Source organism: Oncorhynchus gorbuscha, linkage group LG09 (assembly GCF_021184085.1).
Source record: "Oncorhynchus gorbuscha isolate QuinsamMale2020 ecotype Even-year linkage group LG09, OgorEven_v1.0, whole genome shotgun sequence".
Lineage (NCBI taxonomy): Eukaryota > Metazoa > Chordata > Actinopteri > Salmoniformes > Salmonidae > Oncorhynchus > Oncorhynchus gorbuscha.
In genome coordinates, this window is record NC_060181.1 from 42,458,133 (window position 1) to 42,528,894 (window position 70,762).

The window sequence follows — 70,762 nt, forward strand, 5'->3', positions numbered from 1 at the left end:
CCAGCTGCATGGGCTCAGTCTCTGAGCCAGAGGAGGGAGATGGTTGCGATGCGGAGCAGGGAAACACCGTTGACGCGAGCTCTCTTCCACGAGCTTGGTGACGAAGATCTACCCGTCGTTCTATGCGGATGGCGAGAGCAATCAAAGAGTCCACACTGGAAGGAACCTCCCGGGAGAGAATCTCATCTTTAACCACTGCGTGAGTCCCTCCAGAAAACGAGCGAGCAGCGCCGGCTCGTTCCAGTCACTAGAGGCAGCAAGAGTGCGAAACTCTATAGAGTAATCCGTTATGGATCGATCACCTTGGCATAGGGAAGCCAGGGCCCTAGAAGCCTCCCTACCAAAAACTGAACGGTCAAAAACCCGAATCATCTCCTCTTTAAAGTTCTGGTAATTGTTAGAACAATCAGCCCTTGCCTCCCAGATAGCTGTGCCCCACTCTCGAGCCCGGCCAGTAAGGAGTGATATGACGTAAGCAACCCGAGCTCTCTCTCTAGAGTATGTGTTGGGTTGGAGAGAGAACACAATATCACACTGGGTGAGAAATGAGCGGCACTCCGTGGGCTGCCCGGAGTAACAAGGTGGGTTATTAACCCTAGGTTCCGGAGGCTCGGCAGACCAGGAAGTAACAGGTGGCACGAGACGAAGACTCTGGAACTGTCCAGAGAGGTCGGAAACCTGAGCGGCCAGGTTCTCCACGGCATGACGAGCAGCAGACAATTCCTGCTCGTGTCTGCCGAGCATGGCTCCTTGGATCTCGACGGCAGTGTTACGAGCGTCTGTAGTCGCTGGGTCCATTCTTTGGTCGGATCCTTCTGTTATGCAGGTGAATGAGGACCCAAAAGCGACTTGGCGAAAACAGAGTCTTTAATCCAGAAAAGGAAATATGCAATACTCCTAGACAAATCGGAGCGGTAAATAAAGCATAACAAACAATTCCACTCGTAATGACGAGAACAGACTGGAGACTCGATCATAAACTGTAGGTTGCCTCGGGAAGGCACTTGACCGTAGCAGACTCAGACACCTGCTCACCACGCAGCATCTGAGGGAAACACGACACGACAGGGCGATACAAAGACACAGCACGGTGAACAATATACAAGGATCCGACAGGACAGAAACGGAAAACAAGGGGAGAAATAGGGACTCTAATCAGGGGAAAAGATAGGGAACAGGAGTGGAAAGACTAAATGATTGATTAGGGGAATAGGAACAGCTGGGAGCAGGAACGGAACGATAGAGAGAAGAGAGAGAGGGAGGGAGAGAGAAAAAAGGGAACGAACCTAAAAAGACCAGCAGGGGGAAAACGAACAGAAGGAAAAGCAAAATGACAAGACAATATAAGACAAAACATGACAATATGATGGCATATACGCGGTTTTCTAAATGAGAAGTTGCTTTTTAGGAGCATTTGCTCTTTAAAGTTACTGTATACTGACACGACCAGGGCAACTCAACTATAAAGAAAAATTCAAGTGTCCGCATAACAGAGCAATATAAATCTAAACATGATAGATAAGAAGCTACATAGCCCCTAGGCTATATGAACATAAAGACATGAGCCAAAAAAAACACACAAAAAAACTGTGGAATGGAATAAATTAGAAGACTGATTAATTTAATTTTGTCAGTTCTACCAGCTAATGTGTGATTTCTAGATTACTTAACATTTGGGGACACCATCTAAAAGCCTATGTATTTTTCTTATTTTCCCCCCTCTTTCTGGCACCCCCCCCTTCCCTTCTAAGTTCAAGTTCAAGTTTGTTTATTTGTCATATACACATGATATACATGGAGTACACAGTGCAATAAAATGGCTACTTGTAGGTTAACCTGTCGACAGTGCAACAATAATAGAAAAAGTAAGTAGGTTGGTGAATAAAGATTAATACAGCACCCCTACCTGCGGGAAGTAAGGGTGCTGAGGGTGCTGCTGCACCCCCTGATAAAAATGTTGAATAATAATATTTTTTTTAAATACAGTGCCTTTGGAAAGTATTCAGACCCCTTGACTTTTTCCACATTTTGTTACGTTACATCCTTATTCTAAAATTGATTAAATATTTTTTCCCCTCATCAATCTACACACAATACCCCATAATGACAAAGCAAAAACAGGTTTTTAGAAATGTTTGCTAATCTATTAAAAAGAAAAACGGAAAGATCACATTTACATAAGTATTCAGACCCTTTGCTAAGTACTTTGTTGAAGTTATTACACAGGGACCCTCGATGTCAATCTTAAATGAATCATCCTTTATTTGCCAGCATTCTGGAGAGGTTCCAACCAATTCAATGCACCATAGTACACATGTCAATCAGGTGCTTTCCCTGGGCAGGCCCAGCAGTTGTCTTATATACGACTATACACAGACAAGTTATATTTGCATGATTTAGCATAATTCATTAATCATAACTGTTTTGTTTCATTCATGTGACCGGCCAGCACTGGTTCATAACATGTGACAGACCAATATCTCACAAGGCTTCTCCTCTCTAAACTGTGACCTTGAATCTGAGATATCTTTTGTTTGTTCTAAAAACAAGGTCTGGGCGTACTGCCAAATTTCAGATACTGATAAGTAAGGGTTCGTTAAATCAGTCACTTGCATGAACACAGAAATTGGTTATTAGAACAGCACATGAATAGAACACAAAAATCAGTTACCAGAAAAGCACAAATATTAAAAGTCCCATTATACACCTTTGGCAGTGATTACAGCACAAAATATTATTGGTTATGACGTTACAAGCTTGGCACACCTGTATTTGGGGACAAAATCCCATTCTTCTCTGCAGATCCTCTTAAGCTCTGTCAGGTTGGATGGGGAGCGTTGCTGCACAGCCATTTTCAGGTCTCTCTAGAAATGTTTGATCAGGTTCAAGTATGGGCTCTAGCTGTGCCACTCACGGATATACATAGACTTGTCCCGAAGCCACTCCTACATTGTCTTGTCTGTGTGCGTAAGGTCATTGTTCTGTTGGAAGGTGAACCTTTGCCCCTGTCTGAGGTCCTGAGCGCTCTGAAACAGGCTTTCATCAAGGATCTCTCTGTACTTTGCATCGTTCATCTTTGCCTCAATCTTGACTAGTCTCCCAGTCCCTGCCGCTGAAAAACATCCCCACAGCATGATGCCGCCACCACCATGCCTTATAGTAGGGATGGTGCAAGTTTTCCTCCAGACGTGACACTTGGCATTCAGGCCAAAGAGTCCAATCTTGGATTTATCAGACCAGAGAATATTGTGGCTTCTGTCTGACCCTGATTGGTGGAATGCTGCAGAGATGGTTGTCCTTCTGGAAGCTTCTCCCATCTCCACAGAGGAACTCTAGAGTTCGGATTCTTGGTCACCTCCCTGATCAAGAGCCTTCTCTCCTGATTGCTCAGTTTGGCCTGACAGCCAGCTCTAGGAAGAGTCTTGGTAGTTCCAAACTTCCTCCATTTAAGAATGATGGAGGCCCTCCTGAGTGGCGTAAGGCACTGCATCGCAGTGCTAGAGGTATCACTACAGATCCAGGTTCAATCCTGAGCTGTGATGCAGCCGGCCGCAACTGGGAGACCCATGAGGTGGCGTACAATTGGCTCAGCGTCGTCCGAGATAGGGGAGGGTTTGGCCGGCTGGATGTCCTTGTCCCATCACACTCTAGCGACACCTTGTGTCGGATCCGGGCACATGCACGCTGATTTCGCCATCTGTATGGTGTTTCCTCTGACATATTGGTGCGGCTGGCTTCCGGGTTAAGCGGGCAGTGTGTCAAGAAGCAGTGCGGCTTGGCAGGGTCGTGGTTCGGAGGATGGATGGCTCTCGACCTTCGCCTCTCCCGAGTCCATACGGGTGTTTGCAGTGATGGGAAAAGACTGTAACTACCAACTGGGGAGAAAAAAGGGTAAAAAATTACAAAAAATAAAACATGTTAATAGGGATAGGCGTCGTCCGAGATAGGGGAGGGTTCGCGCCAGGGATGAAACTGGAGGGCGCACAATTCAAATAAATAATCATAAAATGTATGGATATTTTAGGTACGTATAAGTGTCTTATATCAGCTGAAAGCTTAACTTCTTGTTATTCTAACGGCACTGTCTGATTTACAGTAGCTATTACAGCAAAAACATGCCATGTGATTGTTTGAGGACGGCGCCCCACATCAAAATATTTTTACACCGGCACAGGTTTCATACATTCACAAATAACGATACAATATTCACTAACTTTTTGAAAATCTTCCTCTGATTTATCATCCAAAGGGTCCCAGCTATAACATGTAGTGTCATTTTGTTAGATAAAATCCTTCTTTCATATTCCAAAAAGTCAGTTTAGTTGGCACCATCGATTTGAGTAATCCACTCGTTCAACATGCAGAGAAAGGAATTCGAAAATCTACCCCTGAACTTTGTTTCAACAAGTCAAAATATATTTATATTCACTCCTCAGATACCCTATAATGTAATAAAACTTGAATATTTCTTACGGAAAGCAGGTGCGTACTGTCTTCATGGCGTGCGCAAACACAAATTTCCAAGACTGTGTCCCTGTACTAAAACTGATATTTCTTATTAGTTTTTGAAGTTACAAGCCTGAAACCTTCAACATAGACTTCTGACACGCTGTGGAAGCCATAGGAATTGCATCCAGGATGATTTGTTTTGGGATTATCTCATACCATATCTATTGTGTTATATTCCCCTACATTATTTTAACATTTCCACAAACTTCAAAGTGTGTTCTTTCCAATGGTACCAATCATATGCATATCCTGGCTTCAGGGCCTGAGCAACAGGCAGTTTACTTTGGGCACGTCATTCAGGCAGAAATGGAGAACAAAGGAGCCCTAAAAAAAAAACTTTTAAAAAAATGATAGAAGCCACTGTGTTCTTAGGGACCTTCAATGCTGCAGACATTTTTTCGTACCCTTCCCCAGATCTGTGCCTCGACACAATCCTGTCTCGGAGCTCTACGGACAATTCCTTCGAGCTCATGGGTTGGTTTTTGCTCTGACATGCACTGTCATCTGTGGGACCTTATATAGACAGGTGTGTGCCTTTCCAATCATGTCCAATCAATTGAATTTACCACAAGTGTACTCCAATCAAGTAGTAGAAACATCTCAAGGATGATCAATTGAAAAAAGAGGTACATTTCGAGTCTCATAGCAAGGGTCTGAATACATTTGCCAACATTTCTAAAAACACTTTTTTTGCTTCGTCATTATGGGATATTGCGTGTAGATTGATGAGGACATTTGTTTGTTTAATCAATTTTAGAATAAGGCTGTAACGTAACAAAATGTGGAAAAAGTCAAGGGGTCTGAATACTTTCCAAAGGCACTGTATAACCTAATGAGGAACTAATTTAAAACACTGAGAACTATAGACATTTCATAAATTACAAATGGATTTAATTGCAAATTACATTGCAAATTACACGACTAGATTAAAAAATATATGTACTAAACTCTCCCCTTGATTGAAATTGAAAAAGCATGACCCTCCCCCATTTTCCTCCACGTACCAATTATGTACATTTCGATCCTCCTTTAGGAATTCAGAGTTACAGCTTCAAAACTACAGTGATCGACTTCCACAACATAAGCATCTTCAAATTCATGAACAGAAACAGTGTGAAAACAAAGGGAGTGTCTTTAATGCATTCTGGGCTTCTGTGTTTCCCTCTCAAAAATTTGAGCCGAACTAATTTTGGTTTAAATGGTTTGGCTTTTTTGTTGATGGGAATGCTGACATCAAAATGCTGGTGTATTGAGCTTTTGATTTTTGTTTTCTGTCATTGTGCCAACTCACAATAGCATCTCTGAATTTTCTATTAGATTGTAATTTTCCATCAGCAGGGAAGTGCTGACCAATCTTATCTGGTTTGCTCAATTCTTCCCATATTCGAGCTGAATTGGTAGAATGCTCATGCGCCTCTTTCAGTGCCTCTATGGCTTTTTGAAACTTTTCTTCCTCGAGCCCCCCTTTACATGGAGAATCGGGGCAACCGGTCGCCATTTCAATAGTTATTATTCTGACGCCTCTCCTGAAGGTGTCCAGAGCATTTAGATTTCCTCAACCACAGCTCTAATACACACCAATTTATTTTATTTTTAAATGTAGGTAGTTATACCCACTTCCCGGAGAGTAGTTACGGTATACCTACCTAATAATTTGGTCAAAGGACCTGATACCTTGCATTAGAAACAATACTGAAGTGTTTGGCAATTTTCTACTGGAGAATGCTGGTGACCTAATGTCTTATACCAGTGTTACGCCTCATATCACTGTTATTGACAACACACACAACCAGTATTATTCAGTATTATTATTTATTTATTTACACATAATCAGTCACGGTTCCCCGCCCTAATAGGGCATAAACCAACCTCTCCTTATTGCTATTGCTAATACTTTCGAATCATGTTAAAACAACATTTTAATATCTTCTTGCTTTTCTAACCATGAATGAGGCTCTCCTCCAGAACTTGTAGGCAACCTTTATCACCATCCACATTCCCACTAACAACCTTTCATCTTTAATCAAGCACAGATACTGTCAGATTTCTCCGCCATTTGCACTTCCTTCCTTCCTTCCTTCTACATGGGCTATTCTCTACAACCTTTCGTACTAGTACACATGCATGGAAATATATCCACACATTTTACTGCCTCACGGCCACCGTGGCTGGGACTTTCGTCCCACTTACGGATCTCTCAGGGGAACACCCCCACTAGGGACCTATCCTAACGGAACCTACTGTATCCTACACCATAGATCTCCCTATGGATCTCGGGACCTATCCTTACGGAATCAACCCTACACCAATGATTGATAACCGTTTGTATCACAATGGAACTACTGAATAAACTCAGGCTTTCTAGGTCCATATCCTATAATTGTTTCAGCCTATGACTCTGAGTGGTAACTGTTATGCTGGTGAATGAGGACCCAAAAGCGACTTAACGAAAACAGAGTCTTTATTCCAGTATATGACAAAAGTAATAATCCTGGATATATCAAGGAGAAAACAAAACAGGAAAACTGAAATCCACTCGTCAGTAGCGAGGACTGACTGGAGACTCAACCATAGACTGCAGGTTGCTTCGGGAAGGCACCGACCGTAGCAGACTAAGACACCTGCTCACACGCAGCATCTGAAGAAGGTAAAACACGACAGGGCGAGACAAGGACACAGAACAGCGAACATCATACAAGGATCCGACAAGGACAGAAGCGGAAAACAGAGGGAGAAACAGTGGCTCTAATCAGAGGGCAAAATAGGGGACAGGTGTGAAAAGAGTAAATGAGGTAGTAGGAGAATGAGGAACAGCTGGGAGCAGGAACGGAACGATAGGGAGAGAGAGCGAGAGAGGGAGAGAGGGAGGGGAAGAGAGGGATAGAAAGAGGGAAAGAACCTAATAAGACCAGCAGAGGGAAACGAATAGAAGGGAAGCACAGAGACAAGACATGATAACCAATGACAAAACATGACAGTACCCCCACTCACCGAGCGCCTCCTGGCGCACTCGAGGAGGAACCCTGGCGGCAACGGAGGAAATCATCAATCAACGAACGGTCCAGCACGTCCCGAAGATGGGACCCAACTCCTCTCCTCAGGACCGTAACCCTCCCAATCCACTAAGTACTGGTGACCACGTCCCCGAGAACGCATGTCCATGATCTTTCGTACCTTGTAAATAGGTGCGCCATCGACAAGGACGGGGGGAGACGAACGGGGGGCGCGAAGAAAAGGCTTGACACAGGAGACATGGAAGACAGGGTGGACGCGACGAAGATGTCGCGGAAGAAGCAGTCGCACAGCGACAGGATTGACGACCTGAGAGACACGGAACGGACCAATGAACCGCGGAGTCAACTTGCGAGAAGCTGTTGTAAGGGGAAGGTTACGAGTGGAAAGCCACACTCTCTGACCGCGACAATACCTAGGACTCTTAATCCTACGTTTATTGGCGGCTCTCACAGTCTGCGCCCTGTAACGGCAAAGTGCAGACCTGACCCTCCTCCAGGTGCGCTCACAATGTTGGACAAAAGCCTGAGCGGAGGGAACGCTGGACTCGGTGAGCTGGGACGAGAACAGAGGAGGCTGGTACCCAAGACTACTCTGAAACGGAGATAGCCCGGTAGCAGACGAAGGAAGCGAGTTGTGAGCGTATTCTGCCCAGGGGAGCTGTTCTGCCCAAGACGCAGGGTTTCGAAAAGAAAGGGTGCGTAATATGCGACCAATCGTCTGATTGGCCCTTTCTGCTTGACCGTTAGACTGGGGATGAAAACCGGAAGAGAGACTGACGGAAGCACCAATCAAACGACAGAACTCCCTCCAAAACTGTGACGTGAATTGCGGACCTCTGTCTGAAACGGCGTCTAACGGGAGGCCATGAATTCTGAACACATTCTCAATGATGATTTGTGCCGTCTCCTTAGCGGAAGGAAGCTTAGCGAGGGGAATGAAATGTGCCGCCTTAGAGAACCTATCGACAACCGTAAGAATCACAGTCTTCCCCGCAGACGAAGGCAGACCGGTAATGAAGTCTAAGGTGATGTGAGACCATGGTCGAGAAGGAATGGGAAGCGGTCTGAGAAAACCGGCAGGAGGAGAGTTACCTGACTTAGTCTGCGCGCAGTCCGAACAAGCAGCCACGAAACGGCGCGTGTCACGCTCCTGAGTAGGCCACCAAAACCGCTGGCGAATAGAAGCAAGTGTACCCCGAACGCCGGGGTGGCCAGCTAACTTGGCAGAGTGAGCCCACTGAAGAACAGCCAGACGAGTAGAAACAGGAACGAAAAGAAGGTTACTAGGACAAGCGCGCGGCGACGCTGTGTGAGTGAGTGCTTGCTTAACCTGTCTCTCAATTCCCCAGACAGTCAACCCGACAACACGCCCATCAGGAAGAATCCCCTCGGGATCGGTAGAAGCCACAGAAGAACTAAAGAGACGGGATAAGGCATCAGGCTTGGTGTTCTTATTACCCGGGCGATAAGAAATCACAAACTCGAAACGAGCGAAAAACAACGCCCAACGAGCTTGACGTGCATTAAGTCGTTTGGCAGAACGGATGTACTCAAGGTTCTTATGGTCAGTCCAAACGACAAAGGAACGGTCGCCCCCTCCAACCACTGTCGCCATTCGCCTAGGGCTAAGCGGATGGCGAGCAGTTCGCGGTTACCCACATCATAGTTGCGTTCCGATGGCGACAGGCGATGAGAAAAATAAGCGCAAGGATGGACCTTATCGTCAGACTGGAAGCGCTGGGATAGAATGGCTCCCACGCCCACCTCTGAAGCGTCAACCTCGACAATGAATTGTTTAGTGACGTCAGGAGTAACAAGGATAGGAGCGGATGTAAAACGCTTCTTGAGGAGATCAAAAGCTCCCTGGGCGGAACCGGACCACTTAAAGCACGTCTTGACAGAAGTAAGAGCTGTGAGAGGGGCAGCAACTTGACCGAAATTACGAATGGAACGCCGATAGAAATTAGCGAAACCTAGAAAGCGCTGCAACTCGACACGTGACCTTGGAACGGGCCAATCACTGACAGCCTGGACCTTAGCGGGATCCATCTGAATGCCTTCAGCGGAAATAACAGAACCGAGAAATGTGACAGAGGAGACATGAAAGGCGCACTTCTCAGCCTTCACGTAGAGACAATTCTCTAAAAGGCGTTGGAGTACACGTCAAACGTGCTGAACATGAATCTCGAGTGACGGTGAAAAAATCAGGATATCGTCAAGGTAGACAAAAACAAAGATGTTCAGCATGTCTCTCAGTACATCATTAACTAATGCCTGAAAAACAGCTGGAGCATTAGCGAGACCGAACGGCAGAACCCGGTACTCAAAATGCCCTAACGGAGTGTTAAACGCCGTTTCCACTCGTCCCCCTCTCTGATGCGCACGAGATGGTAAGCGTTACGAAGGTCCAACTTAGTAAAGAACCTGGCTCCCTGCAGAATCTCGAAGGCTGACGACATAAGGGGAAGCGGATAACGATTCTTAACCGTTATGTCATTCAGCCCTCGATAATCCACGCAGGGGCGCAGAGTACCGTCCTTCTTCTTAACAAAAAAAAAACCCCGCTCCGGCGGGAGAGGAAGAAGGCACTACGGTGCCGGCGTCGAGAGAAACAGACAAATAATCCTCAAGAGCCTTACGCTCGGGAGCCGACAGAGAGTATAGTCTACCCCGAGGTGGAGTGGTCCCCGGAAGGAGATCAATACTACAATCATATGACCGGTGAGGAGGAAGGGAGTTGGCTCTGGACCGACTGAAGACCGTGCGCAGATCATGATATTCCTCCGGCACTCCTGTCAAATCACCAGGTTCCTCCTGAGAAGAGGGGACAGAAGAAACAGGAGGGATAGCAGACATTAAACACTTCACATGACAAGAAACGTTCCAGGATAGGATAGAATTACTAGACCAATTAATAGAAGGATTATGACATACTAGCCAGGGATGACCCAAAACAACAGGTGTAAAAGGTGAACGAAAAATCAAAAAGGAAATGGTCTCACTGTGGTTACCAGATACTGTGAGGGTTAAAGGTAGTGTCTCATATCTGATACTGGGGAGAAGACTACCATCTAAGGCGAACATGGGCGTGGGCTTCCCTAACTGTCTGAGAGGAATGTCATGTTTCCGAGCCCATGCTTCGTCCATAAAACAACCCTCAGCCCCAGAGTCTATCAAGGCACTGCATGAAGCAGCCGAACCGACAAGGTAGTACAGGATCTTGATGGAGAGACCTGAGTAGTAGCGCTCACCAGTAGCCCTCCGCTTACTGATGAGCTCTGGCTTTTACTGGACATGAATTGACAAAATGTCCAGCAGAACGGCAATAGAGGCAAAGGCGGTTGGTGATCCTCCGTTCCCTCTCCTTAGTCGAGATGCGAATACCTCCCAGCTGCATGGGCTCAGTCTCTGAGCCGGAGGGAGGAGATGGTTGCGATGCGGAGAGGGGGAACACCGTTAACGCGAGCTCTCTTCCACGAGCACGGTGACGAAGATCTACCCGTCGTTCTATGCGGATGGCGAGTGCAATCAAAGAGTCCACGCTGGAAGGAACCTCCCGGGAGAGAATCTCATCCTTATCCTCAGCGTGGAGTCCCTCCAGAAAACGAGCGAGCAACGCCGGCTCGTTCCAGTCACTAGAGGCAGCAAGAGTGCGAAACTCTATAGAGTAATCCGTTATGGATCGATCACCTTGACATAGGGAAGCCAGGGCCCTAGAAGCCTCCCTACCAAAAACTGAACGATCAAAAACCCGTATCATCTCCTCTTTAAAGTTCAGAAAATTGTTAGAACACTCAGCCCTTGCCTCCCAGATAGCTGTGGCCCACTCTCGAGCCCAACCAGTAAGGAGTGAAATGACGTAAGCAATCCGAGCTCTCTCTCTTGAGTATGTGTTGGGTTGGAGAGAGAACACAATATCACACTGGGTGAGAAAGGAACGGCACTCAGTGGGCTGCCCAGAGTAACATGGTGGGTTATTAACCCTAGGTTCCGGAGACTCGGAAGACCAGGAAGTAGCTGGTGGCACGAGACGAAGACTCTGAAACTGTCCTGAGAGGTCGGAAACCTGAGCGGCCAGGGTCTCAACGGCATGACGAGCAGCAGACAATTCCTGCTCGTGTCTGCCGAGCATAGCTCCCTGGATCTCGACGGCAGTGTTACGAGAATCCGTAGTCGCTGGGTCCATTCTTGGTCGGATCCTTCTGTTATGCTGGTGAATGAGGACCCAAAAGCGACTTAACGAAAACAGAGTCTTTATTCCAGTATATGACAAAAGTAATAATCCTGGATATATCAAGGAGAAAACAAAACAGGAAAACTGAAATCCACTCGTCAGTAGCGAGGACTGACTGGAGACTCGACCATAGACTGCAGGTTGCTTCGGGAAGGCACCGACCGTAGCAGACTAAGACACCTGCTCACACGCAGCATCTGAAGAAGGTAAAACACGACAGGGCGAGACAAGGACACAGAACAGCGAACATCATACAAGGATCCGACAAGGACAGAAGCGGAAAACAGAGGGAGAAATAGTGGCTCTAATCAGAGGGCAAAATAGGGGACAGGTGTGAAAAGAGTAAATGAGGTAGTAGGAGAATGAGGAACAGCTGGGAGCAGGAACGGAACGATAGGGAGAGAGAGTGAGAGAGGGAGAGAGGGAGGGGAAGAGAGGGATAGAAAGAGGGAAAGAACCTAATAAGACCAGCAGAGGGAAACGAATAGAAGGGAAGCACAGAGACAAGACATGATAACCAATGACAAAACACGACAGTAACAGGTGTAAGAACTGTGCCTACCTTGTTTTTGGTTGCCGGGCTCCTGTTTTACTGATTCTGACTTTCTAGTTTGACTGTAAATCGTGGTGAATCGTGTTGACAATGCCAACTGTTCCGTTCTGAACAAACAGAATAAAACTCAGACGACTAGTAAAGCTCAAACCAAGTTTATCCCCACATCGGGTCAAACAGCTGAAAAGACAAAGACATGTTTCCACCAGCACAAGTATTTATACTATTAGGCGGCGTCTCCTTCTTGCACATCTAGATAGCCAATACAGCTCTGTTGCAAGGCACAAACTTAGGTGGTGTGTATGTAATAGAACTGTTCCTTGTCGCTTTAGCTGACGTGACCTCGGCCCACATTTCTCACCCCTTTCCTAATCCACGGCTATCCAACCTTATCAGTGACTGAAACCAGACTGTTACCCCTTGGCCCTCTCCATAGGATCCATGAGATTTAACAATAACATTATACATGCAAAGTAGTTATAGTATGGGAACATGAAAAAGTACATATTTCATGCTAGAACAGCATCGACACATGAGAAAACCAGAGTAAAGCCGGTTTAAACATGTAGCGTGAACAAAACAAACTGGGACGGTCTTCTAGTTCTTCAGAATCAGAATGTGTCTTCTACTTCCTCTAGCTCAGCGTTTTCCAAACTCGGTCCTCGGGACCCCAAGTGGTGCACATTTTGGCTGTTGCCCCTAGCACTAGATTCAAATGATCAAAGCTTGATGATTTGTTGATTATTTGAATCAGCTATGCAGTGCTAGGGCAAAACCCAAAACGTGCACCTCTTGGGGTCCTGAGGACAGAGTTTGGAAAACCCTCCTCTAGTAGGTCTAGTACAGCATGCTCCACACGGAGGCCACCGTGGGTTGCACTTGTTAGAGTTGCAGCAGGCCTTGACGGAGGTGTAAGTGGTGCCCAGGAGGGTGGCGTTGGTGGTGGTGTTGCACATAGCACTCTCCAGACAGCCTTGAGGGTTGAAGCCTGCGATAGTAGTGAGGGAAGGGAAGGCTAGAGAGAGAGCGAGAAAGAGCGAGAGAGAAAATAGTAGAGTTAGAATGACAGTGAACATGATGCTGTGTGTGTGTGTGTGTGTGTGTGTGTGTGTGTGTGTGTGTGTGTGTGTGTGTGTGTGTGTGTGTGTGTGTGTGTGTGTGTGTGTGTGTGTGTGTGTGTGTGTGTGTGTGTGTGTGTGTGTGTGTGTGTGTGTGTGTGTGTGTGTACAAGGGTGGGTAGTTTCTACTAAGCAGGTCATCCAGGTGGGCTGAATGAGAAGAGCGGATGGGTGAGGGAGGTGAGGGGGTTGAGGCGGGGAAGGGTACTTAGTAGCCCTTCCAGTGAAGCAGCTACTTGTGTTGGTTATTCAGACCTCATCCGCAGTGTTCATGCAAACACCCAGCAGGCCCACACTACATTTGTTGCATGTCAGGGATACAAGTCCAAACTTTGAGGCGGACTCGGCTGAAACACACAACGTTGGGTGGTGTTAGACAATTAGATAACATGTCTTCACAGACAATGAATGACCATTGTTTTGTCACTAAGTAATTCATTGTTGGGGGTAGAGAGAGAGAGTGAGAGGAAACATGACGCACATTCATTACGTCACTCTATTCTGTTCTATACTGTTATTGTGCATTATATGAATTCTATGCCAACACCAAAGCAATAGTCATCACCAAAACCTGTTGTGGTTGAACTGAAGGCCACACACAGTTTTGATGTATGGCCATAGACATCTGAAGACCACAGACCACACCCTTGTTTGGTGTGCTATTCAATGAATGAGGAAAATCACTGAAATGGCATGCCATTACAACATAGACACTGCATTGATCATACAAATCCCTCTCTCATCATTTAAAACTCATCTCTCTAGTCTCCATTATTCTCTGTTGGTCTCTTACAAGAGTTATGCAGTAATCTCCGATTTCTTTGAAAAATCCCCTAGCGGTGCAAGCAAAATAATGGGGAGAGTGGTCTCTACCGTCTACATTCCACACCCACTCCCCTGCTCTCTCCATGCTGTAGAATACACTACTAGCCGATGCTTTCCTTTTCCACCAGCATCGCTACGTGCTCAAAAAATGTTTTGCCTGGAGATGCTGGATATTGCTACATTACCAGCCAACAAACTCAATAAAAACTTTATGGATGAAACGACAACAATGGATAAGTCGAAAAAGAAACAATAAAAAAATGAACTGACCCTTCAAACTGAATGGCATTGACACTTTAACTCACATGATGAAACCTATGGCGGAGGATTGTTGGATTAGCAACCCTTTAGCTAAATTGGCCCTGCCCTAAAATGATAACCATTGAAATCAAATATTGTTCAAGCAAACTGCATCCTCAGTTTTGTTTGTGAGTGAGTGGCATTGATTATCGATTAGACTCAACCGGCATAAAAGATGCAGCAACTGCAAGGATTCCGAAAATGATTTTGTTCATCTTGACAAAAGTGATGAATTGAGTTTTGATCCCAGAAAGAATTCTTTTCAAAAGTCTAGTGTACTTAAAGTTGGCAGTGACAACAGAGTGGTGAAGCATGAGTTATAGACCTGGGATTATATTCTGTCAGAGTTGGGTTGGTATGGGGGGGGCAAAGGGAGGGGATCAAAGGGGGGAGGGGGTGGAGGGTTCTGTCAAGTACACCATAGAACAGGTATTCCCAAACTGGGGTTCACCCTGGGGTACGTGCAATGCCGTCAGGGGTACGCCAAATAAAAATGTGATTCACATTTAAGGGACTGTGAGGGGATGTTAGGTAGAGAGGAGAGGAGCAGGACAGCCTTTTTACAAGGCTATCACTGCAGTATTATTCCCAATGATTCCTCTTTAGATCTTGGAGTACCAGTAAAAGCAAGACTAGGCATACAATAGCTTGTCGTACACTTATTTCAATAATTTTATATTCTACTACTAGTCTATCGAGGAGAGATTTCAGTTTGCTCTTGCTTGCTGAATGTAAAATACAGAAACCCGAAAGAACTGGCTGTGAGTTTGAAAGGAGAGAAAGAGAGCATGCGATGGTGTGATCAAAACACACCATTTGAGTAGCCAACTAATGTACCTTTCTGGACCTTGTAAACTGTCGAATAGACCCATACAGTGCCTTGCGAAAGTATTCGGCCCCCTTGAACTTTGCGACCTTTTGCCACATTTCAGGCTTCAAACATAAAGACATAAAACTGTATTTTTTTGTGAAGAATCAAGAACAAGTGGGACACAATCATGAAGTGGAACGACATTTATTGGATATTTCAAACTTTTTTAACAAATCAAAAACTGAAAAATTGGGCGTGCAAAATTATTCAGCCCCTTTACTTTCAGTGCAGCAAACTCTCTCCAGAAGTTCAGTGAGGATCTCTGAATGATCCAATGTTGACCTAAATGACTAATGATGATAAATACAATCCACCTGTGTGTAATCAAGTCTCCGTATAAATGCACCTGCACTGTGATAGTCTCAGAGGTCCGTTAAAAGCGCAGAGAGCATCATGAAGAACAAGGAACACACCAGGCAGGTCCGAGATACTGTTGTGAAGAAGTTTAAAGCCGGATTTGGATACAAAAAGATTTCCCAAGCTTTAAACATCCCAAGGAGCACTGTGCAAGCAATAATATTGAAATGGAAGGAGTATCAGACCACTGCAAATCTACCAAGACCTGGCCGTCCCTCTAAACTTTCAACTCATACAAGGAGAAGACTGATCAGAGATGCAGCCAAGAGGCCCATGATCACTCTGGATGAACTGCAGAGATCTACAGCTGAGGTGGGAGACTCTGTCCATAGGACAACAATCAGTGGTATATTGCACAAATCTGGCTTTTATGGAAGAGTGGCAAGAAGAACGCCATTTCTTAAAGATATCCATCAAAAGTGTTGTTTAAAGTTTGCCACAAGCCACCTGGGAGACACACCAAACATGTGGAAGAAGGTGCTCTGGTCAGATGAAACCAAAATTGAAATTTTTGGCAACAATGTCAAACGTTATGTTTGGCGTAAAAGCAACACAGCTCATCACCCTGAACACACCATCCCCACTGTCAAACATGGTGGTGGCAGCATCATGGTTTGGGCCTGCTTTTCTTCAGCAGGGACAGGGAAGATGGTTAAAATTGATGGGAAGATGGATGGAGCCAAATACAGGACCATTCTGGAAGAAAACCTGATGGAGTCTGCAAAAGACCTGAGACTGGGACGGAGATTTGTCTTCCAACGAGACAATGATCCCAAACATAAAGCAACATGTACAATGGAATGGTTCAAAAATAAACATATCCAGGTGTTAGAATGGCCAAGTCACAGTCCAGACCTGAATCCAATCGAGAATCTGTGGAAAGAACTGAAAACTGCTGTTCACAAATGCTCTCCATCCAACCTCACTGAGCTCGAGCTGTTTTACAACGAGGAATGGGAAAAAAATTCAGTCTCTCGATGTGCAAAACTGATAGAGACATACCCCAAGCGACTTATGACTGTAATCGCAGAAAGAGGTGGCGCGACAAAGTATTAAGGGGGCCGAATACTTTCGCAAGGCACTGTAACTGATCTAAATGGTTGCATAATCAGGCCTAGGCAGTATGCAGTTATTTCGGCATGAAGCATTCAAAACAGGACGTTTGAGCGGTTATTCAAGTTAGCTTACAACACTGCAGTTTACAGCCATAGCCATTCATTGAGTAGGTCTACTCTCTTGAAAACAATAACACATTCTTGCACCGTGTTGTTGTAACCTATAGATAGAATCATGTTTAAAAACGTAGGCCTAATCAGTAGTGGAGCTTTGTGTGCCCAATGTCCTGGGGACTGCAGAGCGCAGCCTGTTGGAAGGCACAGATCTGCCATTTCATAATCTGTTAGCCAGAAGAAAAAGATTGCTTGCACAAAAAAAAATTGAATCGTTTGTTGTTGAATTTCTACATTTAATTTAAATAAGAGTTTCTATATTATATTTGAACAATGAACACACCCTGAAGCACTGAATGGTCTGTGTTAACACCTTATTCATAGGCCTACAGCGTGCAGTAGCATGCTTTGATCAGTTAATTATAGGTTTAGGCTACTGTAGAACGATAAACTTTCCTCAAGTGTGGATGCTCGCCAACATTTTATAGTTATGTGTAATTTATCGGTGGTGTGGACGGTCCTTAATGCTTAAATGGGCATATGCTGCCCTCTAGCAGATGAATATGATATGAACTACAGCAGTGGTTCTCAACCACGTGTTGATTTGATAGAAAGCACGACTGCAACATTGATAGCATACTAAAAAGGGATTTCATATTCCAGCTATTTAAATTATCATTTGAAGGGGGAGGGTTAGATGTTTTTTTTTCAATTGCTCAGTGAGGGCCAGGTAAAGATGTATTTTACTCGGGGAGGGCCATGCATTTTCATTTCAAAGAGGTCCAATTAAATCCAGGTATCCCTCAATATAATTAACGTTTACTCCCTGACTATAAGATTTCACCTTCCTTATTCAGGAAAACATACTAACAGTGGAGGGAGCAGACATTTTGACCTTTAGAAAATATGCATATTGTCTCTAACACTAAACATGCAAATATGTATTTGACAGTATGTTTGTATGTTTAGTGGAGCACCAACCTGTGCAATCCAACTCAGTCTCACCGTGGCCCTTGGCTCCATCTGGAGCACATTTGCCCCTAGACAAACCCTTCACAATAAGGACACCTCCTCCATAGGTTTCCATTGAAGGGGGTTGTTGTAGGTTGTAGTTCTTAAATACACAATGTACTGAAACTGGTTTTATTCTGTGAAAGACTACAATGTTTATTCAGGCTAGTTTCACTAAGCTTTAGTTCCAAGTACCAACTCAAACTGGTTGCACCTCTAGGGCTTAGACTAAACAACATCGGTATGAACAGTTAACCAATGTCACTGTATTTACATTGGGAACATGTCAGAGTGACTAAGCACTTTTTAATGGCATAACTTCTTCTCAACCATGTCACTATCCTTTATCTTCATATCTAATGAGTTGTTGAGTATTTTACACTCTGCATTTTTGTTTATAAAGATAAACTTTCTATGTATTCTATGTACAATAAATAAACATACCACATATGACACTTAAAAAAATACCTACTACTACGAGACACTACATTATGTGTGTGTGTGAAATGGTTGAACAAATAATCAAATAAAATAAATAATTTACAGATACTAACTGCATTCCGGACTGTTCTTTTCTGACAAACGTCCGCTTAACACCCTCATGGAAGACAATAAAACCTGCTATACTTCATTCTAGTCTCCATCTGCACCAAACTGTAATTTTCCCCATTAATTTGATTAGTAATCTTTCCTCACCATCTATCTATAGAGTGAGTACATTTTCCGGGATTAGGCCTCCGACTCCCATTGAAAACAACAAACACTACCCTCCTACAAGATGAAGACTAATATTTTGATAGGGCTAACTGTCCTGGTGGTCTTCATAGCCGTGGCTAAATCCTATCGGAATCATCTGTCCCTATGACAATATTCAAAGACGGGTACAGTAATACGTTGTGATTTGATTAGTTAGGGTTGATCACAAATTCTGAAGTAGGTGCTTTTATTTTCTAAAGCTATACATTGTTTACATTGGATGGTGGTACACTCCCCTACGTATGACCCCCTTGGTAAATATGATGGTAGACATCCATGGGATGCATGTTACCTATTCTGTACACAACAAAAGGAGTATCGAGAACTTGAGAGTGCTTTCTATTGTTATAGTCTGATTTCCAGGAACAATTATACATACATCCCATGGGTACCATGGCCGTTCTGATATGACAAACTGAGTCTGCTGTGGTGGCATTACCTTCACTAATTTAAAAAAATAATAATTCCAATCTAATGACTGAACCACATGTAATTGGCAACTTTGTAGATGAAAGAAGCCAGCGAACACTCCTCTAGTTTCAGGGGCTGCACTGTGTGTACAATATCAATTTACACAGTATACAATCGAGTAGACCATTCGTCTTAATGTATATATCTAATACCTGTACTTACTGTGAATGTCTAAACATGTATGTTTCAGTTTTTTATAATGCTGTCTCCTTGCATTCTTCCACCTGATGCCACTTGTCATTAGCAACAAGCACATGTTCAGTCAGATGCTCCTACCTATCTACTGTATCATTGTTTGTATTGTATTGTCTTGTGTTGCACTGTACTGCACATGATTCATCAACTTCTCTTGCCTCTCCTCCATGAGCCACAGCCCAGTCTCTGACCTGTAAGCAGTGCAGTGTGGGAATATTCTGGACATGTTTATTTCCCACAAAAATGGTGTGTGACAACTCCACTCTCAACTGCTACACCGGAGAAGCAAGTAAGGAAGCCTGTACACCAAAAACGTGTGAATATGCAATGAATTCGCTGATATAACGTCAATGTCATAATGAACCAATCACTGAAACATCGTATCCAAAACCCATTCCATCTCGAATTAAATGCCAAAGGGTTTCTGAAACTTCACACCCGTGGCTGTCTGGACACAGACCTGTGTGGCAAGACCACCGCTGCAACCATCCAGGGTGCTGGTGTCACCAGCAGCTTCTCATGCTGCCAGACAGACTTGTGTAACAGGGCTCGCTCAGTCCATGTCTCTGTAACTGTAGCTCTCAGTGCCGCCCTGCTTGCCTGGTGGAATCAGACTGGAAAATAGGAAATAGGAATATCTGATATGGGCAGAAAGATTACATTCTTGTTAATCTAACTGCACTATCCAATTTACAGTAGCTATTAGAGTGAAATAATACAATGCTATTGTTTGAGGAGAGTGCAGAGTTATGAACTTGAAAATGTATTAATAAACCAATTGGGCACATTTGGGCAGACTTTTGTATTTATTTATTTATTTCACCTATATTTAACCAGGTAGGCTAGTTTTGAACAAGTTCTCATTTGCAACTGCGACCTCTCCAAGATAAAGCAAAGCAGTTCGACACATACAACACAGAGTTACACATGGAATAAACAAACATACAGTCAATAATACAGTAGAAAAGTCTATATACAGTATGTGCAAATGAGGTAGGATAAGGGAGGTAAGGAAATAAATAGGCCATGGTGGCGAAGTAATTACAATATAGCAATTAAACACTGGAATGGTAGATGTGCAGAAGATGAATGTGCAAGTAGAGATACTGGGGTGCAAAGGAGCAAGATAAATAAATAAATACAGTATGGGGATGAGGTAGTTGGATAGGCTATTTACATGGGATGTTTGCTATCAACAACAAGGCAACTCCTATGACTAATTGGGAATGGGACGCAAGCGTAGGATTGATCACCCTGTCGCTGGCCGCCTTTGAGGAGGGTGTATAGTGTGAAAGGCCGAAACACCCTAGGAACCAAAGGTACACTACTGACGATGCGCTCCTCAAATTTCACCACGCTCACTGTTCATTAACTCTTGGAAGTGCTTGCACAAAGGATAGTAACATCTCATCCTGTGTTCTTGGAATCAGATGGGCTATGTACAGGTACAGTGATCTGTGAGCTGCTCTAACAGCTGGTGCTTAAAGCTAGTGAGGGAGATATGAGCCTCCAGCTTCAGTGATTTTTGCAGTTCGTTCCAGTCATTGGCAGCAGAGAACTGGAAGGAAAGGCGGCCAAAGGAAGAATTGGCTTTGGAGGTGACCAGTGAGATATACCTGCTGGTGCGCGTGCTAAGAGTGGGTGCTGTTATGGTGACCAGTGAGCTGAGATAAGGTGGGGCTTTACCTAGCAGAGACTTGTAGATGACCTGGAGCCAGTGGGTTTGGCGGTGAGTATGAAACCAGGGCCAGCCAATGAGAGCGTACAGGTCGCAGTGGTAGGTAGTATATGGGGCTTTGGTGATAAAATGGATGGCACTGTGATAGACTGCATCCAATTTGTTGAGTAGAGTGTTGGAGGCTATTTTGTAAATGACATTGCATTTAAGAGCAGTTGGAGGCCACGGAAGAAGAGTTGTATGGCATTGAACCTCATCTGGAGGTTAGATAATACAGTGTCCAACGAAGGGCCAGAGGTATGCAAAATGGTGTCATCTGCGTAGAGGTGGATCAGAGAATCACCAGCAGCAAGAGAGACATCATTGATGAATACAGAGAAGAGAGTTGGCCCGAGAATTTAACCCTGTGGCACCCCCATAGAGACTGTCAGAGGTCGGGACAACAGGCCCTCCGATTTGACACACTGAACTCTATCAGAGAAGTAGTTCTTGAACCAGGTGATACAACTTGATACAACATTTTGAACAGAAATACAATGGTTCATTGGATCAGTTTAAAACTTTGCACATACACTGCTGCCATCTAGTGGCCAAAATCTAAATTGCTCCTAAACTGGAATAATACATTGTGGCCATATCTTGCATTTAAAAGATGGAACAAAATAAATCAGATAAAATGCATGTTTTTTTCTTTGTATTATCTTTTACCAGATCTAATGTGTTATATTCTCCTACACTAATGTAACATTTCCACAATCTTCAAAACGTTTCCTTTCAAATGGTATCAATAATATGCATATCCTTGCTTTCAGGTCCTGAGCTACAGGCAGTTGGATTTGGGTATGTCATTTTCGGCGAAAAATTTTATTTTTTATTTTTTAAGGGTCAGATCCTTAAATATCTGCTGTCTTCAGCTTCGGTATGCTACTGTATTACAATGTTTTTTGATTTCGTAACCCAAATGACATCGACGACCACCAAGGTCTCCCTGCCCCACCCCCACCCCCCTGTCCCCATCTCGTTCACGTACACAATCGGGTGCCTTTCTTTCTTATCACCGCTATTCGCTCGGGGCGCTTGGTTAGGGTTACAACGGAGTTCTAAACATCACTTGTATGTGGGCTTTCCAGGAAATGGAGGAATGAGTGTGTAGCAAGCGACACAGAGGGAGGGGAAACTGAAAAGGCGTTAACTGCAAGTTCCACACAGGACGTGAGCGAGGTAAGAACAATTTAGACTACATTGTTACTCACCAAACTCGCGTGAAAGGTTGTTATTAATGAAGTCATAACGGTTTACAGTAAGACCTTATTTTTCCTGCTGCTTGTTTGTATTAGTTTATATAAACTATCGAATTTGTCTGACTGACTATAGCAGATAGTGCGGCCAAGCCCTTGGTCGACATCGGTTATGTTTATCATTGAAATTAGTCAAATATCTGAAAGTTAGTGCAAGACTGCACATTGCGAGTTGTTAACGTTACCCATCCAAAAACTAATCAGTCCTGTCTCCTTTAGGTATTCCAGTTCCAGCAGCAACACTTGAAACAAAAAGATGAGTGACGAAAATCAACCTCAAGTTGAACTTTTTGTGAAGGTAAGCAACGTCATCAAATCCATTCTGTGACATGCATAATCATATCTTGGACAAGTTACTTTGTAAACAATGCGCCATTACTTTTCGCTGCCAGAATGTCATTATGTGGTACAATGTAATCTATTTTACTAAAACGTCATTATAACCCACGCATTTCTGCAGCAAGATAACTTATCAGTGAGAAAAGTAAACTGTTGCCACTGGTCCCTCATTTGTTTGAAGACTGAATGCCTAGAGAAAGCAGGCCTAAGGGTTTTCATGGTATTCATAAGATAGTAGATAGGGCGGCCATATATTACGCTATATTTGATTAACATATTAGCCATGCCTATTGCTGTACCCCATTTGGCACATCAGTTGAATGGCCAGAACATTTTATAATCTAATTAAATGCACATTAAGATAATACATATGATATATAGGCTCCTTAATCTATACTGAACAAAAATATAAACGTAACATGTAAAGTGTTGATCCCATGTTTCTTGAGCTAACAACAAAAATCCCTGAAATTTTCCATACTCACAAAAAACGTATTTCTCTCAAATATTGTGCACCTGTTAGTGAGAATTTCCTCCTTTGCCAAGATAATCCATCCACCTTACAGTTGTGGCATATCAAGGAAGCTGATTAAACAGCATGATCATTACACACGTGCACCTTGTGCTGGGGACAATAAAAGGCCACTCTAAAATGTGCAGTTTTGTCACACAACACAATGCAAGGATGTTTTAAGTTTTGACGGAGCATGGAGCTGGCATGCAGGACTGTCCACCAGAGCTGTTGCCAGATAATTTATTGTTAATTTCAATTTCATTGTCAGGATTTGGCCAGGGTTGTTCCGGTTTTTGGTCACTAGATGCCCCCATTGTGCCTTTTGACCTTTTGTTTTCCCTTGATCACCGTTATTATTTGCACCTGTGCCTCGTTTCCCCTGATTGTATTTAAACCCTTTGTTTTCCTCTGTTCTTTGCTCTGTGTTTGTATGTCAGCACCCAGCCCTAGTACTCTGAGAACTCTTGTTGATCCCGGTGGACTCTCTTGTGGAATTCTGTTTTTTGTTCTTGTTTGTTTGTTTTTTGAGTATCTTTTGAGGCTTTTTGTGCTTTACCTTCCACCTTGTGGATTTACCTTTTTTGTCTTGGAGGATTACCTTTGTTCTTGTATGATTCCTTTTGAGGTTGTGGAGTTACATGTTTTCCTGAAGAACTTCACTTTTTACTTCATTAAATACACCGTCACAAGTACTGCTGTGTCTGCCTCATCTTCTGAGTTTTGCTGACTATTCGTGGCTCAGTTGGTTAAGTGACTGTTTCTCACTCCGGAGACCCGGGTTCGCAACCGGGTCCTGACAACCATAAGCCTCCTCCAACGTTGTTTTTAATAATTTGGCAGTACGTCCAACCGTCCTCACAACCGCAGACCACGTGTAACCACGCCAGTCCAGGACCTCCACATCCGGCATCTTCACCTGCTGGATCATCTGAGACCAGCCACCCGGACAGTTGATGAAACTGTGGGTGTGCACAACTGAAGAATTTCAGAAACCTCAGAGAAGCTCATCTGCGTGCTCGACGTCCTCACCAGTGTCTTGACCTGACTGCAGTTTGGCGTCGTAAACGACATCAGTGGGCAAATGCTCACCTTTAATGGCCACTGGCACGCTGGAGAAGTGTGCTCTTCACGGATGAATCCGGACTTCAACTGTACCGGGCAGATGGCAGACATTGTGTATGGCGTCGTGTGGGCCAGCGGTTTGCTGTTGTCAATGTTGTGAACAGAGTTCCCGTTGGTAGCAGTGGGGTATGGGCAGGCATAAGCTATGGACAATGAACACAATTCCATTTTATCAATGGCAAGATTCTGAGGCCCATTGTCGTGCTATTCGTCCACCGCCATCAGGCCATACACGATGTCTGCCATTTAAGAGGTGTGGGACAACATTCCACAGGCCACAATCAACAGCCTGATCAGCTCTATGCAAAGGAGATGTAATCGCACTGCATGAGTCAAGTGGTGGACACACCAGATACTGACTGGTTTTCTGATCCACCGCCCTAACTTTTTTTAAGGTATCTGCGACTAACAGATGCTAATCTGTATTCCCAGTCATGTGAAATCCAAAGATTAGGGCCTAAAATAATTTATTTCAATTGACTGATTTCCTAATATGAACTGTAACTCAGTAAAATCTTTGAAATTCTTGCGTTTATATTTCTGTTCAGTGTATATTTCATAAGCTGGCCAGAGCAGCCCAGGGGTGTGGTCATTCAGAGGAAAACACGGTCCAATATAAAGATAGGGTACCCTTTCTTCACTCTCTTATAATGCTTTCTCTGTGTGAATATCTAGACTTAGAACCCTTTTTTCTCATCAGGTATGAAAGATGTCCTTGTGGTAGCAGCTTAAAATACTTACTTCCTGTTCATTTCCCCACCATTCAAATTTCAAGAGACCCACAGCCCTGCTCTGTCACACATTACCCTCTTTGAGGGTAATCACTCTTTGACTTCCCCGATCTCTCTTGGGTAGTATATGATCTTCTTGTTCGGATGAATGACCATAATATGTGGCCTTCTATCCCATTCTAGGCAGGCAGTGATGGCCAGAGCATTGGCAACTGTCCGTTCTCCCAGCGCCTTTTCATGGTGCTGTGGCTTAAAGGAGTAACGTTCAACGTCACCACCGTGGACATGAAGAGGTCTGTCTAATGCCTATCAATCTGTATTTATATTACATATACATTTATATTACATATACATTTATATTACATTTGCACATGTCTAAGCTACTTACTCACTCTAATGCTGTCATTGTTTCCCCTCTCTCCCTCTGTCATTTCTCTCTCTCTTGATAGGAAACCAGACATCCTTAAGGACCTAGCACCTGGTGCTCAGCCCCCCTTCCTGCTCTATGGGACGGAGGTGAAAACAGACACCAACAAGATAGAAGAGTTCCTGGAGGAGAACCTGTCCCCTCCAAAGTAATCACTCCTTCCATCATTCTATTCTTATTCCATCCTCTGATCAAACCATCAAACAGTTATGGTGCTACTTGCATCAAGTTCAGTTCCATATCCTTCCAGATCTATGTTCATAGGTGGCACGTGAATTTCAGGTTTGGGGAAGCACATTTTTTTATAATAAAGCATTCCATGCATCTTTCATCGCATTTGTAGACTTATGTAAGATAGCCTACTATTCTGAGTAGATTGGATAGTCATCATTTAGGCTAATAGTATAACTCAATCACTGTTTCCAAAAAATACCCTTCAATGCATCGCTGAGCGTGTTGTGGCGCAGAGTAGGCCTAGGCTATAGGCTATATCAGATACGTTTCTTCCCCTTTCTTTTCACAGGAAAAAATGTGGCCTTTTATAAACACATTTCATTTCAATTCTACTAAACTTTGTATGACTGGAGACATAAGCAGAATATTTTTGAATACAACAAAAAGTACAGGGTTACAAAAAGTATAGGCTACTGCTGACAAACAGATCAATAATTACGACCTTGTCTGCAGGCATCTAATCTAGGCCTACGAAAAGAGGAGACAGAAATTATACAGATGGCCATCTAAAGTTTTAAGTTGCACTGATCTAATGATGAGTGAATATGCGCACTCACCGGGGATAAGGAGGATGCTCTCTGCTGGTGCCAATAAGATAGGCTCTGGTTTACTCAAATTGAGCATTTTGATAACAAAAAAATAGATTAGAGACTTTTTATTGTCTTCTCTTTCCAGCGATAGCAATTGTATTTTGAAATATAGTGATATGCCTGGCACTATTTCAGCTGCTTTTCACTGACAGTCATAACACAACAATAATCTATTTGGTATTTAAATGCGCGCAGTGCCCAAATTGCGGACCTTCCAACTGTAGGCTATTCACTTGTGATTTAGAACAATCCACAGCTTGTTTTTTTAAATGAAGTTAATGATCATCTGGGGCCAAACCATGCTTTCTGGTGTACTTGCTTATTTGGAATGATTTGAATTATTTCTGTATAGACAAAAGTAATTATATTAAGGTTGGCAATTTCCTTCAACTTACTTTAGGAGAAGCTTGGCTTCCTTTGTATAATCATTTGTGTGTGTTGTTTGCCTCTGTAAAGTATGTTGATAGGTTATGTACTGTCCTTGCATGTACTTTATGTGTTTAACGTTACTTCCTGTGTTCCTCTCTGAAGACAACATGCTTTCTCCCATGATAACTTGCTGACTGAGGTTTGCTAGATGGCAAATTTGTAATACGTCCTCCACCCCCTTCCCAGATACCCCCGCATGGCTTCCAGGAACCCTGAGTCTAACACAGCCGGCCTGGACGTGTTCTCCAAGTTCTCGGCCTACATCAAGAATTCAAACCCCCAGCTCAATGACAGTGAGTGACAATGACAACTCAGGATGAACTGAGCCCGAACCTTTCATGTACAGAAACACTATTGCGTGTTAACAAGCACCTGCAAGAACTCCCACAATCTGTCTCTGTATCCCAGAGCAGCAGGGAGTGTCTTTGTTAATGGCATTATGCTCTGAGCCTTGCGTCTCTTCACAAACCGGTTGCCTGTGGTCTTGTATTTTTAGCAGCGCTTTCAGAAGTACAGTGAAAAGTACACACTAAGATAAGCATTTGTTATGTGCAATGAGTCATTTTAAATTACTCTTTAACTCAGCAATTTACATCTGTACCTCAAGTCCTCAAGTCCAATTATGTTTTTGTTCAAATAATTAAAGTAATTATATTTCTATGGGTGTTAGTCATATTTCCTTTGTATTGTGCATTGTTTCATGGTGCAGCACATTCAATTCCTGTTTCAATATAATTGCAGGGAGCTCTCTGAAGGCTTTACTTGCATGATACTAGTGAGGAGCTTTAGCTTTGCGCGTACTACAGTTTGTTTATGTACGTGTCCGTCTTAATAAATGTGTTGTACTTTGTGTGTTCTCTGTGTGGTCAGACCTAGAGAAAGGCCTGCTCAAGGCCCTGAAGAAGCTAGATGACTACCTTGGCTCACCACTTCCTGAGGAGATTGACGAGACTAGTGCTGATGAGGTCACTTCTTCCACCCGCCCCTTCCTGGATGGGCAGGACCTCACTCTGGCCGACTGCAACTTGCTGCCCAAGCTGAACATCGTCAAGGTAATTCTTTGTTTTAAGCCCTTGTGGCCTAGTGTGAAGTCCATAATCAAATCAGTATTAATTGGGGTTGGTGGACCACTTGTGAGCTAAATGCTGCCACATGTACAACATTAACTTCAGTGCGAACTGCAAAGATCCAATGGGCTATTTTGATCATTCCTTTTTGTACTATAAACATTTCTTGGCTATAACTGTTACTTTTCTTGTCTTTACTTTTTTGGATCTTACTTTTATTTTGGTTATTCAGTAGCCACGTGTATTCAGAATCAGAAAAACCTTTATTCACCGAAGACATTTGCATGTTCAGGAATTTGACTCTGAAATCATCCTGCCACACTAAACAGAATATACAGACAGGCACATTAATCAGATTATACGGATAAAATACACTATATAAACAAAAGTATGTGGACACCCCTTCAAATTAGTGGATTCGGCTATTTCAGTCACACCCATTGCTGACAGGTATATAAAATCGAGCACACAGCCATGCAATCTCCATAGACAAACATTGGTAGTAGAATGGCCTTAATGAAGAGCTCAGTGACTTTCAACGTGGCACCATCATATGATCTGACCTTTCCAACAAGTCAGGTCGGCAATTTTCTGCCCTGCAAGAGCAGGGCTGGAGTGGTGTAAAGCTCGCCACCATTGGACTCTGGAGCAGTGGAAACGCATTCTCTGGAGTGATGAATCATGCTTCACAAACGCTACCTGCCCCAATGCATAGGGCCAATTGTAAAGTTTGGTGGAGGAGGAATAATGGTCTGGGGCTGTTTTTCATGGTTTGGGCTCGGCCCCTTAGTTTCAGTGAAGGGAAGTCTTAACGCTACAGTATACAATGACATTCTAGATTATTCTGTGCTACCAACTTTGTGGTAACAGTTTGGGGAAGGCCCTTTCCTGTTTCAGTATGACAATGCCCCCGTGCACAAAGCAAGGTCCATACGGAAATGGTTTGTTCGAGATTGGTGGAAGAACTTGAATGGCCTGCACAAAGCCCTGACCGCCACCCTATCGAACACCTTAGGGATGAATTGGAACGCCGACTGCGAGTCAGGTCTAATCGCCCAACATTAGTGCCCGACCTCACTAATGCTCTTGTGGCTGAATGGAAGCAAGTCCCCGCAGTAATGTTTCAACATCTAGTGGAAAGCCTTCCCAGAAGAGTGGAGGCTGTTATAGAAGCAAAGGGGGGACCAACTCTATATTAATGGTCATGATGTTGGAATGAGATGTTTGACGAGCAGGTGTCCACATACTTTTTAAAGACCGCACTATGAACACTATAATCTACATTATAAACTGGGTGGTTTGAGCCCTGAATGCTGATTGGTTGAAAGCCGTGGTATATCAGAACGTATACCATGGGTACCGTATGACAAAACATTTATGTTTACTGCTCTAATTACGTTGGTAACCAGTTTATAATAGCAATAAGGCACCTCTGGGGTTTGTGATATAAGGCCAATATACCACCGCTAAGGACTGTGTCCTAGCAGCCCTTAGCCGTGGTATATTGGCCATATACCACATCCCCTCGGGCCTTATTGCTTAGTTAGAACTTTGCATGTAGAGACAGATGTACAGTATGAATAAAAGCAATGTTACAGGATGATTTGCAGTGGGGGGGAAATTACATGTATCTCTCCGTTCTTTCTCTTTTTTTCTCTCTCCCTGTCCAATCCTCAGGTTGTGTGTCTGAAGTATCGCACTTTCTCCGTCCCCAAGTCTCTCTCCAACCTGTGGCGGTACCTGGACGCTGCGTACGCCCGCGAGGAGTTCTCCTCTACCTGCCCCAACGACACAGAGATACACATCGCCTACTCAGCCGTGGCTAAAGCACTTAAGTAGGAGGAGAAGGGGATTCCATCAGTTTTCACACACCAGTGAATACATCTTATACACTCACCTACGCACACACTGTACATTTGGCAGCATACACACACACTAATGCGCTCACACACACACGCATCCAGTCTTAATACCATATATTCAGTGGCAGTTACACACAGTTGAAGTTCTATACACGGCCAGTAGGTTACATATGGTAGCATCCAACTAAAGGTGTTCAGTCACTATGATTAATTCTGCACTCCATATATTGCCAGCTATTAGCTTCTATCTCCTGGCCAGGCCGTAAACTGCTCTTCTGTTGTGATTACACACACACACACACACACACACACACACACACACACACACACACACACACACACACACACACACACACACACACACACACACACACACATATAACAGTTTAACTGCTACCTGCAGCTGAAAGAGAGAGGTCTGTTATAGGTGTGTCTATAATTATACATTATTACATATATATTATTACACTGTTGATATATTGTTCAGGGCGGACCGCCTTTAACATGGTCAGTTTGAAGCAGTCGTTTTATACATGCTAAATGGTCCGAGATTAGGTTCAGGGAATAGGAAAGCAGGTCTTGGGCATGTAATAGTACATCAGGGCACACTATACAGAGGTGTTTCTCAGCACTGTACTGTTACCAACACAGGAAATGATTTCAGCAGACCTCGGCTTCCCCTTTCTCCGCCTTGTAGCGCTGTGAAGGGTTAATCAAGTTTATATCCCCCCCCATTGTAAGGCTCTTTTGCTATTAGTAATCAACCTCCATTCCCCCATTCAAAGTGAAGGATATTTTTTATACTATAAAAAAAAACTGTGAGAGGCTCATATTGCAGGACAGTTGAGTTATTCCAGACGAAGTAATGTGGCTATAGTTGCTGCTTTGTGTGAACTTTAGGTTATTAAAGTACTTGACTCTGTATGGCCTTGAGGCACCAAGCCGGTTCAGTCACATGTTTCACTGTAATCTGAGGGAAAACTACAGGATGTAATGCAGACGTGCACATGGCTCCTCGCATGACTAAACCATAAACGTCACATTCATTAAAAATAGAGATGCACATTGCATAGATAACTGAAACTGAAATATTCAAAGAGAGAATGCTACAGGATTGTGTATTTGTACTTTTTGATATGGTTACTTGAACTTGAAAAAAGAGAAGTTTGAACCTTTAGTGAGACAAATGAAAGGTTTTACTTCAGGTCTATCGAGCTGGGTGTTGTTTAAGTTGTTTAAACACCTTTGAACCTTTGAAGTCCTGTGCTTTGTAGTACTGAGCAATTTGAGTTTTTTAGGTCATTCGTTTTCGGTTCTATTAATGCATAATAATCATGGTTTTTAATTTTGGTTTTGATTCTTTTTGTTAAATATGAAATGCATTATGAAATAATGACATGATTTTAGAGCTTTTTAATGAAAATTCCAAAGCCAAAAATAGTAAACATTGAATTTCCAAAACATTTAAAATATTCCATTGTCTCTGATCAGGTCCACATTGGGTAAACGTCAATAGAAAAATTGAAAATTACAATGAAATAATAAAATGTGTATATTACTTAGTTTTTAGTGGATTACATTATTATTTTTAATTCCTTAAAGTAATAATCTCATCTCTGCTCAGGCATTAGCAATCAGCCAGCCAGGCCATGTAACATTACGTCCTCCCCATACTATACTGTCTTTAGTCATCCTATTTAGCTAGTCTGCCTAAGTATGCTGCAGAGCTTTCTCATGAAATCATTTGACTAGATCTTCAAAGTAGATAAGGCATACTTTCATTAATTGTCTCTGTCCCTCTCGTCGTTGTGTTGTGTATATTCCTCTCTCGTGTGGTCTATTCAGTCTGTGTATCTAACCTAACGTAGCATGCGTAAAAGTGTATCCGTCCTGAGATCAGTATACAATGGCGAGATGCTAATTTCTCCGCCCTAATAATGAGAGTCGTCGCAAATGCGGGAAGGCAAACGACAAGCCTAAGTCATTCCAAGCGCATTGCATTCGGTTTATTTTGGCGAGATTTTGGCGAAAGTGAAACCTCTCGTTTGGCCTCTTCCTCTGATCTGTTTGAGCTGGGGGGGAAACTGGCGCAATGGATTGTGGTCATTGTAATTATTTATGACATTTCTGCGCTGAACTATGTTGAATATTTGTTCAATGAAAACAACTCCCTTCAACCCGGGGTCCCACATAGTTCTTGACATCATTTATTTTCTGAATGATTTGACTAACTAAATGGAATTCAAGTAATTTAACCGACTTTGGTCCATTAGTTGTTTAATAACATGGAAAAAAAACGAAATGTCAGTTAATCGTTCAGCACTAAGGTTTTGTAGTGTGTAGTGACTTTGAATAAGTAATCCATTTCACATTGACTTGAAATTCAGTCCCCTGGGAAAGAACTGGACATATTTGTTTGGGCTCTATTTAATCCATAGGTCAGTGGTCAGCGGTTACAGCGTGATTGAAATTCAAAGGCAATGTTACCGTGTTAGTGGAGAATGCATTCACGGTAAATGCTGCATATGCCGGCTCAATCAGAAATTACATTTGAATTTCTATTGCACAATCTGTAACGATTCAGCGATAGATTGAATAGAGCTCTCAGCCTGACTGATAGATGGTGCATTCATGATGACATACATTTACAACAGCTTAGTGAAGACAGAACCTATATATTTTGAATGTCTTCCAGGGTAAGGTTTTGTAAGACAGTCACTAAGTGCAATTCACGTTATTGAATAGTACAAACATGAAGATGTCATTTGCAATATATTTAGCATCTGAGTTGGCAATGTTATGTCAGCTATTTTATACAGTCGAGTCATCAACCCGTCTGATAGATAAGAAAAATCTTCATAAAACCCATTACTATTTTACATGACTGAATCCTTTATGTTATGGATTTTATTTGGTTTCTATGGACCTACTTTTACCGGTCAATTGTCTATAGTCCTGTTGTCATAACTATTTGTCAAAAAGAGACCAAGTCTTCATTTCAATGTTGCCTGTTGTAGTCTGGTATTGTCCTTTACTGAAGCTTGTAACAGTTATTTTTTGAACTTCCTTTTGCTGTAAGATTAGTGATGACTTCAGGGACTTTTTACATTCGTCTTTAATGATTATTTAATGTATTATCCACCTTTACGTCTCCATTTCATACATATCTATTTTCCATCTTTATCCCCTCCTCAAACCCATCCTCTTTTTTAAAAGACCCATCTTCATTTTTGTTGTTTATTTTCTTCCTAACTTTTGATGCATTCTTTCCTCCACGTATTTCAGCCCTTTACTTCACCTTCAATTTTATTTGAAGGCAATAGCACTTAACCTAGATTATGTTGCGTACATTGAGTCAATGACAATCAAACTTAGTATTTCTTTTGTAGGTTTTAATCATCCTGAAAAGACGGTCAAAATAAAACCACAATTGGTTACTGTTTCTTTACTTGTTTGTTTATTAATGGCTGCCAATCCTTTTTCAACAGTTTTGCTAAATATAGCACCATAGAAAAGTAGAATAGTTTAACCCTTAGAAACAAATGTTCTTATAAATGAATGCAGATTTGATCAACATATGGATTATGTTTTGCCACTAGTTTCATTGTAATTTTAACACTGTGATATGTCTCAATAGACATATGACTAATTTCTACCCTCAGGTGACTGACTGTGCACCATACCCTCAGGTGACTGACTGTGCACTACTGTTTAGGATGTGTGTGTGTGTGTGTGTGTGTGTGTGTGTGTGTGTGTGTGTGTGTGTGTGTGTGTGTGTGTGTGTGTGTGTGTGTGTGTGTGTGTGTGTGTGTGTGTGTGTGTGTGTGTGTGTGTGTGTGTGTGTGTGTGTGTGTGTGTGTGTGTGTGTGATTCACCCCTTTACAGTATAGGTTGTGCATGTTACTGTATGATGAGGAATGTACATATAAAATGCAATACATTTGGATATCAGCTTAGTATGAGAGAGAAAATAACTAGGATGCACAGTGCACCTCCCCTCCAGATGGGGGCAGCATGGGCCATAGCCTCGTTGCACAGGTCCGTGTCACAGCGGTAATTTTGGTAGGTGAAGTTCAGGCATGCAGCGTGTTTCTCCCCAGATAAACCACATTGAGAGGGACTGGCACAGCTCTTCTCATACAGGACCAGATGCAGGGAGCCTACAGATGAGGAAAGGGTAATTTCAATGGTATTCAGTATATTTCACTTCAGTAAGTCGAGGCCTACTTGTCAGTGCACTGACTGAAATAGAGACAAGAGGAGATGATAGTGTAATTGCTAGACTGACAGACATTGGGATGTATTACTGTCACACTAAGAGACATACAATTGGCTCACCAAAAGTCAGTGGATAGACCACACCAGCTCTGCATTTAGAAAGGTGTTAACACAATACATTCAATCACTGCAAATTACTGACCTCAAATCGAATTATGTGGCAAAAAATAATTTTCAGAGCGGTCCCTTTCCTCTTATCCTCAGAGTAACACAGAATCCTGTGTCCCACCCACTTAGCGTTTGGCTATTTTTAGAGATAATTTGATGGCATCACAGGCATTAGGGAGCTAACAACTGGCTTGCTGAGAGAATAGTGGTGACGTTTGGTCTTTTCAGCTAGCCTTTTGTCTCATATTATGTAGTGAATACCCAGCAGGAAGGCAAGGCTAGGCAGGCATAGTGGGCCATAAAACATCTCCCACACTTAACTCTTCAACTTTAGTTAACATTACACAATTGCAGTGCCACTCAAGTTTGTTATCCAATCCAATACACAATCATGAAACATTATTGTATAGTTTCGGTCATGCCACCTCCACCGGAAACCCAATACTGTCTCCAATGCCTACACACATGCACAAACACACGCATGCAAACACACACGCAAGCACGCACATACACACACAAACGTATAACATCTCCACTGCTGTGCTAGCTCGTCAGCGTTGCCCGGCAGGACACTCCTGAGGGAACTTGAGGCAGTCCATAGGAGAGATTGCAGGAAACATGTGTTAACAGCACAGAGTTGCTAATAAAGAAAGGGATTTTGTATCAAATATAAGATGTACATCATACTAATGGGGGTATGAAGGTGGGGAAAAAAGACAACTCAGGACTAAAGATATTCATTTTCCCCTAAACTTTTTAATGGTTGCAACCTGGTCTCAGAGCATTTTGTATTATTCTGTATGTAAATCCAAGACACTTCATTTAGTATAATATGTTACTTTTCGTATGTTATGTATTAATTTATGGGTGTCCATTAACCATTTCATATGATAAGTTACGAATAACAATTCGTATTATATGTTGTGCATTTGCCAAACTTACAATATGTTATGAATTTGCTAAATGTACAATATGTTACGAATTCTAGCTAGGTGGCTAACATTAGCTAGCTCGCTAACGTTAGCTAGGCTAGGCGTTAGGGTTCAAGTTAGGGTTAAGTTTAGGAGTTAGGTTAAAGGGTTAAGGTTAGGGGAAGGGTTAGCTAACATGCTACGTATTTGCAAAGTAGCTAAAAAGTAGTAAGTAGTTGAAACATTTCTAAAATGCTGATGTCTTCTGGGATAAGATTCAAACTCGCAACCTTTGGGTTGCTAGACATTTGCGTTATAAGCCCACCCATCCACTTTGACCTGGCCTTAATTTAAGTAACCATCTGGTTTACATAACCATACCAAAGGTAACATATCATATGCCATTTAGCAGATGCTTTTATCCAAAGCGACTTACAGTCATGTGTGCATACATTCTACGTATGGGTGGTCCCGGGGATCGAACCCACTACCCTGGCGTTACAAGCGCCATGCTCTACCAACTGAGCTACAGATGTAGAATTATATCAATGCATTTCTCCTGTTATTGAGCTATGGGTCGAATCTAAAAAGTTAGTTGTCCTTGTTAAACCTATTGAATTGAGTATTCTTAGCCATTATCAAGCTTATCTCTTTTCTTCAAACTTTCTCATCTCCATCCTTTTCTTACATACCTGCCAAAGGAAGACAGCACAGGAAAAGAAGGAACAGTTGTGGAGAAGACATCTTAGAAGTTTATTCTTGGGCACTTTAGAAATATTGCAAACTCTTCTCTCGTTTTGGTAAATGTCCCTGCCTGATACCTCCAGCCTCTCTCTTCTACCAACTCCACTAGCAGTTAATAGGTAGCATGTTCCATTCAAACCCAAATTAAATATATTTATATATCTTTCCTTCCTTCCAAGTCAGCATCCAATCCAATCCATCCCATTCTCAATCTTTCTCTCCCAGTCAACCACACTGTTTTGTCTCACTGTATTATTTCTCTCTCTTAAATTGCAATGTGTCCAGATGTCATTTGTATTGTCCTCAGATGGTCAGTTGTAAATTCCCTCAATCTACCTCCCCATCTATCTCTGGTGCTCTTTCTTCCTAACCAACCAGACTCTGGGAGCAACGTTTTCCACCCCAAACTCTCCAAATGTAATTTGGACGGTAACCATGTAGTGCTTAAACTGACATGGATTTACACAGAGGGCCTTACTTTTAAGATAACAACTAAATGTGACCTGTATGGTGGCGGTGATTTATATTGTACCGACTCAAAAATAGCAAGGCAAGTTACACATGTCCAAAATGAAGGCTACACCCACAGATGTGAATTCAGACGACACAGTAAAAACAGTGGAGAGGATGCACTGTATGTGTAACCTACAGTATATCATGATGCATTTTATACATGAGTATTTCTTGCTGAAAAGCTTATTGCATTCAGCTTATGCATGAGATAATAAAGAGAGAACGGGAGGGAGACAGACAAACAGATAGACGGACAGAGAATGACGAAGAAAGAGAAAGAGTAGGTAAGAGACAGAAAGAAATAATTGCAGTAAGAGTAGCGCAAGAGGAAGACCAGAAGACGAAGTAAAGAGAGGCAGAGAAAGTAACTGCATTATCCATAACTCCCTATAGAGTGCCCTGAGGTGGGCAAGGAGTGTAAGTCAAGTGACAGGAGTCTTGTGATAGGGGTGGGATCAGGCCGGATAAACAGTTTACCAGGCATTAAGCACACCACACACAGCCAGCCTTCCTGAAACCCATTAGATAGGCTAGGGTCAAGTTCATACATCACAGAACGGAAGAAAACAGAGTGAAACAGGGAAGAACTACATGAACTTGTCCAATAAGAACTGCTTGTTTTTCATTTTCTGTTAAAAAAAAATGTTTTGGGATGGGAGGATTGGCTGGTTGGCCTATTCTAGTGCTGGTATGTAGAGTACAGATCCTTCACTGTATTTCAATGGGATTTTTGTGTGGGCTGGAGTTGGGCTGACAGATGGTGTTCTTTTGTTAATCCTGTGTTTGTGTGTGTGTGTGTGTGTGTGTGTGTGTCTGTCTCTCTCTTTCTCTCTCTCTCTTTCTCTCTCTCTCGTCATCAAATGAACTTCCAAGCTTATTTTCTGACTCCCAATCAAATCTGCAGTGGACTGTTTTGACATTTTTGACTGCAGTAACATATGCCAGTCGCTAGACGGGAACATTGCACTGCCCTGCCCTGTCTGCAGGTCACACACGCCATCTGTCACTAGTGGGTCTGTTTCTGTGTTTACCATTTCACCAGAGATGAATGTCTCAAATGTGAGACTGAGTAATGCTCAACATTTGTAGGACGAACCTCTCGAGTGTGATAAACCACCGACATCTTAATTTATGAAGACAAACAGACACTTTGACAAACTATGTTGTGTGACTCCGTCATATCTCTTTCTCTTGGACCCGTTGCACAGATATATGACCCATATTGCAGAAAAGCCCGGATTATTTTTCACAGACAAAGACTAGAGGCCAACCACACACACACACACACAATCATTGAATAGTCAAACGTATTGCGTCTGTAAAAAAAAAGTGATGAAAGTTTGGGAATTAATAATGTGGCCAATTTAATCTGATGAGCGCACGATAAGAAAATAGCATTGCAAATGTATATAACTGTTCACGTTTATATTATGTAGAATGGGCGGGTACAAGTTAGACGAGGGTGTTGGGGGTTGTCACACTTGGAAACAATGGATCAGGGGGAAAATATGAATAAAATAATCTCTCCGAGGACCACTTGAAATCAATCTTTGTTACTATGAATTCTGCATAGAAAGAGTTTACGTTAGAAGCAACATTTCAACGGATTTGGGCAACATTTTATAAGGAGATTAGCTGTTAAACCTAGGCCTACTTTATTAAAGTGACAGAAGTCAGAATCATTTGCGAGTTGAAATCCGGTGGGTGAATTCTATTCGATCTGCACTTTAATACAAGGTAAGAAGCAAATCGTGATAATAACCTACTGTCAACTTTTCTCGTTGAGCGGAGAGGTGGAATCCTGGACAGGACGGACTGGTGGGGGATGGGGAGGGGAAGTGGAGGGATGAAAGGGTGAACAGGGCAACGGGTGAGACGGGGAGAGGGACATATAGAAGAGAAGATAATAACGAGATACGATGACAGGGAAGACACAGCCAGGGGAAAAGAACATAATTTGAATAACCTCTGTAAAAACAATAATAAGGTAGGCTTCCATCTTCACTTAGATTTTTGAATATTGACATTGCACTGGGCGTGATGAGCTCTTAACAGGCAAATATTTCAGATGTTTTTTCGTGCAACTTGTTTCTCTGCAGATGGCTGGCATGGGATGCTAAAAATACATTGAAATAAATTAGTAAGAGAAATATTCCTAAATCTAGGTTTTAGGTAGTCTACATTCCTAAAATCAATACTGAGAAACATCCCTTTTGTTTGTTATTGTCCGATAGTTAATTCAATTCCGCCGTGAATAGTTATTACCACCCTGCTATCAAATGTTTTTTCTCTCTTTATTATCCAGAATACACTAAATGTAGGCAGAATGTGAACATATACGGACATAATATTGACAATCCGGCAACACTTGTTGCGTTCAGCAAATATTGCCGCTGGGATTCACTAAAGGAGGATAACAAAGCAGTGATTGTCTCTAAACTGTAGGCAATGAGCCGATATATTTGCCATTGTAGGATGTTGTGCTCAAATAATCTGCCCTTGAACAATGCAGCCCTTGTCTGTATTCTCCAGTCCAGTTCTCTGTTATCTGTATTAATTCTGGTTCACAGTTCAATTTGAAATAAGACTAGTGTCTCTATCTACATGACTAGCTGCTGAATAATTGTTTTTATTTAGTTGGTCTCAATCATTTAAATCAAGTAGCATATGGGGGCTCTATAGTGGTGGACACTGGACACTTCAGATTATCCTTTTTTTTCATGCCATCTCTGTCCAACTCCAGCATCACCACAAAACAGACTTTTGTCTCTCTGACGAAAATATGTTATGGTCCAGACAGTAGCCTATTGTATGTCCTACAGTCGAAGAGACTGAGATGCGTGCAGTAGAGCAGACACAATTGATCACAGGAACTTTCACCTAATGAGTCCTATCCTTCTCATCAAAAAGCCCCAGAGAATCTTGTCTCCCTCCTTTCTTTCAGACAGCAATCAGACTGAAACTCCCCATATTTACCTCCGTGGATCAATGCGGTGGGTATTGGAGTGGCTGATCACTGAAGTGGAAGAACAAGGATGAAGACTTTCTCCTGTGTGTTTTCCTGCCTGGTTGACAGACTCCCCATAGAGTTGCTGCTTCTCTCCATCACATCCCTTTAGTGTCCAGCTGGTCTTGTCATCACACCTCGCAGCTTCTCAAACAGTTGGGAACACAATCTGACAAGAACTTTCACCCTCTCTCTCCCACTCATCTAGTAGCACACACACACTTTCACTGTTCTGTCTTGTAGTGGCTGAACACCACTACTAGCCCATAGCCAGGGTACTCCTACACCTGCACACGCACACACACATTATGGCAAGCGTGTTGCCGTACGGCCGCTTCACTCACGCCGTGGTGCGGGGCATCCCAGAGACCTTTGGGAAGGTTGAAGACGAGAAAAACAACAAGGTTGAAAACGGGGAAACCACGATGGACCTGGCCAAAGCACAGCGACAGTTTGGGGTGCTGACAGGGGCGCTGAGACAGAAGGTGGGGCTGCAGCTCATAGAGATCCCTGCAGACCCGGAGCTACCAGAGAGCTGGAGGATAGAGGATGTAGCTGTGATACAGGGAGACACGGCACTCATCACCAGGCCTTTCAAACAGCAGAGACGCAGTGAGGTAAACACTGACCACAACAACAGAGAAAATGTTTTATTCTCTGTATCGCAGATTATTATTTATTTTTTACCCTAAATGAAGGAGATGTGTGTGTGTTGTGAATCATTCCACTAAACATGTTGTAGTTCTGTCTAAATTATTGATTTATGTTGTTGTTAATTATGTTTTAATTATAGATTAATTTTGCAGTAGAGTCAGTTTGACCTGGAAAATCAACTCTCTCTCTCCCCTTTTCCCTCTCTTCCTGTCCCTTTCTCCTATCTCGCTAAGACTGAAGCGGTGAGGAGGGTGATGTCGGAGCTCAACCTGACAGTGGTGGAGATGGGGGCAGAGGAGGGGGGCTCCGCAGGGGCCACGCTGGAGGGCAGTGACGTGCTCTTCACCGGCAGGGAGTTCTTTGTGGGAATCTCCTCCCACACCAACTACAGAGGAGCTGAGGTTCTGGCCGACACTTTCAGAGTGAGTATAGCTTGATTCCTTTCTCAAACCACATGAGAGGACAAGATCCAAAGTCCATCCCCTCCAACCTTCTCCTCCAATATGTTCTGAGCAAAAGGTAGGCAAAGGAATCAAGGAAAGACTAATTGGGAAAGAACCCATGTGTTGCGACAGGGATGAGCAGGTGTACTTCTTACATCTCTACCATGCGCCCATAAACTAGACATGATGTTTTCACAGTCAGGTCTGTTTATTTACATTTTAATGGACTTGTAATGGTATTTAATACCATAACCTGTTGGATTTGGATATTCAATATCACTCAGGGTGTGGCATGCAATTGTGTGGAGGGCTTTGTTTGTGTCTGACATCTGTCTGATATCCTGTTGTTGCTTTACATGCAATATTTACATTGTATTTATTATCTACTCTACCTGATTGCTTACTTGATTTGATGTCCAAGTACACGACCATATCCCTGTGTACAATATTTTATATTTTGCTCTTACCATCTCTGTCCTCGTCTTAGGACTTTGCTGTGTCCACGGTGCCAGTGTGTGGGGGAGCTCGTCTAAAGAACATCTGCTCTATGGGAGGTCCTGATACTATCATCATCAGCAACAGTGATGGGGCCAAGAAGACCCTCCGGGTGAGTGTGTGTGTTTGTGTGTGTCCGAGAGAAAGATTGTGAATGAATATACCGTAGCTCTCTACCCATGTTCAGACCACATTCTGCTTGCCACAGCAAACTCCCATTCTAGACATGCAAAGTGATCACCTCAAAAGACTCTCTCCAGCCCGGTATTTATGTCACTGTGCTCAGATGAATAATGTAAAGGATAAATCAAGCTTTATTGGGCTGTTTTAAACTATCATGGTGTAGTTTGGAGCCCTATAAGCCCACATTACCCTAGTGTCTGCTCTAGAGGTCGACCGATTATGATTTTTCAACGCCGATACCGATTATTGGAGGACCAAAAAAATCCGCTGCCGATTAATCGGACGGTTTTTATATACATATTTGTAATAATGACAATTACAACAATACTGAATGAACACTTTTATTTTAATTTAATATAATACATAAATAAAAATAAATTTAGTTTCAAATAAATAATGAAACATGTTCAATTTGGTTTTAATAATGCAAAAACACAGTGTTGGAGAAGAAAGTAAAAGTGCAATATGTGCCATGTAAAAAAGCTAACGTTTAAGTTCCTTGCTCCGAATATGAGAACATATGAAAGCTGGTGGTTCCTTTTAACATGAGTCTTCAATATTCCCAGTTAAGAAGTTTTAGGTTGTAGTTATTATAGGAATTATAGGACTATTTCACTATACCATTTGTATTTCATATACCTTTTGACTATTGGATGTTCTTATAGGCACTTTTGTATTGCCAGCCTAATCTCGGGAGTTGATAGGCTTGAAGTCATAAACAGCGCTGTGCTTCAAGCATAATGAATAGATTTGCAGGAAAGTGCTGTTTGAATGAATGCTTGCGAGCCTGCTGCTGCCTACCACCGCTCAGTCAGACTGCTCTATCAAATATCAAATCATAGACTTAATTATAATATAATACACACACAGAAATACGATCCTTAGGTCATTAAAACATGGTCAAATCCGGAAACTATAATTGCGAAAACAAAATGTTTATTATTTCAGTGAAATACAGAAGCGTTACGTATTTTATCGAACGGGTGGCATCCATAAGTCTAAATATTGCTGTTACATTGCACAACCTTCAATGTTATGTCATAATTATGTAAAATTCTGGCAAATTCATTACGGTCTTTGTTAGGAAGAAATGGTCTTCACACAGTTCGCAACGAGCCAGGCCACCCAAACTGCTGCATATACCCCGACTCTGCTTGCACAGAACGCAAGAGAAGTGACACAATTTCCATTTTACATTTACATTTAACATTTACATTTAAGTCATTTAGCAGACGCTCTTATCCAGAGCGACTTACAAATTGGTGCATTCACCTTATGACATCCAGTGGGACAGTCACTTAACAATAGTGCATCTAAAACTTAAGGGGGGTGAGAGGGATTACTTATCCTATCCTAGGTATTCCTTAAAGAGGTGGGGTTTCAGGTGTCTCCGGAAGGTGGTGATTGACTCCGCTGTCCTGGCGTCGTGAGGGAGTTTGTTCCACCATTGGGGGGCCAGGGCAGCGAACAGTTTTGACTGGGCTGAGCGGGAGCTGTACTTCCTCAGTGGTAGGGAGGCGAGCAGGCCAGAGGTGGATGAACGCAGTGCCCTTGTTTGGGTGTAGGGCCTGATCAGAGCCTGGAGGTACTGAGGTGCCGTTCCCCTCACAGCTCCGTAGGCAAGCACCATGGTCTTGTAGCGGATGCGAGCTTCAACTGGAAGCCAGTGGAGAGAACGGAGGAGCGGGGTGACGTGAGAGAACTTGGGAAGGTTGAACACCAGACGGGCTGCAGCGTTCTGGATGAGTTGAAGGGGTTTAATGGCACAGGCAGGGAGCCCAGCCAACAGCGAGTTGCAGTAATCCAGACGAGATGCTCAACTCGGAGAGGGTGGAGAGGAGGATCTGATGGTTCACAGTATCGAAGGCAGCCGATAGATCTAGAAGGATGAGAGCAGAGGAGAGAGAGTTAGCTTTAGCAGTGCGGAGCGCCTCCGTGATACAGAGGAGAGCAGTCTCAGTTGAATGACTAGTCTTGAAACCTGACTGATTTGGATCAAGAAGGTCATTCAGAGAGAGATAGCGGGAGAGCTGGCCAAGGACGGCACGTTCAAGAGTTTTGGAGAGAAAAGAAAGAAGGGATACTGGTCTGTAATTGTTGACATCGGAGGGATCGAGTGTAGGTTTTTTCAGAAGGGGTGCAACTCTCGCTCTCTTGAAGACGGAAGGGACGTAGCCAGCGGTCAGGGATGAGTTGATGAGCGAGGTGAGGTAAGGGAGAAGGTCTCCGGAAATGGTCTGGAGAAGAGAGGAGGGGATAGGGTCGAGCGGGCAGGTTGTTGGGCGGCCGGCCGTCACAAGACGCGAGATTTCATCTGGAGAGAGGGGGAGAAAGAGGTCAGAGCACAGGGTAGGGCAGTGTGAGCAGAACCAGCAGTGTCGTTTGACTTAGCAAACGAGGATCGGATGTCGTCGACCTTCTTTTCAAAATGGTTGACGAAGTCATCTGCAGAGAGGGAGGAGGGGGGGGGGGAGGAGGATTCAGGAGGGAGGAGAAGGTGGCAAAGAGCTTCCTAGGGTTAGAGGCAGATGCTTGGAATTTAGCGTGGTAGAAAGTGGCTTTAGCAGCAGAGACAGAGGAGGAAAATGTAGAGAGGAGGGAGTGAAAGGATGCCAGGTCCGCAGGGAGGCGAGTTTTCCTCCATTTCCGCTCGGCTGCCCGGAGCCCTGTTCTGTGAGCTCGCAATGAGTCATCGAGCCACGGAGCGGGAGGGGAGGACCGAGCCGGCCTGGAGGATAGGGGACATAGAGAGTCAAGGGATGCAGAGAGGGAGGAGAGGAGGGTTGAGGAGGCAGAATCAGGAGATAGGTGGGAGAAGGTTTGAGCGGAGGGAAGAGATGATAGGATGGAAGAGGAGAGAGTAGCGGGGGAGAGAGAGCGAAGGTTGGGACGGCGCGATACCATCCGAGTAGGGGCAGTGTGGGAGGTGTTGGATGAGAGCGAGATGGAAAAGGATACAAGGCAGTGGTCGGAGACTTGGAGGGGAGTTGCAATGAGGTTAGTGGAAGAACAGCATCTAGTAAAGATGAGGTCGAGCGTATTGCCTGCCTTGTGAGTAGGGGGAAGGTGAGAGGGTGAGGTCAAAAGAGGAGAGGAGTGGAAAGAAGGAGGCAGAGAGGAAAGAGTCAAAGGTAGACGTTGGGAGGTTAAAGTCGCCCAGAACTGTGAGAGGTGAGCCGTCCTCAGGAAAGGAGCTTATCAAGGCATCAAGCTCATTGATGAACTCTCCGAGGGAACCTGGAGGGCGATAAATTATAAGGATGTTAAGCTTGAAAGGGCTAGTAACTGTGACAGCATGGAATTCAAAGGAGGCGATAGACAGATGGGTAAGGGGAGAAAGAGAGAATGACCACTTGGGAGAGATGAGGATCCCGGTGCCACCACCCCGCTGACCAGACGCTCTCGGGGTGTGCGAGAACACGTGGGCGGACGAAGAGAGAGCAGTAGGAGTAGCAGTGTTGTCTGTGGTGATCCATGTTTCCGTCAGTGCCAAGAAGTCGAGGGACTGGAGGGAGGCATAGGCTGAGATGAACTCTGCCTTGTTGACCGCAGATTGGCAGTTCCAGAGGCTACCGGAGACCTGGAACTCCACGTGGGTCGTGCGCGCTGGGACCACCAGAGTAGGGTGGCCGCGGCCACGCGGTGAGGAGCGTTTGTATGGTCTGTGCAGAGAGGAGAGAACAGGGATAAACAGACACATAGTTGACAGGCTACAGAAGAGGCTACGCTAATGCAAAGGAGATTGGAATGACAAGTGGACTACACGTCTCGAATGTTCAGAAAGTTAAGCTACGTAGCAAGAATCTTATTGACTAAAATGATTAAAATGATACAGTACTGCTGAAGTAGGCCAGCTGGCAGTGGGTGCGTTGTTGACACTACACTAATCAAGTCGTTCCGTTGAGTGTAATAGTTTCTGCAGTGTTGCTATTCGGGGGCTAGCTGGCTAGCTAGCAGTGTTGTTTACGTTACGTTGCATTAAAAGAACGACAATAGCTGGCTAGCGAACCTAGAAAATCGCTCTAGACTACACAATTATCTTTGATACAAAGACGGCTATGTAGCTAGCTAAGTAGCTAGCTACGATCAAACAAATCAAACCGTTGTACTGTAATGAAATGAAGTGAAAATGTGATACTACCTGTGAATGCGACAGGGTAGTTGAGTTCTATACAGAAGACGTTGGCTAGCGTTGGCTAGCTAGCAGAGTCACCTACGTTAAGGACGACAAATAGCTGGCTAGCTAACCTCGGTAAATTAAGATAATCACTCAAGACTACACATTCTAAACCTAAACAACACAATTATCTTGGATACGATGATACGAAGACAGCAAAGACAGCTATGTAGCTAGCTAACACTACACTAATCAAGTCGTTCAGTTGAGTGTAATAGTTTCTCCAGTGCAGCTAATCAGTGGACGTTAGCTAGCTGGCTAGTGAAGACTACGTTAGGACGGCGAAATACGATAATTACGCAATTATCTTTGATACAAAGACGGCTATGTAGCTAGCTGAGAAGAAATTGCTAAGATTAGACAAATCAAACCGTTGTGATATAATGAAATATAATGAAAAAGTTATACTACCCGCGGGAGCGAAGTGCAGATGCGACCACTCGCTCCAACCGGAACCGGAAAAAAAAAATTCCCTAGTTAATATTGCCTGCTAACATGAATTTCTTTTAAATATGCAGGTTTAAAAATAAATACTTTCGTATTGATTTTAAGAAAGGCATTGATGTTTATGGTTAGGTACATTGGTGCAACGACAGTGCTTTTTTGCGAATTTGCTTGTTAAATCATCACCCGTTTGGCGAAGTAGGCTGTGATTCGATGATAAATTAACAGGCACCGCATTGATTATTTGCAACGCAGGACAAGCTAGTTAAACTAGTACTATCATCAACCATGTGTAGTTAACTAGTGATTATGTTAAGATTTATTGTTTTTTATAAGATATGTTAATGCTAGCTAGCAACTTACCTTGGCTCCTTGCTGCACTCGCGTAACAGGTGGTCAGCCTGCCACGCATTCTCCTCATGGAGTGCAATGTAATCGGCCATAATCTGTGTCCTAAAATGCCGATTACCGATCGTTATGGAAACTTGAAATCGGCCCTAATTAATCGGCCATTTCGATTAATCGGTCGACCTCTAGTCTACTCTATTTGGTCCCCATCCGGAGATGATTGGCTCATGCCCATTTCAGTTTCTCCTTGTGTGGGCTACTCTAATGTGAACAGACCCTGGCCGCTGCTGTCATGCAAAACTTGTTAGCCCTGCCTCTGTGTGTGTAGATGATGGAGCAGCTGACTGATCACCACTACGAAGTGCTCACGGTCCCTGAGGGCGCAGCAGCTAACTGTGTCTACGTCAGGGGCCCCTCCAAAGTGGACTACCTGCTTCACCCGCCCACTGAAGAGTGTCCCGAAAGTGTTCCTGTGAGTGAACAGTGGTCTTTAGGTTACTTTATTAAGCAGTACTTTTTTATATCCACGTTATTGTGCCTTTTGAAAATACATTGCCATCAGATAGTATTCATACCCCTTGACTTATTCCACATTTTGTTGTTACAGTCTGAATTTTAAATTGATTAAATTGCTTTTTTTCTCACCCATCTACACACACTAACCTTTGGCAGTGAATACAACTGGGAGTCTTTCTGGGTACGTCTCTAAGAGCTTTGCAAACCCAGGTTGTACAAAATGTGCACATTATTCTTTAATAATTATTCAGGCTCTGTCAAGTTGGTTGTTGATCATTTCTAGACAGCCATTTGCAAGTCTTGCCATAGATTTAAGTTAAAACTGTAAATAGGCCACTCAGGAACATTCAATGTTGTCTTGGTATGCAACTATATGGCCTTGTGTTTTTGGTGATTTTCCTGCTGAAAGGTGAATTTGTCTCCCAGTGCCTTTTGGAAAGCAGATTGAACCAGGTTTCCCACTAAGATTGTGCCTGTGCTTAGCTCTATTCCATTTAGTTTTATATAAAAAAAACTCCTAAGTCATTGCAGATGACAAGCATACCCATAACATGATGCAGACACCACCATGCATGAAAATATGAAATTTGGTACTCAGTGATGTGTTGGATTGTGTGTAGGCCAGTGACACAAAATCTCAAGTTGATTAATTTAAAAATCAGGTTGTAACAAAACAAAATGTGGAAAATGTCATGGGGACTCATTTCTTTATTTTCAGTACAAGTCCCTCTAGTCAATTCCAAGAGTGCCATGATATAGGCATGATGTTCTATTTCATTAACTCTTTCATTTTCCTCCCTGATGCAAAATACCATGAAATTGTTGCATGATGAAGTGCGTGCTAGAATAAAGAATGGCGGATGAACAGTAGACTACTAACACAAAAGCTTGTCATCCAGCCGTCGCAGTCCTTGGCCAAAGATTCCCCCTATAAATGTGAATGTAATAAAATGGTATTATATATCTCTTCCTGCCCCCCAGGCCTTCCAGAAGCTGACGGACTACACCCTCCTCCCCACAGCGTGCAGTGAGGCCTCCAAGCTCGGAGGGTCTCTGACTTCATTCTGCCTACTTATCAACAGGAAGCCATACTACTAAATTCCCTGCCCTTCTCCCATAGAAGACACATAGACCTTCATTGACTATATTTAAATACAAATGTGAACATTACAAAGACATCAACAACTGTTGGGCAGGAGAAGAGAAATTCTTAATGGGATCCTTGGGACATCCCAGATCTGAAGTTGAAAACGGGTCAGATAGGGGTATGGTTAAGGTCAGTGCTTAGGGTAGGGACATCCCAAGGAGCCCGGCACTACACCGGGCTAGAGGGTTCAATGTGCATATTCTGCACAACTGCTCCCCCTACTGTGGAAAGAGAGCAGCGTGGCTTGATGAACATTAATAGGCTGTAGATTTGAATGTAGGTGTTCTGTATTCGGGCATTTTATGTCCCTATATAACAACTTGTATTTAAATACTCATCCATTCTCCAACCCACACTATTCGCGCTCCAAGTAGGCTGTTTTGTTGCGGCCATAGAAGGGACGTGCCACCTCAACATTTTACAATTTGAGTGGTAAACTTGCAATGGTTGCCGGTCCTGAATTGAATGGATTCCATATCTATGGTTTTATCGACCTTCCGCAAATTTCTAAATACAATCACAGAAAAAGTAGTTTGGAGAGCAAATGCCTCGTACTAAAAAGACGAATCTCTCATTTTCTCAACTCAATATTTTGCGAACACAGACGCAGCGAGAGGTTTTACTAATTCAAAAAAATCTGTCCGCACGAAAATAACTTGCCAATTTTTGTATGGGTGGCAATGTCTCGAATCTATTTTTAAAAATTGCTACGTGAGGCTTATTTCAGAGTAGAATTTTGGTAATGCGGAAGTTGTTACGAGTGTAGTGTGATGCACGTGACTTCCCGGTAATTTTGAGAAAAAAAACCCACCTTAAGTATAGCGTCTCTTCCCGTTAAATATAGGCGGTTGACGTCAACACCACTAATCGAATATTCAAAAATGGTACTCAATTAACGAGCTTTATCCACCAATCCAAAGAGTAGGCGGAAGGAAGTTTACACAGCACACCATACGTGAAAAAATAATCCCTAGTACCTCTCGCCAACGTCATTGTATAATAGACGGCAACAAAGACAACGAAAAAACCATCTGTGTCTTTTCATTGGCTTGTGCTATCTGTTGCATAACCACGATGTTGTATCTCAGTGTCAGAGTAGCCAATCAGTAAAACGTGGGGCATAATTTAAAAAAACATCGTCTCCAGTCATGTAGTTCAAAGTAGATTTGAAGGAAATTAGTAAACAACTCTGCTCAACTGTAGGCCTATGCCACCACGCAAATGTGATAGATGCATGTATGGCTTTATTGTAAAGGGGATTATAAATGCACGTTTGTTGGATTAGAACACAGGTGAAACCTAAAATGCAGATTTGGAAGGTCTGCTTTTGAATAATGTATCCTGCCACCAGGCCTGGCTGCGTGCTTTATATAGGTATGAATAATCTTTGTTATATTCTTTGTCATACCCCCAAGGACATAACGACTGATTTGTGGAATTGTACACACTAAAATGAATGTCCTGATGGTTGAGATAACGGTCAAATGAATAAACTCAAGGAACGATTTCAGAAGTCCCCTTCAACAATTTCCATCATTACAGTTGACTTATTCCTGTGGATTAACCAAGGCCCAAATTGGAAAGGCCTATGGAGTGAAACACTGACAGTTGTTCATAATGTCAAAAACATAACCGAGGGTTGTACACAATTGCTCAACACCTCCAGACCATGATATAGCAACTCTGAACAAACTGGCACTGTTTGAGTCACAATACCCAGGATTTGTACTTTGTTGCAAAGTCCTCATTGGTGATAAAACATTTCCACTGACCTACTCCCCATTAGACTACAAATCAGTAGTATGCAATTAAGACACTGCATTAATTTCTATAGTTCAACTACCTACATAATCAAAACAATAACTCAGTTTGTACTCAAATTCAGCATTTTAGTGTAGCCTTTGTATGTGATGTTTAGAACTTTGTATTTAGTAGAGCAAATACATTTTAAACCTTTGACTAATTTCTCAACCCAGTCATGTATTGATGCCTTTATAAGTATGCATTTTACTAAACACCATACCACATTAAACAAATGAAGTTCAAATTTATTTCCTCGTTTTTTTTCTTCTAGAAAGCAAACTTTAACGGTTGGACTTGGCGACTCTCTCCAACTCATCCTTCTTCTTGATGGCGTAGGAGTTAGAAGAACCCTGAGACAAAACATTCAATACACTGATCAAAACCAAATAAATTGACATGAGAACAGGTAAAAACGCACCCCCTAACAGAACAGCACACTAGAAAAACATGAAAACATTATGAAAACTACAGACTGGTTCAGAACCAAATGTTAAGTACTGAAACAGAATTTGAGACTACACTTTAAACAGTCTCACCTTAGCAGCGTTGATCAGTTCATCGGCGAGGCACTCAGCGATGGTCTTGATGTTCCTGAAAGCAGCTTCTCTTGCTCCAGTGCAGAGCAGCCAGATTGCCTGACAAAACACGGAGGGCAGACATGAACAACACAGAACATAAATAAACTACGTTATGAATCTACACAAAACAAGTCAAATTGGACATTCTGTATCTGAGCTGGTGATTGGCTGGGCCACAAGAGACTACAGCCAATGAATAGGCAAAGACGTTCACTCTGCGAGCACTCTAGCACACCAGGACAATGAGTTTGTAAAGGCGTGACTCTAGCCTCAAGTACACAAATGACAAGTCTTTCATATTGCTGTTACTTCACTTGTGACAGCCTAGATTTTTGGCAGTGAAACAAGTGGCAGCATACACAGGCACTGAGTTGGAGAGCAGAATGTGCAGGCAGTCTACTTTACCTGGTTGACTCTACGCAGAGGGGACACGTCCACAGCCTGCCTCCTCACAGTACCAGCACGACCAATACGGGTAGAGTCCTCACGGGGTCCACTGTTGATAATGGCATTGACCAGCACCTGAAGGGGGTTCTGGGGGGGGCAAGGCAGAGGAGAGACAAGGTCAACCACCACAACTGTAAACCATATTCAGGGGTACAAATCACAGGGATAGCCACTTACAGCCTACATTTGAGACATCCAGCTGACTGAACTAAAATTGGAGTGATAACTAACAGGAGAGTAGGCATGGACTTAAAGCATTAGAAGTTCCATGTGGTGTGTGTTCCAGGCCTTTCGGCACAGAGTTGCCCATTTGTTTAGGCAGCCCTGCTTCCTAGAGCTGGGTCCATCTGAGCCTCCACTGGATTATACTCAGGTCACTGAAACAGACCGGCATAGTGGCGGGAGGCTGACAGGCATGGAGTTTAAGGCAAAGACTGCATTTCAAACAGCACCCTATTCCCCAATTAGTACATTACTTTTGACCAAGGACCATAGTAATGCACTATAAAGGGAACGGGGTGCTATTTGGGATGAAAAAAAACAATGTTGGATAAGGTAGAGATGGTACATACCTCGCCAGTGAGCAGGTGGATGATCTCAAAGGCATGCTTAACGATGCGACAGGTCATCAGCTTCTTGCCGTTGTTGCGGCCGTGCATCATCATGGAGTTTGTGAGACGCTCCACAATGGGGCACTGGGCCTTTCGGAAACGCTTGGCAGCATAACGGCCTCCAGAGTGTGGCAGGTACTTAGCATACTTCTCCTTCACGGCAATGTAATCCTGAGGTGAACCAAAAAGCATAAATATTAGTTCCTATCCCTAGAATTTAGGTTTGAATGTCCAGGTTAAGGGAATACATACATATTTCTGAGCTGGTGATTGACTGGGACACAAGAGACAACAGCCAATGAATATGCAAAGAAGTTTACTATGCGAGCACTCTAGCACACCAGGACAATGAGGGTTGTAAAGACGTGACTCTAGCCTCGCTTACACAAATAACAAATTAGTGCCTAGAAGGGTCACCAGTCAAACATTGAAATGCTTCACCTGCAGTGAGATGTCATTGATCTGAACATCGTCGGTACTCCATTTCCCAAAGAGCTTGATTTCTGGCGTTTCAGCCACTGCTGGGGCAGTCTCCCACGACTCTGAAGTCACTGGAGAGAATCATAATATTTGGTCAGGTAATACTGATGATTTAATTATGAGATTCAAGGTACCACGCGCGCAATGTCTGGCCACAGATCCCACAAGGCAAAAGGCCTTGTAATAATGGTATCCTACATTAATCAATGACATTAACACATCATGATCAACTTATTCGTTGAATGCAAGAGGAAACACCACGAAGGAATTTCTGCCACTGCTGCCAACACACGAATAGTTAGTCAACGGGTACTAGTGATGTTGGCAACGTGGGTTAGGTTACACATGGACCGCATAAATGCAGGTGTAAATAACTACCTGTAATTAACTAGTAGGAATATAAAATAAACAGACCATGCAAACGAGTCTACACTCTAGGCCCAAAAGCCTATCAGCTCTAGTCTACCAACGAGCGGGAGCTAGTTAGCTACAGTAACGTTACAATTTCACCAACCAACGTCAAATTGTGAGCAAAAGTACAATATATTTCAAGTAGCCATGTGTTAAACAGCAAACTAGACATATTGTAAAGCAACATAATGCGCTGAGTGATCCCGCGAGGAAGCTAAACGGGTAGCTAGATAAGACATTCATGTTGCACATGTGCTAGCATCGCGCTAACAATCTTCGCCTGATGAAATCATTTGAGCACGGAGCAAACATTCACTCTTTAAAAACAACTTTGAACTAAAAACGGTGATATACTTTCGACGCAAAGGCGAACGAGTAATGTTACACGTATGTTGGTTTGACATTGTGCTCTTTCGTGCAATTTTGGGCATGAAAATCGTATATTCTTTTCACTCACTTGTCTGCCGTTCTGTACCACACTTCTCAGAGACGTAAAAGGGCCTGGTGAGGTTGCCTCATGCAGATATCCAGCAAGGCGGAAATGAAGCAAAAGTATCCGGATTGCACGGCTTTTATGGAACTTTAGTTCCATGGTAGAAATTTCATCTCCGATATTAACATGAATTATGGAAATGTAATGACAACTGAAATTGGAGTATATCATTTCCCTGACGTGTTTTACATAAACCCTCATATTGAAGTTATTGATGTGATGATCCACATATGTTTCAATTAAAATAATAGGTCCTACTAAATTTGGATGGCGCAAGGATAGTACACTGAACAAAAATATAAACGCAACATGTAAAGTGTTGGTGCCATGTTTCATGAGCTGAAATAAAAGATCCCAAATGCATAAAATTGATATTTCTCTCGAATCTTGTACACACATTTGTTTACATCCCGGTTAGTGGGCATTTCTCCTATGCCAAGATAATCCATCCCCCTGACAGGTGTGGCATATGTGTGTGGCAGGTGCACCTTGTGCTGGGGACAAAAAAAGGCCAGTAAAATTTGCAGTTTTGTCACGCAAAACAATGCCACAGATGTCTCAAGTTGAGGGAACTTGCAATTGGAATGCTGACTGCAGGAAAGTCCACCAAAGCTGTTGCCAGAGAATTTCATGTTAATTTCTCTACCACGCTTCCAACGTAATTTCAGAGAATTTGGCAGTAGGTCCAAACCAGCCTCACAACTGCAGACCACGCCAACCCTGAACCTCCAGTCTGCTTTTTCACCTGCAGGACAGCTTATGAAACTGTGGGTTTGCACAATCATAGAATTTCTGCACAAACTGTCAGAAACCATCTCAGGGAAGCTCATCTCCGTGCTTGTCATCCTCACCTAGGTCTTGGCCTGACTGCAGTCTGGCATTGTAACCTATTTCAGTGGGCAAATGCTCACCTTCAATTGCCACGCTAGGGAAGTATGCTCTTCACGAATTCATCCCAGTTTCAACTGTACCGTGCAGATTTTCTGATGTCAATGTTGAACAGAGTGCCCCTTGGTAGTGGTGGGATTATTGTCTGGGCAGGTATAAACTATAGACAATGAAAACAAAAGCATTTTATCGATTGCAATTTGAATGCACAGAGAAACTGTGATGAAAGGTCCATTGTCGTGCAATTAATCTAATTAATCATGTTTCAGCATGATCAGTGGCGACCAGTGATTCAGGGCAGGTGGGGCAGAGCCCCACATGTTTTGAGCCCCACAGGTTTTGCCCAAAAAATAAATGGTGGGGAAAGCAAGCAGAGAATATGAAGCGTTGCACCATGATTGGCTCAGTGTTCTGTCACTCATGGGGACACTAAATCCCCTCCAAGTCTAAGGGAAGACTTTAAAAATTCTAGCCCCTTCGGTGCTGCCATAGAGGGACGTTAGAAGTACCCATCCAAGCCTAAATTCAAACTCAGTGCCTCTTTGCTTGACATCACGGGAAAATCAGCCAAAATCAGCCAAACAGCCAAGACCTCCACAAGTCTTGTTCATCCTTGAGAGAAATTTTCAAACGCCTGAATATACCACGTTCATCTATACAAACAATAGTACGCAAGTATAAACACCATGGGACCACACAGACGTCATACCGCTCAGGAAGGAGACGCATTCTGTCTTCTAGAGATTAACGTATTTTGGTGCGAAAAGTGCAAATCAATCCCAGAACAACAGCAAAGGACCTTGTGAAGATGTTAGAGGAAACAGGTACAAAAGTATCTATATCCACAGTAAAACGAGTCCTATATCGACATAATCTGAAAGACCGCTCAACAAGGAAGAAGCCACTGCTCCAAAACCACCATGAAGCCAGATTACGGTTTAAAACTGCACATGGGGACAAATATTGTACATTTACATTACATTTACATTACATTACATTTAAGTCATTTAGCAGACGCTCTTATCCAGAGCGACTTACAAATTCTCCAAATTGTACTATTTGGAGAAATGTCCTCTGGTCTGATGAAACAAGGCTTGCAAGCCGAAGAATACCATGCCAACCGTGAAGCACGGGGGTGGCAGCATCATGTTGTGGGTGTGCTTTGCTGCAGGAGGGACTGGTGCACTTCACAAAATAGATGGCATCATGAGGTAGGAAAAGTATGTAGATATATTGAAGCAGCATCAAGGCATCAGTCAGGAAGTTGAAGCTTTGTTGCAAATTGGTCTTCCAAATGGACAATGACCCCAAGCATACTTCCAAAGTTGTGGCAAAATTGGCTTAAGGACAACAAAGTCAAGGTATTGGAGTGGCCATCACAAAGCCCTGACCTCAATCCCATAGAAATGTTGTGGGTAGAAAAGGTGTGTGCGAGCAAGGAAGCCTACAAACCTGACTCAGTCACATCAGCTCTGTCAGGAGGAATGGGTCAAAATTCACCCAACTTGTTGTGGAAGGCTACCTGAAACGTTTGACCCAAGTTTAACAATTTAAAGGCAATGCTACCAAATACTAATTGAGTGCGTGTAAACTTCTGACCCACTGTGAATGTGAAATAAATAAAAACTGAAATAAAATCACTATTATTCTGACATTTCACATTAAAATAAAGTGGTTATCCTAACTGACCTAAAACTGGGAATTTTTACTTGGATTAAATGTCAAGAATTGTGAAAAACTGAGTTTAAATGTATTTGGCTAAGGTGTATGTAAACTTCTGACTTCAACTGTATGTACAGTAGCTTTGATTGGACTGATCATGTCAACATCATACTTTCAAAACCTTAGCTAGCAGTCATCATCATGAATCAAGTCGACAATTTACTGGCAAATCCTTTTTAATCCTTATATGAAGAGGAATTATAGATAAAACATCAGTGCTCATCGACCATTGGACATAAACATTCCACAACAAGTTGGAAATTGCTAATTCAACAATAAGTGGTTTGGAAGGAATCAGTGGTTAACTGCAAGCATGGCAAAGCAATCACTAGCCTGCTATTCAGAGGAGTGGGTGTGTGGTCCAAGTCTGGGTTTATGGGTCTCTTTTCCAAGCTTAAAAGGATAAATATTCAATATTGGCCATGCTGTAAATGAAGCATGATTTGTCCCACGCTCAAAACAACTAACTCGGAACTGTGAAAATTTGACTTCAAGACAACTGGGAATTCTGAAAAAAAATTAGCTCTGACTGGGAAATACGTTTTGAACGGTCATCCAACTCGGAATTGTAAGTTGGGAACTCGGGCCTCTTTCCAGAGCTGTGACCTGAAGATCAATAACATCATCATGAATCGACCTTGCTTATTTCCGAGTTCCCAGTTGTCTTGAAAGCACCATATATCCAGAGAATGACAGATTTTGATGACAAAATTTGCCCACGAAGGAACACCGTGCCACCTTCCTGTTCAAGTGAGCACAGCACAACAAGGTGAATCCAAAAATGTCTTGTATGCTGCTGCATAAATTATATAATATGCCAGGGAGATATGTATACTGTAGCTAAGAAAGTAATACTAAGTGTCTGTTGTGTAGTAAGCTGTTAGTAGCCCATGTGCCTCACCCTAATAATTTGGTCTATTTACCCCTCTTAATTTCACCTACTGTTCTGACTTGGTGGTGCACATGTAGCCTATAACCGGTTTTAAATAAATCTAATCATTGAATATTGTAAGTTTTCATTGTATGCCCCCTTTATTTATCCTACGGTTTTGACTTGTACAGGGAGAACACTAAGAACGGCCCATGTTCTGAATTCTGTCGCTATACATTTAAAATGTGCCAAACAAATAGTTATATTGACTACGTCTGTCCTCGCTCGCTCATTGTCTTAATCGAAATTACGGATTGCCTCTTATCCGCTTGTCGTCCCCTTTATGCCACAGTTCATTAGAAACCACATTTGTTTAAGCAAGTCAGCCATATCAGCTATGTTTCTTTAAAAGGCAGTAAATGAGGCTGAACTAACAGTTTCACTGCCAGACAAGGCTCCACTGTCAGCCAGGTGTAGCAGTGGTAAGACGTTGGGACAGCTTTGTGTAGGCACTTACAGTTTGTGGGAACCGTTTGTCACCGTTATAGTGCAGTGAATGTATTGTGTAGTGGCTTTGCTGGCATGCATCCCACTTTTTTGTGTGTGTGTGTGTGTGTGTGGGGGGGGGGGCACCAAGATTTACATGCTAAAATTGCCACTACGCATGATAATGCACGGCCGATGTCGCAAGGATCTGTATACAACTCCTGGAAGCTGAAAATGTCCCAGTTCTTCAATGGCCTTGCATACTCACCAGACATGTCAAAAGGCCTTGCATTGGCCAAGCAGAGGCTTTTACACTGGGTTGTGAACATCCTCACTCAGGCCTACAAAGGAGAAGGGCTCCCTGGTCCCAGAAGGTGTGATATGTCACTCGGCCAGAAGTGGTGCCTCAATCAGAGCTGCGCTGAATGACATCCCCCTGAATGAGATAGGCAGACCTGCTACAACCAGGGCAACTCTAGTCCTCAGGGGCCTGATTGGTGTCACACTTTTTCTCCATCCCTAGCAAACACAGCTGATTAATCAAGTTGCATTCTAAACTGAAGATCGTGATGAGTTGATTATTTGAGTCAGGTGTTAGCTGGGGCAACACTGTGACACCAATCAGGCCCCGAGGACTGGAATTGCCACATGGGCATCACCCTGCACGCTCTCAATATTTTACAAGGTCAACGTTGCATCCTGCCACAGCGGTTTAATATCATATGAACCGCGGGGGAACATCCTCCCAAGCGGTCACGCCACCGGTGTAACTTTAATATGAATTACTCGACCATACTTTCCACCGTACTGACCGTCTTCCAGATATTCGTAAAATCAGAGTTACATTCGTAACTTCCGGTCACACTGGTTTTCTGATCCACGCCCCTACTTTTCAAACATGTTTTATGGTATCTGTGACCAATAGTTTTATATATTTTTTACATTTAACTAGGCAAGTCATCCTGGACTCGAATCAGACTGTAGTGACGCCTCTTGCGCTGAGATTCTGTGCCTTAGACCGCTGCGCCACTTGGAGTCTTAAATGTATATCTGTATTCCCAGCCATGTGAAATCCATAGATTGGGGCCTAGTGAATTGATTTAAATCGACTGATATCCTTATATGAACTAACTCAGTAAAATTGCTGCGTTCATATTTTTGTTCAATGTATTTAAAAAGTCATTTTGCATAAAGATATTGAAAGAAATCTTTCACTTTCATCCATAGCCATGGGATGTATCCCCCCCCACCAAATTAGTGCATTAAACCTTTACTCCTGTATGAGTGGAGAAAATTATAAATTCCCTTAGAAGCAGAACATAAACCAAGAAGACACACACATAATACTGCAATGTCAACTTTACAAATATTTTACAAGCTATAGCAATCCCTCATACCTGACAGTCTCATTTCTAGTTACAATTTTAATCTTTGTGCAATGCTTTCTATCTTACTTCACAATGTAACTTAGAGTACTTTCACTATAGTCCCACAGGCAATCCCCCTTTTCATACAACCATAAGAAAACACCCATAACAGTATAACAAACAGTTGAGTTAAAAATAAACCATTCCCTTTGACAAAAACAGACATAGGCTTCTGATCAAACCTGAGATATCTAAATGCAACAAGAGGCACAGGTATGTCACATACATTATGTTCAAGACAGGGAAATAACACTTTTTACACTTCTCCCTTTCCATCCATTCCTAAACCCGCTTTCCTTTCTAACAATTTCTTGTCTCCAGTATCTCTTCCCTTTTTTTCCCTTCCACTCCACCTTTTTAGCACCATCACTGTAGGCAGTGTGTCATAACACTTCTGTTTGGAGACATATAAAATGGAATACTGAGACACATGGCTAACACTCAAAAAACACAAGGCATGATTTCTACTGCAGCGGTCTGCCGGGTAGCTTAGCAACAGCAACGACCACCATAAGGGCTTACTTTATAGGTTAAAAAGACAAAGACATTTGTTACCAGCTATAACCAATGGTAAAAGTCACTCGGGTAAAGAGATGAACTGGGCAGTGGGTCTGAAAATGAACAGGACTTCACTCAGTCAGGCACTGTTGTGTGGTACTTTCTTAGGTATGTGTAGGTAAAGCACAGACATGGATACACATGTAACAATATGTACACGTGGGTTTTTAGTGTAATGATGACGGTATGTTCTGAATCATCCTCACAAACTTAAGAACATGAGGAGTAGTTCACAAAGTAGTGCAGACAGAGTTAAACTCATATTTCCACTGTGTGAATCACACTGCAGCAGTAAAACTGTGTGCTTCACTGTAAAGATTGTATGAAATATGACTGTTCTTGTAATGCTGTTTGGTGGAGTAGTCGGCGCTAAACGAGCCACTTCTCAATGCAGGTGTTGAACACAGTGTCATTGGAGTGCCACTTGACGTGCTCTACTCCAGCCATTGAGCACAGGAACAGGTCCCCACGAGCGTTTAGGGTCTTCAGGCCAAACACATCTCTCAAATATAGCTAGGAAAGGGAGGAGACAAATGTAAGGAATCATTAGAAGATAGCATATAGCATCAAGATGGAATCTTGTGTCATAATTATGCAAAAACATGGTCTAAAATAATACTTACATCCTGGTCCTTTATCTCAACGACAGTCTCGTTGTCATTGTAAAATCCAAACTGACTAAAGAGCAAAAAAAGAAAATACCATATCAAGCAGATAGAATGGAAACAATGCTTTACCAGAATATACAGAGTATACCAAACATTGGGAACACCTAACACACAAGGGGTCGAAAGCGTTCCACAGGGACAACTTTCTCACGGTTTCTGGTAGGAAATGCTGTAGGAACGCTCAACCGGTGTCGCTCATTCAGCAGACAGAAACTTTCAACCGGTTCTCCCCATTAAGCAGCGGGTCGGTGTCAGAGGCCGAGTCTTCTCTGGTCTCTACTCCTCCCGTTACGGGGTCTGAGACGCCGAAGCTTCCCACCATTAGCTCTGACAAATTGAAAACTCTAGTCATTGGCGACTCCATTACCCGCAGTATTAGACTTAAAGCGAATCATCCAGCGATCATACACTGTTTACCCGGGGGGCAGGGCTACCGACGTTAAGGCTAATCTGAAGATGGTGCTGGCTAAAGCTAAAACTGGCGAGTGTAGAGAGTATAGAGATATTGTTATCCACGTCGGCACCAACGATGTTAGGATGAAACAGTCAGAGATCACCAAGCGCAACATAGCTTCTGCGTGCATATCAGCTAGAAAGATGTGTCGGCATCGAGTAATTGTCTCTGGCCCCCTCCCAGTTAGGGGGAGTGATGAGCTCTACAGCAGAGTCTCACAACTCAATCGCTGGTTGAAAACTGTTTTCTGCCCCTCCCAAAAGATAGAATTTGTAGATAATTGGCCCTCTTTCTGGGACTCGCCCACAAACAGGACCAAGCCTGACCTGCTGAGGAGTGACGGACTCCATCCTAGCTGGAGGGGTGCTCTCATCTTATCTGCCAACATAGACAGGGCTCTAACTCCTCTAGCTCCACAATGAAATAGGGTGCAGGCCAGGCAGCAGGCTATTAGCCAGCCTGCCAGCATAGTGGAGTCTGCCACTAGCATAGTTAGTGTAGTCAGCTTAGCTATCACCATTGAGACCGTGTCTGTGCCTCGACCTGGGTTGGGCAAAACTAAACATGGCGGTGTTTGCCTTAGCAATCTCACTAGGATAAAGACCACCTCCATTCCTGTCATTACTGAAAGAGATCATGATACCTCACATCTCAAAATAGGGCTACTTAATGTTAGATCCCTTACTTCAAAGGCAATTATAGTCAATGAACTAATCACTGATCATAATCTTGATGTGATTGGCCTGACTGAAACATGGCTTAAGCCTGATGAATTTACTGTGTTAAATGAGGCCTCACCTCCTGGCTACACTAGTGACCATATCCCCGTGCATCCCGCAAAGGCGGAGGTGTTGCTAACATTTACGATAGCAAATTTCAATTTACAAAAAGAAAATGACGTTTTCGTCTTTTGAGCTTCTAGTCATGAAATCTATGCAGCCTACTCAATCACTTTTTATAGCTACTGTTTACAGGCCTCCTGGGCCATATACAGCGTTTCTCACTGAGTTCCCTGAATTCCTATCAGACCTTGTAGTCATTGCAGATAATATTCTAATCTTTGGTGACTTTAATATTCACATGGAAAAGTCCACAGACCCACTCCAAAAGGCTTTTGGAGCCATCATCGACTCAGTGGGTTTTGTCCAACATGTCTCTGGACCCACTCACTCTCACAGTCATACGCTGGACCTAGTTTTGTCCCATGGAATAAATGTTGTGGATCTTAATGTTTTTCCTCATAATCCTGGACTATCAGACCACCATTTTATTACGTTTGCAATTGCAACAAATAATCTGCTCAGACCCCAACCAAGGAACATCAAAAGTCGTGCTATAAATTCACAGACAACACAAAGATTCCTTGATGCCCTTCCAGACTCCCTCTGCCTACCCAAGGACGCCAGAGGACAAAAATCCGTTAACCACCTAACTGAGGATCTCAATTTAACCTTGCGCAATACCCTAGATGCAGTTGCACCCCTAAAAACTAAAAAAATGTCTCATAAGAAACTAGCTCCATGGTACACAGAAAATACCCGAGCTCTGAAGCAAGCTTCAGAAAATTGGAACGGAAATGGCGCCACACCAAACTGGAAGTCTTCCGACTAGCTTGGAAGGATGGTACCGTGCAGTACCGAAGAGCCCTTACTGCTGCTCGATCGTCCTATTTTTCTAACTTAATTGAGGAAAATAAGAACAATCCGAAATTCCTTTTTGATACTGTGGCAAAGCTAACTAAAAAGCAGCATTCCCCAAGAGAGGATGACTTGCACTTTAGCAGTGATAAATTCATGAACTTCTTTGAGGAAAAGATTATGATTATTAGAAAGCAAATTACGGACTCCTCTTTAAACCTGCGTATTCCTCCAAACCTCAGTTGTCCTGAGTCTGCACAACTCTGCCAGGACCTAGGATCAAGAGAGACGCTCAAGTGTTTTAGTACTATATCTCTTGACACAATGATGAAAATAATCATGGCCTCTAAACCTTCAAGCTGTATACTGGACCCTATTCCAACTAAACTACTGAAAGAGCTGCTTCCTGTGCTTGGCCCTCCTATGTTGAACATAATAAACGGCTCTCTATCCACTGGATGTGTACCAAACTCACTAAAAGTGGCAGTAATAAAGCCTCTCTTGAAAAAGCCAAACCTTGACCCAGAAAATATAAAAAACTATCGGCCTATATCAAATCTTCCATTCCTCTCAAAGATTTTAGAGAAGGCTGTTGCGCAGCAACTCACTGCCTTCCTGAAGACAAACAATGTATACGAAATGCTTCAGTCTGGTTTTAGACCCCATCATAGCACTGAGACGGCACTTGTGAAGGTGGTAAATGACATTTTGATGGCATCGGACCGAGGCTCTGCATCTGTCCTCGTGCTCCTAGACCTTAGTGCTGCTTTTGATACCATCGATCACCACATTCTTTTGGAGAGATTGGAAACCCAAATTGGTCTACACGGACATGTTCTGGCCTGGTTTAGGTCTTATCTGTCGGAAAGATATCAGTTTGTCTCTGTGAATGGTTTGTCCTCTGACAAATCAACTGTACATTTCGGTGTTCCTCAAGGTTCTGTTTTAGGACCACTATTGTTTTCACTATATATTTTACCTCTTGGGGATGTTATTCGAAAACATAATGTAAACTTTCACTGCTATGCGGATGACACACAGCTGTACATTTCAATGAAACACGGTGAAGCACCAAAATTGCCCTCGCTAGAAGCATGTGTTTCAGACATAAGGAAGTGGATGGCTGCAAACTTTCTACTATTAAACTCGGACAAAACAGAGATGCTTGTTCTAGGTCCCAAGAAACAAAGAGATCTTCTGTTGAATCTGACAATTAATCTTAATGGTTGTACAGTCGTCTCAAATAAAACTGTGAAGGACCTCGGCGTTACTCTGGACCCTGATCTCTCTTTTGAAGAACATATCAAGACCATTTCGAGGACAGCTTTTTCCATCTACGTAACATTGCAAAAATCAGAAACTTTCTGTCCAAAAATGATGCAGAAAAATTAATCCATGCTTTTGTCACTTCTAGGTTAGACTACTGCAATGCTCTATTTTCCGGCTACCCGGATAAAGCACTAAATAAACTTCAGTTAGTGCTAAATACGGCTGCTAGAATCCTGACTAGAACCAAAAAATTTGATCATATTACTCCAGTGCTAGCCTCTCTACACTGGCTTCCTGTCAAAGCAAGGGCTGATTTCAAGGTTTTACTGCTAACCTACAAAGCATTACATGGGCTTGCTCCTACCTACCTCTCTGATTTGGTCCTGCCGTACATACCTATACGTACGCTACGGTCACAAGACGCAGGCCTCCTAATTGTCCCTAGAATTTCTAAGCAAACAGCTGGAGGCAGGGCTTTCTCTATAGAGCTCCATTTTTATGGAACGGTCTGCCTACCCATGTCAGAGACGCAAACTCGGTCTCAACCTTTAAGTCTTTACTGAAGACTCATCTCTTCAGTGGGTCATATGATTGAGTGTAGTCTGGCCCAGGAGTGGGAAGGTGAACGGAAAGGCTCTGGAGCAACGAACCGCCCTTGCTGTCTCTGCCTGGCCGGTTCCCCTTTTCCACTGGGATTCTCTGCCTCTAACCCTGTTACGGGGGCTGAGTCACTGGCTTGCTGGGGCTCTCTCGTGCCGTCCCTGGGGGGGTGCGTCACCTGGGTGGGTTGATTCACTGTTGTGGTCGGCCTGTCTGGGTTTCCCCCCCCTTTGGGTTGTACCGTGTCGGAGATCTTTGTGGGCTATACTCGGCCTTGTCTCAGGATGGTAAGTTGGTGGTTGTAGATTTCCCTCTAGTGGTGTGGGGGCTGTGCTTTGGCAAAGTGGGTGGGGTTATATCCTTCCTGTTTGGCCCTGTCCGGGGTGTCCTCGGATGGGGCCACAGTGTCTCCTGACCCCTCCTGTCTCAGCCTCCAGTATTTATGCTGCAGTAGTTTATGTGTCGGGGGGCTAGGGTCAGTTTGTTTATCTGGAGTACTTCTCCTGTCCTATTCGGTGTCCTGTGTAAATCTAAGTGTGCGTTCTCTAATTCTCTCCTTCTCTCCTTCTTTCTCTCTCTCGGAGGACCTGAGCCCTAGAACCATGCCCCAGGACTACCTGACATGATGACTCCTTGCTGTCCCCAGTCCACCTGGCCATGCTGCTGCTCCAGTTTCAACTGGCCTGGGCCCTAGGACCATGTCCCAGGACTACCTGACATGAGGACTCCTTGCTGTCCCCAGTCCACCTGGCCATGCTCCTGCTCCAGTTTCAACTGACCTGAGCCCTAGGACCGTGCCCCAGGACTACCTGACATGATGGCTCCTTGCTGTCCCCAGTCCACCTGACTGTGCTGCTGCTCCAGTTTCAACTGTTCTGCCTTATTATTATTTGACCATGCTGGTCATTTATGAACATTTGAACATCTTGGTCATTTTCTGTTATAATCTCTACCCGGCACAGCCAGAAGAGGACTGGCCACCCCACATAGCCCGGTTCCTCTCTAGGTTTCTTCCTAGGTTTTGGCCTTTCTAGGGAGTTTTTCCTAGCCACCGTGCTTTTACACCTGCATTGTTTGCTGTTTGGGGTTTTAGGCTGGGTTTCTGTACAGCACTTTGAGATATCAGCTGATGTACGAAGGGCTATATAAATAAATTTGATTTGATTTGATTTGATGCAGGACCATGTTGACTCCAATGCTTCCGACAGTGGTGTGAAGTTGGCTGGATGTCCTTTGGCTGGTGGACCATTCTTGATACACACTGGAAACTGTCAAGCGTGAAAACCCAGCAGCACCTACTACCATACCCCGTTCAAAGACAAATCTTGTCTTGCCCATTCACCCTCTGAATGGCACACATACACATTCCATGTCTCAAAGCTTAAAAAACCTTCTTTAACCAGTCTCTTCATCTACACTGATTGAAGTGGACTTAACAAGTGACATCAATAAGGGATCATAGCTTTCACCTGGATTCATCTGGTCAGCCCATGTCATGGAAAGAGCAGGTGTTTAAAAAAACATTTTGTATACTCTAGGAAAGAGGAAGGATGAACTAGTCACCTGGACTGCCAGGGTGTGATGACTCCATCGTCTGGCCCCCCAATTAAGACCAGCTTCTTGATACGTAGGAAGTTCTTTTTCCACACTGAATGAGAAAGAATATATCCTAACTATATAATATAATTGTAATTACTGACATAACAAAATACACATAACAACAATACTGTACAATGACCAAAAGGTTCCTATAAAATGCAGAGTATGACAACCAGTGACAACGTTGACTCAGCAGCAATAGAGTAGACAGAGTAACACTTCTCTGAAATAGTGGATGAATATAAAACCCACAAAGGGGACCAACAAGATTCACATTAGCAGCGTTGCTGACCTGTTGAATTAGGATTTGACCTCTCACTGTTCAATAAAGCCAGATAATCACTGCCATTCACATACATGTCCGTGTGATGGGGGTCTGCAAGAGAGAACAAACAGTTTAGTCAAACAACTTTTCACCACGAACAAAGACCCTCAATATATCCACAGTGACTCCTTGGGAACCCTACGAGGGAAGGTTGAGGAACGTACATTTTGTCCTAAACACACTCACCTTTCCAGTAGTTGCAGATGGATATCCTCTGGCCCACTCCAGTGTAGCAGAAATGAAACAGATTGGACTTCATGAACTGGGGGAAGAGGTACTTTAGGTAGTCTGTGTCTGAACAGAAACACAAGTTAGTTTAATTCAGGCCTCAGCACATACTAGCACAGAACTTCAATGTATCATGTTTCAAACAATCACGTTGGCTGTTGCGCACAAAGATAAAGTTGATGGTTTATAACGAACTCACACCTCCATACTGTCCAGCCTGAGGCGAGGACAAAGAGATGAAGGAGTGGACATTGTGATTAGGGAGAGTAGACAGGATCCCTCTGCAAATCAGTCCACCTGTAACAGAACAAGGGTGAATAGTGGTGTGGAGGCTGTGCTTTGGCAAAGTGGGTGGGATTATATCCTGCCTGTTTGGCCCTGTCCGGGAGTATTGTCGGATAGGACCACAGTGTCTCCAGACACCCTCCTCTGTCAGCCTCCAGTATTTATACTGCAGTAGTTTGTGTCAGGAGGCTAGGGTCAGTCAGTTATATCTGGAGTATTTCTCCTGTCTTATCCGGTGTCCTGTGTGAATTTAAGTATGCTCTCTCTAATTCTCTCTCTCTCTCTCAGAGGACCTGAGCCTAGGACCATGCCTGATGACTCCTTGCTGTCCCCAGTCCACCTGGCCGTGCTACTGCTCCAGTTTCAACTTTTCTTCCTGCGGATGTGGAACTCTGACCTGTTGACCGGACGTGCTACCTGTCCCAGACCTGCTGTTTTCAACGCTCTAGAGACAGCAGGAGCGGTAGAGATACTCTCAATGATCGGCTATGAAAAGCCAACTGACATTTACTCCTGAGGTGCTGACCTGTTGCACCCTCGACAACCACTGTGATTATTATTACTTGACCCTGCTGGTCATCTATGAACATTTGAACATCTTGGCCATGTTCTGTCAAAATCTCCACCCGGCACAGCCAGAAGAGGACTGGTCACCCCTCATAGCCTGGTTCCTATCTAGGTTTCTTCCTAGGTTCTGGCCTTTCTAGGGAGTTTTTCCTAGCCACCGTGCTTCTACACCTGCATTGATTGCTGTTTGGGGTTTTAGGCTGGGTTTCTGTACAGCACTTTGAGATATCAGCTGATGTAAGGGCTTTATAAATACATTTGATTGATTGAATATAAAGCTGTATTAAAAGAAGATTCAGCATAACACAGAGTCACACACACACCTTGAGAGTAGCAGATGAAGTGCACCCCATCTGCAGCATTTTGCATGATGGGATAGATGGCTTCCTTGAAGCCCTCCACTTGTTTCCATAGTGGCTGTAAGCTGGAGCTGCGGTCAAAGAGGTCGATGACTGACACATTGGTTCCTGGGTGAGACTGTCAGAAGAAGAGGATGGGACAGATTAGAGCACTATAAGCATATAATTAGAATATACAAATCCTAATTTGGGGCGGCAGGGTAGCCTAGTGGTTAGAGTGTTGGACTAGTAACCGAAAGGTTGCAAGTTCGAATCCCCGAGCTGACAAGGTACAAATCTGTCGTTCTGCCCCTTAACAGGCAGTTAACCCACTTGACTATAACAAAGATAGGTTTATTTGGAAGGCTATAAAGCTAGGATTGTCAGAGAAGATGACAAATTAGTCAATACATTAAGTAAAATGTCTCAACTGATTTCAGCATTTCTTATGCAAAAACTCAACTCAGCCAGCAGTTTTGAAAGTGGTGCTCACAAGTCAAAAGTGTTCAGTTTTTTGTGCACTAGGTTCCAGGTAGAACCCTGTGTGGAAAGGGTTCTATATGGAATCGAAAATGGGTTCTTCAAACGGTTCTTGTATGATATGAAATGTCCTGCAAGTTTAAAATAATTAAAATAATCAAACCATAGGTAGGTAGACTTAAAGCTGAAATGTGTGAAACGTTTTGGGCGACCTGACCAAATTCAGTTATAGATATGTAATTCTCATTGAAGACAAGTCTAAGTGGTAGATATGTCCTATGTGCGCTGTTTCTTTGCTTCCAATTCTTAAGTTTAATTTAAGTCTTTTACTTTCAGTTTTGTACACCAGCTTTAAACAGCTGAAAATACAAACAACTTTAGTAATGGAAAAGACGACCATCTACACTGCTGTGACCAATGATTTTCTACACGTTTGTTTTGTCACAAACTGAAATTAGGCAAACTATTCGAATTTTAGCAACCAGGAACCGGCAGAACGTTTACTGCATATTGCAGCTTAAGTCAACTTTGAATAAGACCAGAATTGAAACTGTACAGCCTACGGACTTTGTTTGATGTCAGTCTTCATTGGAGACTACCTGTGCGGGGGGACATCTGCATGATGGTGCTGCTGGCAGGCTTAAATAATAAAATGTCCAATCAAGTTATTTTTGTTCGCTGTCACAATTTACCATAAGGCAGGGTTCACCAACAGGCGGCCTTGTAGGACAAATTTTCCCACGGGTGATTTTATTTGTCACGCCAACCTTTCTGAATTGAATGAATTGTTGGATATAAGACAAAAACACCAGAAAATCAGCTCTTCGTGATTTACATTTTGGAAATCTGTTCCAAGCTATTCCCACCCATAAGAGAGATATGTGATCGTATACAAATGTATAGGAAATTAGAAATTATGTTTGTGTCAAATATTATATCCGTTTGGGCTTCTTGGAGTTAATTTGAAGTTTGATTGTCCCAGGTACATTGTGTAATTTACTGACAGTCCTTAACTAATCCCATAGAGATATCGAATGTCAAACCAAATTGACCATGGGCATTATGATCGGGTCGCTTTTAGCTGCAATCCTAATTGATGATTACTTGGGTGGTGCCAGCAGGATTCAAATAAACCCAACCCATGGAAAACTGCTACGTACCCTCCATTCCATGTTTTACTATAGTCTTGCAAATCTCTGCTTTGGACGAGGCTGACTTTATTACAAATGATCCCATTACAAATGATCCCACCTACACTTTGTAATATATTTTGACACTAGAATAAATGTTTGACTCATATCCATGCCACATAGGCCATTTTAAAAACGAGAAGTTGCTTTTTAGGGGCAATCCCTCTTTAAAAAAGACCCCCCCCCCCAAAAAAAAGCAATTAAAAAATGTAATTTAGGCTGTAACAAAATGTGGAATAACTCAAGGGGTATGAATACTTTCTGAAGGCACTGTATGCGATGTGCCTTCTGCAGGATGAGGCTGATTCAGGTGTCAATTATAGGGAGATGTCCTTTGCTGGGTTGAGTGACACTGTGCCACTCGGTTATATTTTGTGGTCGGAGAAATGAGTTGGTTCCCCTAAAGTGATCTGTTGAAGTCAAGAGTTCATCTGAGCCTTTTGTTACTTCAGCGGACACGTTCTTTGCCACAGTAGAGGTGGTTGGGGTTCCTCAGCAGGGTGGTATAGAACAAGAAGGCCTGCACACGGTCCTAATCTGGTTTCCGCTCAGGTTATGGATGCATCATTGCAACCTGAAAGGTCCTCAATGATGTCACCATTGCCCTTGATTCTAAGAATTGTTGTGCTGCTATTTTTATTGACTTGGCCAAAGCTTTTGATACGGTAGACCATTCCATTCTTGTGGGCCGGCTAAGGAGTATTCGTGTCTCGGAGGGGTCTTTAGCCTGGTTTGCTAACAACCCCTCAAAGAGTGCAGTGTATAAAGTCAGAAAATCTGCCACTGTCTATCACCAAGGGAGTACCCAAAGGCTCAATCCTAGGCCCCACACGCTTCTCAATTCACATCAACAACATAGCTCAGGCAGTAGGAAACCCTCTCATCCATTTATATGCAGATGTTACAGTCTTACTCAACTGGCCCCTCCCCGGATTTTGTGTTAAATGCTCTACAACAAAGCTTTCTTTGTGTCCAACAAGCTTTCTCTACCCATAACTTTGTTCTGAACACCTCATGTGGTTTGGTAAGAAGAATGCCCCTCTCTCCACAGGTGTGATTACGATCTCTATCTCTTGAGGGTTTAGAGCTTGAGGTAGTCACCTCATACAAGTACTTGGGAGTATGGCTAGATGGTACACTGTCTTTCTCTCAGCACATATCAAAGCCGCAGGCTAAAGTTAAATATAAACTTGGTTCCCTCTATCGTAATCGCTCCTCTTTCACCCCAGTTGCCAAACTAACCCTGATTCAGATGACCAAGTAAAAGTAGCAAAGGCAACATTATGTCAAGAATCTGGCAACAAACAGCCTATTTCAGTATTATTCATGAAGAGCTCAGCTGATATGACCGGCGACAAACGTTGATTTCATTAGAACATCGCCTTCATAGAAGAACAATGTGACACTTATGTAACAGTCCCAGAGAGATTGGAAACACTGATGCGACCGAAATTACTATAAAAAACACGGTTTCGTGCCATTCAAGCAGACCACAGGCATGTTTGACGAGTACATTTAAGCGCGGGGCCAGGTTACAGCAGCACAATGGAAACCCTAATACAAACAAGTTATAGTTTAAGATACTGATATGGGTCTTAGACATGTTACAATCTATATAATCCAGCCTGCCATATCTGTTCCGTTATTACATAGCCTAACAGGCGTTTATTATCACCCATATCCAATCTTTCTTGACTTATATTTGTTTGGTATATTTTTATGCACTAACCTGATTGATGAAGCGAAGCAACTCCACAAATACCCCGGAGCTGTCGAACAAACCATGGACTATGACCACTGGCTTGTACCCGATGACTGTCGCAACAAGGCAGGCACCAAACAGTGTCCACAACAGCCTCGTCACCCCGCTCTTCCTCCGACTAGAGACGGCAGAAGGCCCTTTCATAGTTATTCTAACAAAACATTAAATCGCGGTAAAAACCAGAGAATATTAAAATATCGTACACTGTACACAATCTGCCCAACACCGTACTCCGGTTAAAATCGTGCTTGGTTTAGGGGAATTCCTGTTTCTTTAGACAATTTTGCAAATAAATAGGTCCTACATAAAATTGCCATCTCATGTGCTACTCTTTACTCTCGTTGCCTTTCTTAAATCGTGTTTTAAATGAAATGAACACCCTTGCGAAATTTCTGCATTTAGCCTCTGCATATAACAGGTGTTCAGACACAACGCCACTTAATATTTGCTTGGGGGTTTGTTTGTTCCGGTTCTTGATCAAAACCCGACACCGAGCATTAAGTCATTTCCGGTTTCGATAGCTCTCAAAGGAGCCGCCTGCCCCAACCCTGGCCCCAACTATCCTAGAAAGAAAAATAACACCAACACAGAAAAATGCCGCATGCACCTTTTCCCAAAATAACACAATTAGGACGGCAACATTTATTGTAAACAAGTGTGTAGATCGCAGTCAATACATACTCAAATGATAATTCAAGTGCATACGGCCTGGCCATCATACAAAATACAACTATTGAATGTGTAGCTCAGTTACTATTTTGCTCACCCACAACATTACATCTTCACACAGTATTTACATTTACAATTGGCATTACTGTAGTGGAGTAATAATTATCATATACAGTACCAGTCAAAAGTTTGGACACAAATCAAATCAAATTGTATTTGTCACATACACATGGTTAGCAGATGTTCATGCAAGTGTAGCGAAATGCTTGTGCTT

The 70,762-nt window shown here is 43.1% G+C and overlaps 4 protein-coding genes and 3 non-coding genes across 11 annotated transcripts; 2 read left to right on the top strand and 5 right to left on the bottom strand.

Annotated features, from left to right (window-relative positions):
• Positions 1-22,126: 22,126 nt before the first annotated feature.
• clic1 (chloride intracellular channel 1) lies at positions 22,127-33,122 on the top strand. 2 transcript variants are annotated; one of them, XM_046362446.1, is made up of 7 exons: positions 22,127-22,282; positions 22,579-22,657; positions 25,249-25,358; positions 25,515-25,640; positions 26,932-27,038; positions 27,616-27,797; positions 29,490-33,122. In XM_046362446.1, exons 2-7 carry the CDS (start codon positions 22,616-22,618, stop codon positions 29,649-29,651), a joined length of 729 nt encoding a protein of 242 aa, XP_046218402.1. In that variant the 5' UTR covers positions 22,127-22,282; positions 22,579-22,615; the 3' UTR covers positions 29,652-33,122. The 2 variants fall into 2 exon arrangements, with proteins under 2 accessions (XP_046218402.1, XP_046218403.1); XM_046362447.1 differs by lacking the exon at positions 22,127-22,282 and adding an exon at positions 22,286-22,361.
• Positions 33,123-37,898: 4,776 nt separating this feature from the next.
• Positions 37,899-49,718, top strand: LOC124043648 (N(G),N(G)-dimethylarginine dimethylaminohydrolase 2-like). Of its 3 annotated transcripts, none has more exons than XM_046362450.1 (6): positions 37,899-37,965; positions 39,173-39,852; positions 40,123-40,311; positions 40,820-40,939; positions 46,308-46,451; positions 47,477-49,718. In XM_046362450.1, the coding sequence occupies exons 2-6, from the start codon at positions 39,544-39,546 to the stop codon at positions 47,591-47,593; spliced, it is 879 nt and encodes a 292-aa protein (XP_046218406.1). In that variant the 5' UTR covers positions 37,899-37,965; positions 39,173-39,543; the 3' UTR covers positions 47,594-49,718. The 3 variants fall into 3 exon arrangements, with proteins under 3 accessions (XP_046218406.1, XP_046218404.1, XP_046218405.1); XM_046362448.1 differs by lacking the exon at positions 37,899-37,965 and adding an exon at positions 38,058-38,215; XM_046362449.1 differs by lacking the exon at positions 37,899-37,965 and adding an exon at positions 38,063-38,215 and having other exon boundaries at positions 39,177-39,852.
• On the bottom strand, positions 49,670-52,537 carry LOC124043649 (40S ribosomal protein S5). The gene is made up of 6 exons (XM_046362451.1): positions 52,430-52,537; positions 51,523-51,632; positions 51,043-51,252; positions 50,429-50,557; positions 49,982-50,080; positions 49,670-49,795 (listed from the first exon to the last, which is right to left on the bottom strand). Coding segments are annotated over exons 1-6 (618 nt in total). The 5' UTR covers positions 52,431-52,537; the 3' UTR covers positions 49,670-49,726.
• On the bottom strand, positions 50,168-50,298 carry LOC124044794. Its single transcript, XR_006840731.1, has one exon. It is a non-coding gene; the product is annotated as a small nucleolar RNA SNORA3/SNORA45 family (small nucleolar RNA).
• LOC124044790 lies at positions 50,746-50,873 on the bottom strand. The gene has a single exon (XR_006840727.1). It is a non-coding gene; the product is annotated as a small nucleolar RNA SNORA65 (small nucleolar RNA).
• Positions 51,332-51,463, bottom strand: LOC124044793. The gene has a single exon (XR_006840730.1). It is a non-coding gene; the product is annotated as a small nucleolar RNA SNORA3/SNORA45 family (small nucleolar RNA).
• A 5,236-nt stretch (positions 52,538-57,773) lies between the features above and the next one.
• LOC124043650 (lysosomal thioesterase PPT2-A-like) lies at positions 57,774-70,302 on the bottom strand. 2 transcript variants are annotated; one of them, XM_046362452.1, is made up of 8 exons: positions 69,787-70,302; positions 66,373-66,526; positions 65,399-65,494; positions 65,156-65,263; positions 64,937-65,020; positions 64,609-64,693; positions 59,041-59,095; positions 57,774-58,930 (listed from the first exon to the last, which is right to left on the bottom strand). In XM_046362452.1, exons 1-8 carry the CDS (start codon positions 69,961-69,963, stop codon positions 58,787-58,789), a joined length of 903 nt encoding a protein of 300 aa, XP_046218408.1. In that variant the 5' UTR covers positions 69,964-70,302; the 3' UTR covers positions 57,774-58,786. The 2 variants fall into 2 exon arrangements, with proteins under 2 accessions (XP_046218408.1, XP_046218409.1); XM_046362453.1 differs by having other exon boundaries at positions 58,788-58,930; positions 64,609-64,718; positions 69,787-70,283.
• Positions 70,303-70,762: the final 460 nt, after the last annotated feature.

What these genes read in the sequence shown, in the direction of transcription:
- clic1 (XM_046362446.1), top strand. Translation starts at nt 22,616, where the DNA reads ATGAGTGACGAAAATCAACCTCAAGTTGAACTTTTTGTGAAG. An exon ending in AAGTTGAACTTTTTGTGAAG is followed by an intron (nt 22,658 to 25,248) that starts GTAAGCAACGTC and finishes ATCCCATTCTAG; the next exon opens with GCAGGCAGTGATGGCCAGAG. An exon ending in AAACCCCCAGCTCAATGACA is followed by an intron (nt 27,039 to 27,615) that starts GTGAGTGACAAT and finishes CTGTGTGGTCAG; the next exon opens with ACCTAGAGAAAGGCCTGCTC.
- LOC124043648 (XM_046362450.1), top strand. Translation starts at nt 39,544, where the DNA reads ATGGCAAGCGTGTTGCCGTACGGCCGCTTCACTCACGCCGTGGTGCGG. An exon ending in TTCTGGCCGACACTTTCAGA is followed by an intron (nt 40,312 to 40,819) that starts GTGAGTATAGCT and finishes TCCTCGTCTTAG; the next exon opens with GACTTTGCTGTGTCCACGGT. An exon ending in GGGCCAAGAAGACCCTCCGG is followed by an intron (nt 40,940 to 46,307) that starts GTGAGTGTGTGT and finishes CTGTGTGTGTAG; the next exon opens with ATGATGGAGCAGCTGACTGA.
- LOC124043649 (XM_046362451.1), bottom strand. An exon ending in TCAATGACATCTCACTGCAG is followed by an intron (nt 51,253 to 51,522) that starts GTGAAGCATTTC and finishes GGTTCACCTCAG; the next exon opens with GATTACATTGCCGTGAAGGA. An exon ending in TCCACCTGCTCACTGGCGAG is followed by an intron (nt 50,558 to 51,042) that starts GTATGTACCATC and finishes TGCCCCCCCCAG; the next exon opens with AACCCCCTTCAGGTGCTGGT.
- LOC124043650 (XM_046362452.1), bottom strand. Translation starts at nt 69,963, where the DNA reads ATGAAAGGGCCTTCTGCCGTCTCTAGTCGGAGGAAGAGCGGGGTGACG. An exon ending in CTTCATCTGCTACTCTCAAG is followed by an intron (nt 65,495 to 66,372) that starts GTGTGTGTGTGA and finishes GTTCTGTTACAG; the next exon opens with GTGGACTGATTTGCAGAGGG. An exon ending in CATCTGCAACTACTGGAAAG is followed by an intron (nt 65,021 to 65,155) that starts GTGAGTGTGTTT and finishes TCTCTCTTGCAG; the next exon opens with ACCCCCATCACACGGACATG.